At 44.9% G+C, this 60,948-nt stretch overlaps 4 protein-coding genes across 6 annotated transcripts; all 4 read left to right on the forward strand.

The window, feature by feature from the left end:
• The first annotated feature begins 24,638 nt into the window (after positions 1 to 24,638).
• LOC136507734 (protein FAR1-RELATED SEQUENCE 5-like) lies at positions 24,639 to 27,212 on the forward strand. The gene is made up of 3 exons (XM_066502361.1): positions 24,639 to 26,484; positions 26,596 to 26,660; positions 27,105 to 27,212. The coding sequence occupies exons 1-3, from the start codon at positions 24,639 to 24,641 to the stop codon at positions 27,210 to 27,212; spliced, it is 2,019 nt and encodes a 672-aa protein (XP_066358458.1).
• A 12,772-nt stretch (positions 27,213 to 39,984) lies between these two features.
• On the forward strand, positions 39,985 to 42,049 carry LOC136507735 (uncharacterized). Its single transcript, XM_066502362.1, has 2 exons — positions 39,985 to 40,011; positions 40,607 to 42,049. Exons 1-2 carry the CDS (start codon positions 39,985 to 39,987, stop codon positions 41,669 to 41,671), a joined length of 1,092 nt encoding a protein of 363 aa, XP_066358459.1. The 3' UTR covers positions 41,672 to 42,049.
• Positions 42,050 to 42,480: 431 nt separating this feature from the next.
• LOC136508739 (uncharacterized) lies at positions 42,481 to 48,215 on the forward strand. The gene is made up of 2 exons (XM_066503514.1): positions 42,481 to 43,745; positions 47,844 to 48,215. Exon 1 carries the CDS (start codon positions 42,520 to 42,522, stop codon positions 43,177 to 43,179), a length of 660 nt encoding a protein of 219 aa, XP_066359611.1. The 5' UTR covers positions 42,481 to 42,519; the 3' UTR covers positions 43,180 to 43,745; positions 47,844 to 48,215.
• Positions 48,216 to 49,703: 1,488 nt separating this feature from the next.
• On the forward strand, positions 49,704 to 52,455 carry LOC136509244 (uncharacterized). Of its 3 annotated transcripts, none has more exons than XR_010772287.1 (3): positions 49,704 to 50,795; positions 50,881 to 51,108; positions 52,087 to 52,455. XR_010772287.1 is itself a non-coding variant. In XM_066504068.1 (3 exons), exons 1-2 carry the CDS (start codon positions 49,895 to 49,897, stop codon positions 51,095 to 51,097), a joined length of 1,062 nt encoding a protein of 353 aa, XP_066360165.1. In that variant the 5' UTR covers positions 49,704 to 49,894; the 3' UTR covers positions 51,098 to 51,108; positions 52,087 to 52,455. The 3 variants fall into 3 exon arrangements, 2 of the variants coding, with proteins under 2 accessions (XP_066360165.1, XP_066360163.1); XM_066504068.1 differs by having other exon boundaries at positions 49,704 to 50,384; positions 50,526 to 51,108; XM_066504066.1 differs by having other exon boundaries at positions 49,704 to 51,108.
• The last annotated feature ends 8,493 nt before the right edge of the window (positions 52,456 to 60,948 follow it).

Below are 60,948 nucleotides of genomic sequence, written 5' to 3' on the forward strand. Positions count from 1 at the left end.
CTTTGGTGGAAGGAGTGAACGAGTGCTGAGAGCTTGCTTGCTGCTCAGCCGTGTGCTCGTGTCGTGCTCTTATGTTTCGATCTCTCCTCCTTTATGGGACGCCCTGCTTCCCCTTTTATAGACAAAGGGAAAGCGCGGGTTACAGTGGAGGAAAAGGAGAAGAACGAGAGAGAGAAGAAAGCTTCCAGGGTCGCCGGGTCCTTCTTTCGTTCATGCGGGTCCCACCGATCTTGTAGATGTCAACAAGGACGGCTCCACGTCGCGGTCCTGTTCGTCACTGGTGCCATGCGCAGACGTCATCTGCTGGTCATGGCGTTCCACTTCATCTCGACGGACGTTGTGGTGAACTGACGCGCCTATCAGCGTCCGTACAAGGGTTAGGCAGAACAGCACCGGTACGCTCGACACTGTTCTTGATGTGAATCCCCAGGTATGACCCGTCATGGCCACGGGTTACATCGAGGCGTGCTAGCCTCTTTCCGGGTGTCAGTGTTTTGACCCAGACCCATATGCTTGGACCTGGAGTGGTTGGCGACGGCATGTGTCCCCATCAGACGAGACGGACCAGTGTCTTTGAGGTCGGGCGAGACGGAGCCCGCGGCCTTGTGCGAGACAGAACCCGCGTCCTTGGAGCTAGGCAAGATGGAGCCCACACCCAAGGAGTCGGACGAGACGGAGCCCGTGGCCTTGAAGTCGGGCGAGACGGAGCTCTCGGCCTTGGGATCGGGCGAGACGGAGGCCGTGGTCTTAGGGCTGGTCGAAACCTTTTAATACGTTTCGAGCTATCCGGGAAAATCAGTGTAGATGCCAACCTCCTTATTTTGGGTATTCCTAGTATTGATACCCGACACTAGGTGCACGTGGACTGTTGTGCCTGGATGCGCGGCGAGTGGGGGCTAGGCGGTGGCCTGTGAACCGACGCCGGAGTGGCCGGATCCGGACGGTTTAACACATCTACAATGTCCGATTTTCACTCTGACACGCAAGGTTCAGCTGCCACGATGTCTTATGTTTAGATCCGGTAGTGATAATATTTAGCTAGCTAATACCTGTTGGCTACTAGCTAGCTAATTATAGTGAGAGGTTGTTTGGATCCAAATGTGATCATAGGTGCTTGAAGATGCACATATGAACAGTTAGCACCCCTCCACCAACTAATGAAGTAACTTTTAGCAGCTCCACTAGCTAATAGGTAGCAAGTCTATTTGGATTCTCACCAACTTTTTTTTTCTTTGCTGCTAACTAGTCCCTTTGTGATAAAATATAAGGTATTCAAGCATTCAAAATTTATCCTAAACTATAAGGTATTTGTATTTGAATTAACTCTCCCAAAGCACAAATCACATGTGCACCTACTATTAGTCTACTACTAGGTTCAAAATATGGTAAAAAGCACAAGATCTCTCTACAGTTAATGGAGGGTTTACACGTGTCATTTGTTTTTGCCACATAATCTATCCTAAAATTCTTAAGATACCTTATATTTTAGGACTGATGGAGTATTGTACTAATGGATCCAAATAGGCTTACACCAAATTGATGGACACATGTTTCTCAATTTTTGTAAAATGTTGATAAGATTTATGGAGGCTTCAATAAAGTCTCGGGTTAGCAACAAAGTAATTTTGAGAGTTGAGTTGCATTGCCATTTTTTTACTAGCAAACATGTCCGTGCGTTGCAACGTAACTGAATAGGTATACGAATCGGACTATGTACCTTCATTATAAACACGAATTGTTCTAACTTGTATGAGCGTGGACTGTGAGTTCAAGTCATATGAGATTTGGAGGGCGTGCCCCAATATGTATTGAAATCGGGCTATGTATCCATCATCGTTAGATGCGAGTTGTTTTAACACGTATGAGTATGGGTCATAAGTCTGAATCAAGCAAAAAAAAAAAAAGCGGGACGAAAAAAAGTATTCACTATTTGGATACTTATAGGGAGAGGTAGAAAAATAGAATAAATTGGACAGGAACGCTTTCCGTAACGACCTCTGCTCTAGGTACATCTGGGCCTTGATCGTAAGAACCATCCAAATCCTAATAACAATATGTGATAGATCATCGTTTGGACCGAAAAGAATAAAATAAAAGATAGAATGGAACGGGTCTCTGCTAGACTTATGATGAAAAAGTAATAATAAAAGAACACAAAAAGAAAAATGAAAAAAAAGGTTTGAATTAAGATTCCTATTCAAGTTATTGTAATTCAGAGAGATCTATTTAGATTAGGATTCCTATCTATAGAGGTTATCTCACAAGTCCTTCATATGTCATATGTCATGTATCTCTGTCTCTATACTTAAAAAGACTCTAACGTCATCATCTATCCGGTGATAACAAATCTTGATCTCTGCTTATGCATCTGCATGACTGCGCCCGATACAAATCATCCTTCACTCGGAGCTCAAGTGTCCACGTCCTACCCGGTTTTGATACGAAAACCGGATCCAACTACACATGTCTGATACAAAGTTCTTAGATCTGATTACTAAGGTTTAGATAAAAAAAATTATGACCCCAGTACAACGTATGGACATTTGTCTAGTAAACTAGATAAATGCCCGTGCGTTGGTCCCAAATTTTTGTACATATATCTACGGTGATAGATTTGATCAGACAAACACCAATAGTTACCTTGCGGTTGCCTCAGCCACATGCTTCATCTCGGTGGTGATGCTGACGCATGACACACGCATGCTGCAGGCTTCCATCATCGATAACCACGCTAAAAAAAGATTTACAGAGATGTCTCCAATTTTATTTCAGAAGAGCTTCCACATGGTGGACGGCGGAGAAGCACCGGCAAGGTAGGCGGGTTGAGGAGGTATGGATTTTTTTTTTAACAAACCGGGGAGAGCTTCCCCGCCAAACTAATTTCATTTCAAGCCAAACAAACGCTGCAGGCCGATGGGCCTTCTCAGGCTGAGGCCGTGTCCGGTAGGGACACGAGTCCAGTTTGTTAAGATTATTAGATATTCCGGACAGCGTATTTGATTTTGTTCTACCGGTTTTTCTTCTTTTTTACCGGAGATTTGTTTTGGAGTTAGACCAGTCCGGCTTGGATTCCTCTAGAGGCGGTTTTTTAAACCCGAGTTTTTTTTTCCGGTCGAGCACTTTCCTGGTTGGGTCTGCGGTGGATGAGTTTTTTTACCGGAGAGAAGATTGGTTCTGCTATGGACGATTTCTCCAGAAGCTTTTTAGGTGTAGAGATAGAGTATAGGAGAGTTATAGAAAGGCAAACAGAGACAGTTTCTACCTTCGTGGAGTTAGTTAGGGGTCGTGGGACTTAAAAAATGGTTGAAGAGAAATTTTATCTTTTTATTTTTATATAGATATTGATATAAATATAGATGTAGATTTAGGCTGCGAGAGATACATGACCAATCTTGGTGCCACCATTGCCTTGGATGGCACACCTACCTAGATGTTAATTTTTTTTTTTTGTGTGTGTGTGTGTGTGGGGGGGGGGGGGGGGGGGGGGGGGCGGGGACGCCTTTGGCGCGCCACCCCATCTTAGTACCGTCCAGGGGCTGAATACTCGACCGTTTTTTTCCACGGCACCGAAAGATGCAGACAACGTGGCCTCGCCCGTCATTACCCACGAACTACCCTCGGCGGGACACTCGCCGCCTAGACCATCGGCGCCCTCGGCGAAGGACGCCTTGCTAACACCCCTTGCGAAGGTAACTTTGACCTTATGCTTTTGCAGATGCTTGCGAGGCCAGTCCGGGTAGGAGAAGGCCACAGCGAAGCTAGTTCCGTCGCTGTGAGATGAAGGGCGGAATGCAGCGGTCCCCAGGAACGGAATACCCGACGGCGTCACCGCTGTCACGGAAGTACTTGAGGGGAGCACGTGGTATGTCCGTGTTGTCCCTACATCTCTGCAAAATGGTGCCCGACTCGGCCAGGGCAAGAAGTATTTCACCAGGCCTCAAGGTATGCCTTATAAATACTCGGTGGGTGGCATTGTAATAGAGGATGAATTAATAGCCATTTGCAGGGAGATTTTGAAGCTTGTCATCCGTGCATTTCTAGAGGTCTATATATAAAAAATGAATCACTTTTTAGGGCATCCATCGATCGCCCCCTACCCTCCATGCAAAAGTTCTCAAATAATGAAAAGATGCTTATTATTTATACAATTCGAAATTTTCAATTTTTTCCACTCTACCAAGGTGCTGTAACTAAACATGTTATTGCAGCATAACAACATAACCATCCCTGCATCGTCGTAGGGCTTAGACAAAAATTTGTGACCCTGGTGCAAGGCACGTGCATATCTCTAGTAGAATAAAAAAGTGGATAGAAAGAAATGCTTCACGCTTTAATATTAGTTATATAGATATAGATATAGATATTGGCTGCTAGAGATGCACGACCATTTTTTGTTACGTCGTGACATAGCGAGCAAATTTTCTGTCAAAAGAACTATATTGTTTCTTTAGAAAAAGAGAAGAACAAAATGCTATTGTTTTTTCTCGCAGAAAAGTGCTATTGTTTTTTTATATATCAACAAACAAAATGCTCTCATTTTTTTTTGAGGGGAACAAAATGCTCTCATTCGATCGAGGGAAAGTTGATACGGGCCGGCAGTTTGCTGGATAATGACCATCGGAAACTCTGGCCCAGCCCGTTTAACTCCAGTAGACAGTAGTAACGGTCGTCGGACAGAGAGCCTAGGTTTTGCTTAGCAGCGACGAGCGATCCTCACTCTCACCAACCGCGCCGACAGCAGCAGCAGCGTGATGTCGACGATCCTCGACCTCCCACCGGAGATCCTGGAGGACATCTTCCTCCGCCTCGACGACGCGGCTGACGTCGCCCGGGCCTCCGCTGCCTGCAGATCCCACCGCAGCGTCGTCAGCAACCGCCGATTCCTCCGCAGGTACCGGTTCCTGCACCATCCGCCCGTCCTCGGATTCCTCCTGGAGTCCATGGGGAACGCAGGATTCGTCCACGCCGAAGCGCCGCACAAGTCTGCCCCTGCCGCTAGCTCTCTCGCGCAGGCGGCAGACTTCAGCTTCTCCTTCCTTCCCATGGATCCCAATGCCAACTACGGCAGCAGAAGCTGGCGCGTCTGTGACGCCCGCGACGGCCGTGTCCTGCTCTCCCGTCGCAGCGCCAAGAGCAGCGCCACCTTCCTGGACCTCGTGATCTGCGACCCCTTGTACCGCCGGTACGACGAGATCCCGCCTATCCCCGAAGATCTGTGGACCCCTGCACGAACCATCGAATGGGGTCTGTGCGGTGTAGGTGCACTCCATTCCATGATATTATTAGTTTGATGGCTAAAGAGAATATCGCACAAGTTATCTGCTTCTACTGGCGGTGATGATATGTATTTATAGTTTGATCTTCTGTGTTTGTAGTTTGCTCCATTATGTTGCAATCTGGAACTGCTCAAAATATTCTCAAAGTGGGCCTTTTACAACCCATTTCTACTCTTAAACTGTACCCAAGGAGATTTGTCCAATGGTAGCTGCAATGGGAGCGAGGAAAGTGTAAATGTGGTACTTAGTTTTGCCTCGCTCCAATAATCTTCTACTCCCTCCATCTGAAATATACGTCATCGAAGCATTCACAATCTGCCCCAAATTGAGGGTTATATACGACATTTACTTTACCCCATAATCTGTTCTAAAATTCATAAGATAACTTATACTTTTAAGACAGAGGGAGTATCATTGTTACCAGAAAATGCTTATCATGAATTTTTAGTACAGAAGATTGATAGGTGAAACAGCCTTCTCGGTGCTGTTGCAATGTGGAACATGGAACTTCACTGGTGTGCAGGAGCGCTGAATTCCTCAAGGTATTCTCTTCATATTATTGCTAAATACAGTAATACAATTATCTTTATCACAACTATCCGGTGACCACGAATGTGATGTTGAATTAGAGTATAGAAGATCAACAATTCTGTGTTAGCATATGCCAGATGGTAATGACAAGTTCGTGTTTATGTAGTACATACACGGCCAGGTCCTCATCTTTACTTCGGTATGTCACTAACTCATGACTCAGGGTGACTGATTGATAAGTGGAGAAGTCAGAATCTTTTTCTCCTTTTTAATTCTCCAATCGTTATTATTCTATTGTAGTAAAATGGTTTGAGTTGCCTCCTTTCTTATTATTTTCACAACTAAGAAAATAATCTCCGATAATGTGCAAAAAATAGTGTTCCAAAATCCTGGTGTTCGAACATTTCAAAAAAAAAAAAAGAACTGTTGGCAATAATTCTCCACCAACAATACTTTTTTTTGTTTGAAAAAAAAACTGAATTGTTGTCACCTCATCCATCTGGGCTACAACACATTGTAATTCCGAGTAGATCACCACATGTTTTGAGCAAGGTATATAGCATGGACAGATTCAATTCAATGCAAGACAACAAAACTTTCAGGTTTTCAGGCAACCAGAATGGTTCCTGTAATTTTCAGACAACAACAAACTTTTAGACTTTGCTTTTAGGGCTTGTACATATAATAATTCAAGTCTAGGACACATATGTGCTCAAGAAACATTTCTTCATATCTTGTACAAATGTTATTTAGTTTATTTTCGAAGACGTATATATGTGCACACTGAGGACCGTTTATTGAGATATTCGTTCATTTCTATGGTTTCTAAATAACATTTTGACATCAGCGAGCTAGCTTGTCTCCCAGGGTGACGTGGGCAGAGGCGGAACCAGGGGGGCAGGAGGGGCCGCGGCCCCCCTGAGCGGCCAGCAGGTGAGCAGAAGGTCTGCACTACGCAGGCGCAAGAGCAGCCGAGCAGAGGTCTGCAGAGGGAGCAGCCGAGCAGAGGTCTACTCCTACAGGCTAAACAGCAGCCTCGCTAAAAAAACATTGTACCTCGGTGTCGTTCTCGTTTGCGTATTTTCTTCTATGCTGGTTATGCTTCCGTGTTCTTTGGTTAGTAGATCTGGTTGGGTCTGCATCTAACCGTGCACTCTAACCCTTTTGATCTTGAGAGAATTCCTTATTTGACACCAGACAAATGACCCGTTCCTTTCTTGGCCCATAAAAAAATCCGTTTCCTATTTGACACCGAGTTCATCTTTCATTCCTTATACGACACTCCGTTGGATTTTTCATCCGTGAACCGTTAACTGCCATGTAAAATGACGATTTTGCCCCTGTGGGCCCCACCACCCTTGTCCCTCCTCTCCTCCCTTTCTCCCTCCTGTCCGCGCCCGTATAAGCAGCACACCCCTTCCTTCCTCTTCATCCCTCTCTCTCCTCTTCCTCTAGATCTAGCGGTGTAGCGGCCAGGCCCCCGGCCGGACCCTGCCGGTGCCGGCAACCGTGGGCCCGCGGCTACTATCCCGCCTCCCCTCCCCCCGCCGTGTGCGCATCTCTCTCTCTCTATCTCTCTCTCTCCCTCCCTCCCGACGTGGCCACCCACGTGGGAGGCGCGCCGGCACAGGCATGGCCCCTCTCGGGCGGCGCACCGGCGCCTCAAGGGAAGCCCTCGACGCGGCCGGCCTTCGGAGCAGCAACCCTAGCACGGGCGGCCCGAGCGCATCGGGTCCCTGCGCATGCGGCGCACTGCCGTGGGTGGCCCCCCAGAGCGGTAGCCCCCAGCACGGTCACCGAGAGGAGCCGGTACCCGCCTCGCTACGTGTAACGTCCCACCTCTACAAGGCCAGGCCCGCTTACATTTGGTAGCTTTTCTAGGACATATACTGCCCTCACAGACCCACACAAGTCTTTTCTGCGCACTTTGTCCTCACTCATGCGCACCCGGGAGGACTTCCCGGTCGGTCACCCATCCTGAAATTGCTCTAGACCAAGCACGCTTAACCTCAGAGTTCTTTAGAGATGGGCTTCCGGAAAAAAAGTTACAACTTATTGGTATGAGTATTCTATTAATCCTGTTAAGCCCTGGGCCAGGATGTTACATCCTCACCCCCTTAAGAGACCGACGTCCTCGTCGATCAATCCCAAGCCAGGAACGTCCCCTCTTGGCCACATCCGTGTGTCCAGTGCCAGCGCATGTGCCATGCTGTGTGACCACTCTAGGACCACTCCAGCCATGCGCACCATGCCTGCGCAACTACGACACACGTGCCTATGAAACCGCGAGAGTCAGCTCTGATACCATTCTATAACGTCCCGCCTCTACAAGGCCAGGCCCGCTTACATCTGGAAGCTTTTCTAGGACATAGATTGTCCTCACAGACCCACACAAGTCTTTTCTGCGCACTTTGTCCTCACTCATGCGCACCCGGGAAGGACTTCCCGGTCGGTCACCCATCCTGGATGTTACACTACGCCTCCGCTCCTGGGCCCCTGCTCCTCTATCACTGCGCTGTGTGCGCTGCTCGCCACCGTAGCCCCTTTGCCATGCATGGTCGCCTCTTCCTCTTCCCCGCCTGCGGCTCTGGTCCGTGGCTAGCCCTGTCGGCGGCGCGTCGCCTCTTCTTCTCCATCGGTGGCGGCGGCGACGCACCTCGGCGGCCGGATCTGCTGACAACTCACCCTCTTCTCCTCCTCGGTGGAGGAGGGTGGCGTGGCTCGTCGGAGGAGGGAGGGGGCTCCGGCCGCAGCGGCGGGGACGGCCGGCGGGGGCCGCGACACGCCTGCCTTCTCCACCGCCGGCGTGCTGCTTATACGGGCGCGGACAGGAGGGAGAAGGGGAGGAGAGGAGGGAGAAGGGTGGTGGGGTCCACAGGGGCAAAATCATCTTTTCACATGGCAGTTAACGGTTCACGGATGGAAAATCCAACGGAGTGTCGTATAAGGAATAAAAGTTGAACTCGGTGTCAAATAGGGAATGGAAATTTTTTGAGGGCCAAGAAAGGAACAGGTCATTTGTCTGGTGTCAAATAAGGAATTCTCTCTTTCATCTTTGCAACACCATGTTACTTCCTTCTGGTGGTGGATTGTTTAATTCTTGATGACAATATGTGCACCAAAAGTGTTCAAAATGACATAATAATGACACAATTGTAAGGTTTGTAAAGTCTCATATAACAAGCTATTAGAAAATATGTCATTTTCATATTCTGTCCTTGAAAATACAGAGGCACCAATGCCTGGAGGAAAAGGACGTGTCCTTTGGGCGATATTTTGATTATTGAAACTTATATCTTCAGAGGAAACAACTTTAAGGTTAGCTATATTGTTTGGTTGCCCAAAATATGAAATAGATTAGTTAGAAATTGTAACCAGGACTAACAGCTCACTTGCTTAACAGGGTTTCCACTGGACAAAAGTGCCACAAGACCTGATGGCTACCTTTTTTGCGAGAAAGGTTGAGTATTATTAATCACGAAAGATATCATTTGCCGCTAATCTTATAGCAAAATTAGGTACATGTCGGCTGTCGCAGCAACAGTGTTGAGACGACAAAACTTTATAAGCATACTTCGCTAGAAGACCATCAACTCTATTATGTTCTCTCTTTATGAAAAGCAAACTCAGTCCCCTGAAGCTCATCCACGAGCGCTCGTGTTTCCTTAAATACCGTTATAGCATGATTAGAAAATATAGATGCCACAAATATAATGCAGCTCTCAACGATTATATATAATCACCTTTTTCAGTTGTCGAATCACCTTTTTCAATTGTCGAAACAGGAAGGTTATTACGATTTCATACACTTGATGGTGAAAACAGTGGCGGGAAACTTGAGTAGAGAAAATTGGGGAAAGTATCATATTCCAACACACACAGCTTCTCAACTAGCAAGGTCTTGAGCTCCAAGGTGAAATAGTGTGCTTCTTCTAGCTTGCTACGAGTACTAATCCACAGCTTAAGCTGGTCTCGTGGCACTACTAGAGAACAGCGATGTCCCAATTTAGCATTAGCCTCGGCATTTTTTGCCTCTGGGACTAAAGGTTCCTGCCCAACGGTCGTCCACGGAGCAGGGATCTTTAGTCCCGGCTGGTATTACCAATCGGGACTAAAGGTTTAAAGCTTTTAGTCCTGGTTTGGGTGATGCTCCGGGAATAAAGATTTGGCCTCCCTAATCAGGACTAATTATCCCGGTCTATAGATCAGCTAATTTCTTCCTCTCCGAACCCGAGCCATTCCATTCAAACTCACTGCCTCTGTTCTTCAGCTTGCTGTTGTTCTTACTCTCTCCCCCTCCATTGGTGTTGCTCTTCGATTTTGGAGGTAACAAACTTAATCATCTTATGTTTTATCAGTAGCTTATCTCATTTTGTGATGTAGATGCATGTGTAACTTTATATGTTGGACTTTATTATGATTTTATGTCATTTTTAGCTCAAAATCACATGATGATTTGCATATATGTTTAGATAAACAAAAGTTAAATTAGTTCATCAAAATCACTTGATAGTTTAGTATTGCTAGTATATGTAGTACATTTCATGGTTTAGTTAGATAAATAAATATTTTTATTTTTTAATATATTACTTTAGAAATGAGAAATTTACAATAGTTTGCAAAAATAAGTATAAAAAGTAACTTGATATGGTGGATTTGATTATGATTTCTATGTCATTTTTAGCTCAAAATCACATGATGGTTTACAATAGTAAAATCACTTGATAGTTTAGTATTTTACTATTATATATAGTACATATTTCATGGTTTAGTTAGATAAATAAATAATTTTAGTTTTGTTTAAATATATTATTTTAGAAAATATGAAATTTACACTAGTTTGCAAAAAAAAGTATAGAAAGTAGATGACAACTAGTACCGGATCCTCGGCCTCTCGTTCGGTTGCGAAACGACTGAGGCCAGAACTTTCTCTCATTATCTGCGGTAAGTGTAAGTATAAGATTGTGATGTAGTACCGAGTCAAAAGACAGGGACCCAACAAGGGTCGTGTTTTCTACAAGTGCCCGGATCGCGATGTGAGTTTCTTACGCATTTGATTATTATGGCTAATTGACCTGCTTTTCTTGAATATTTTTTACTAAATATTTTTTGGCTTTAATTTCAGTGGGAGGACAATGGATGCGATGGTTGATACTGGAAGGAAGATTATGCTACATACGTGTAGAATTCAGGTGCGCTTGAGGTAGCGGCTGCTGATGATGAGGCAGTGAGCCAGCAGGAGAAGCTTATTGATATTCAACAGACGAATGATTTGTCTGTTTTAGTTGCGTATGGTCACGAAATAATTATGTTACTGAAGTGCATTGTAGTTTTAGTTTGTTTAGTGATAGTTGGGATTGCTTACGTTGTAGCCAGGCTTAGTTAATTAATCAACCGTGTGTGTGTGTCATCTATGTTGTGTAATAAAATACTTAATTATGTTCAAGGTTTTCATAATTTCTCATGTAATACAGATTATGTCAGGCCATTGGATGTACAATGCCGATTATCGCTCCCAAGACTTTATTGAGGGCGTGTACTATTTCTTAGGTGTGGCCGAGGTAAATAAGCGGGATGGTTTCATGTGCTGTCCATGTGTCCTATGTAAGAATTTAAAGGAATATTCAAGCTCAATGAGTGTTCATTCATATTTGCTTAAGTCAGGTTTTATGTCAAACTATATATGTTGGACTAAGCATGGAGAAAGCAGGGTCATGATGGAAGAAGGTGAAGGAGAAGATTTAGACATTGATGACATTATTGCTCAGTATGATGCCTTTGATGATACTACAATGGGGGGAGATGAAGAAGAGGTAGCGGCAGAAGATGATCTCGGTGATGCTCTTGGCGATGCCATTCGTGATGCACAACAAGAATGCGAAAGTGAAAAAGAGAAAGTTAAGTTCGAGCGCATGCTTGAGGATCATAGGAAGTTGCTATACCCAACGGCCGAAGAGGGGCAGAAAAAGCTGGGTACAACACTAGAATTGCTACAGTAGAAGGCAAAGAATGGTGTATCCGATAAGGCATTTGAGAATTTATTGAACCTCATAAAGAAGATGCTTCCGAAGCCAAATGAATTGCCCACCACTACGTACGAAGCAAAAAAGGTTGTCTGCCCTTTGGGATTAAAAATCCAGAAGATACATACATGTCCTAATGACTGCATCCTCTACTATGGCAATGAATACGAGAATTTGGCTGAATGCTCAGTATGTAAAGCAGCGCGGTATAAGATCAAGCGCGATGATCCTGGTGACGTCGAGGGTGAACAACGTCCTAGAAAGAAAATCCCTGCCAAGGTTATGTGGTATGCTCCTATAATACCACGCTTAAAACGTTTGTTCAGAAATAAAGACCATGCAAAGTTATTGCGGTGGCATAAAGAAGACCGTAAGGTAGACAATATGCTAAGACACCTAGCTGATGGGTCCCAGTGGAGAGCGATAGACAAGGAATTTCCAGAGTTTGCAAATGAGGCTAGAAACTTAAGGTTTGCCTTAAGTACAGATGGTATGAATTCTTTTAGGGAGCAGAGCACTAGTCATAGTACTTGACCAATTACTCTATGTATCTACAACCTTCCTCCATGGTTATGCATGAAGCGGAAGTTTATTATGATGCCGATCCTCATCCAAGGTCTGAGGCAACCTGGCAACGACATTGATGTCTATCTAAAGCCATTAGTTGAAGAACTTCTAGTTTTATGGAATAAACCAGGTGTACGTGTCTGGGATGAGTACAAACAAGAACACTTTGACCTACGAGTAATGTTGTTCGTAACAATCAATGATTGGCCTACTTTAAGTAATCTTTCAGGTTAGACAAATAAAGGATATAATGCATGCACACATTGTTTTGATGACCTTGACAGTATATATTTGAAAAGATGTCGAAAAGTCGTGTACCTTGGCCATCGTTGATTCCTTCCTTTGAATCACCAAGTAAGAAAGAAAGGGAAATATTTTAAAGGTAAGCTAGACCACTGGAAGAAGCCTCATAACTGAACCGGGGAAGATGTACTCGCAATGGTCAATGATGTGAAAGTAGTATTTGGAAAGGAACAAGGCAGCGAATCTGTTCCCAAAGATGCTAAGGGACACGCACCCATGTGGAAGAAGAAGTCCATCTTTTGGGAGCTACCCTATTGGCAAGTCCTAGAGGTCTACAACGCAATCGACGTGATGCACCTGACAAAGAATCTTTGTGTGAACCTGTTAGGATTTATGGGTGTGTACGGGAAGCCAAATGATTCACTTGAAGCACGCCAGGACTTGCAGGGCATGAAAGAATGAGACAACCTTCATCTAGAGAAGACAGATGATGGACGTCATTACTTAAGTCCTGCTAGCTACACACTTAGCAAAGAAGAGAGGGACAACATGTTCGAATGTCTAAGCAGTATCAAGGTCCCATCGAGATTCTCCTCCAATATAAAGGGTATAATAAATGTGCCAAAGAAGAAATTTCTAAACTTAAAGTCCCACGACTGCCACATGCTTATGACGCAATTGCTTCCAGTTGCTTTAAGAGGAATTCTACCTCCACATGTACGTCTAGCCACCGTGAAGCTATGTGCATTCCTCAATGTAATTTCTCAGAAGGCAATCAATCCAGTGAAACTAGCTACTCTACAGAATGATGTGGTTCAATGTCTTGTCAACTTTGAGTTGGTGTTTCCTCTATCCTTTTTTAATATCATGACACACCTCCTAGTTCATTTGGTGAAGGAGATTAGTATTTTTGGACCTGTGTTCTTACATAACATGTTCCCCTTTGAGAGGTTTATGGGAGTCTTGAAGAAATATGTGAAAGTCCGTTCTAAGCCTGAAGGAAGCATCGCCCAGGGCTATGGTGTAACATCTCGGTCTAGGGCTTAACATGATTAATAGGATACTCATATCAACAAGTTGTAACTTCTTTTCCGGAAGCCCATCTCTAAAGAACTCTGGGGTTAAGCGTGCTTGGTCTTGAGCAATTTCATGATGGGTGACCGACCGAGAAGTCCTTCCCGGGTGCGCATGAGTAAGGACAAAGTGCGTAGAAAAGACTTATGTGGGTCTGTGAGGGCAGTATATGCCCTAGAAAAGCTATCGGATGTAAGCGGGCCTAGCCTTGTAGAGGCAGGACGTTACAGAATAATATCAGAGCCGACTCTCATAGTTTCATAGGCACGTGTGTCATAGTTGCGCAAGCATGGTGCGCATGGCTGGAGTGGTCCTAGAGTGGTCACACAGCATGGCACAAGTGCTGGCACTAGACACACGAATGTGGCCAAGAGGGGACGTTCCTAGCTTGGGATTAACCAACGAGGACGTCGGTCTCTTAAGGGGGTGAGGATATAACATCTCGGCCCAGGGCTTAACAGGATAATAGGATACTCATACCAACAAGTTGTAACTTCTTTTCCAGAAGCCCATCTCTAAAGAACTCTAAGGTTAAGCGTGCTTGGTCTAGAGCAATTTCAGGATGGGTGACCGACTGGGAAGTCCTTCTCAGGTGCGCATGAGTGAGGACAAAGTACGCAGAAAAGACTTGTGTGGGTCTGTGAGGGCAGTCTATGTCCTAGAAAAGCTGCTAGATGTAAGCGGGCCTGGCCTTATAGAGGCAGGACGTTACATATGGAACAGAGGAGGTCATTGAGTTCTATGTTGACTTTATTCCTGACCTTGCCCCGATTGGCGTTCCCGAATCACGACACGAGGGGAGACTCAGTGGTAAAGGAACTTTAGGGAAGAAAACATATATTGGTATGGAAGACGATTATTTCAACAAAGCACACTACACAGTTCTTTAGAACTCATCATTGGTGCATCTGTACATCGAGATACATAAGGAGTTCTTACGATCCAAGTTTCTAGGGAAGACTGAAGCTTGGATTAGGCGTCAGCACATGGAAAGTTTTAGTGGTTGGTTGTGAAAAGAATTTCAAGTCGATGACAATATTGATGAGCAACTATATTTGTTGGCTAGGCAACCATTGTGGCATATCCTCACGTGCCAAGGGTACGAGATAAATGGGAATACATTTTACACAGTTGCCCAAGATAAAAGGAGCACCAATCAAAATAGTGGTGTTCACATAGATGGCACAGATCCAAATGAGAATATACAAACATATTATGGCCGCATAGAAGAGATATGGGAACTAGACTATGCACCTAATTTTAAAGTCCCTCTGTTCCGGTGCCAATGGGTGAAGCTGACCGGAGGAGGGGTAACAGTCGACAAAGAATATGGAATAACAACAGTGGACCTCAATAATATTGGGTACAAAGACGAACCATTTGTCTTTGCTACCGATGTGAGTCAGGTGTTCTATGTGAAAGACATGTCTACAAAATCAAAGAGAGGAAAAAACGAAGACATCAACTCAGTGATCAATGAGCCAAAGCGCCACATAGTTCTTTCTAGGAAAATAAATATAGTGAGAATTGAAGACAAGTCAGACATGTCAGAAGATTGTGAAAGAAATGTCCGAATTCCACCCTTCATGGTGAAGAAAGATCCAAGCATCATGTTAAATAATGAAGACACTCCATGGTTACAACAAGATCATAACCACGGGTCATACGTTAAGAAGAAATTCACTGTTGTGCCCGCATGATACAACGATGCATGTTTAATATATTATGTTTTATAGACGGATATTATGTAATATGTTATGACTTCACATTGTAATATGTTTAATATATATTTTAAATTTCACAAGTGTGTGACAAAGTTTTAGAAAGTCTATATGAGATTCAAGAATTTATGACTAGTGTTTGATAAAACTTTCTTAAATGGGAAAATGAGCTATGTAACAATTGTAGATCTTGCTGAGATGATCAAACTTGGTATTCAGAGTTTTTTCATCTGAGGTCATTTAGTGTCTCATTTGAGCAAGTTTGACCAAGTTAAATTTGGTCAAATAAAAAAACAACACTTTGACTCTAGTATTATGAACTCTAAATGACTTCAAATTGAAAAGTTTTGAATACCAAGTTTGTTAAACTCATCAAGATCTACAATTGTTGTTTTGGTCAACTTTCCATTTGAGAAAGTTTGGATGGTTCAAATTTATGATTTTTAAATTTCGACGCTTACAAACTAGTTTTCGGAACCCTAGATTGTCTCAAATTGAAAAGTTTTGAATACCAAGTTTGTTCAGCTCATCAAGATATATAATCCTTATATATGCCATTTTTCATTTGAGAAAGTTTGAACAAAATGTAGTTCAAATTTCACAAGTGTGTGACATAGTTTTAGAAAGTCTATATGAGATTCAAGAATTTGTGACTAGTGTTTGATAAAACTTTCTCAAATGGGAAATTGAGCTATATAAAAATTGTAGATCTTGCTGAGATGATCAAACTTGGTATTCAGAGTTTTTTCATCTGAGGTCATTTAGTGTCTCATTTGAGCAAGTTTGACCAAGTCAAATCTGGTCAAATGAAAAAACAACAACACTTTGACTCTAGTATTATGAACTCTAAATGACTTCAAATTGAAAAGTTTTGAATACCAAGTTTGTTAAACTCATCAAGATATACAATTATTGTTTTGGTCAACTTTCCATTTGAGAAAGTTTGGATGGTTCAAATTTATGATTTTTAAATTTTGATGCCTACAAACTAGTTTTCGGAACCCTAGATCGTCTCAAATTGAAAAGTTTTGAATACCGAGTTTATTCAGATCATCAAGATCTACAATCCTTATATAGGCCATTTTTTCATTTGAGAAAGTTTGAACAAAATGTAGTTCAAATTTCATAAGTGTGTGACATAGTTTTAGAAAGTCTATATGAGATTCAAGAATTTATGACTATTGTTTGATAAAACTTTCTTAAATGGGAAAATAAGCTATGTAATAATTGTAGATCTTGATAATATGATCAAACTTGTTATTCAGAGATTTTTCATCTGAGGTCATTTAGTGTCTCATTTGAGCAAGTTTGATCAAGTCAAATTTGGTCAAATAAAAAAACAATACTTTGACTCTAGTATTATGAACTCTAAATGACTTCAAATTGAAAGTTTTGAATACCAAGTTTGTTAAACTCATCAAGATCTACAATTGTTGTTTTGGTCAACTTTCCATTTGAGATAGTTTGGACGGTTCAAATTTGTGATTTTTAAATTTCGACGCCTACAAACTAGTTTTCGGAACCCTAGATTGTCTCAAATTGAAAAGTTTTGAATACCAAGTTTGTTCAGCTCATCAATATATACAATTGTTGTTTTGGTCAACTTTCCATTTGAGAAAGTTTAATGGTTCAGATTTATGATTTTTAAATTTCGACGCCTACAAACTAGTTTTCGGAACACTAGATTGTCTCAAATTGAAAAGTTTTGAATATTAAGTTTGTTCAACTCATCAAGATCTACAATCCTTATATAGGTTGGTTTTTTATTTGAAAAAGTTGTAGAACAAAAATACTATATTTTCTTTATTTTTATAGGTTCAACAAAAATTTCCTGTCATTTTGGTCAAAAACCGAAAAAAAATTGAAACATTGACGTTACAATAATGTGATAATAAATTTCCAATCGAATAATATTAGTTTTATTAATTTTAAGTTACAAATATATTTTTGCATTAACAAAATACTTAGTATTAGTAACATTTATATTCTATATTCATAAAAGAAATTAAAAACTTTAGGTTACAAAATTTTCCTATCTACAATAAATAATTAGTTAATCAATAGTATTTTTTAAAATAAATATTGCAAAGTATTGAAGTTGCTATATAATTAATTGATTAACCTAGTATTAAACAAGGAGAACAAAATTAAAATCCCAGGCCTTTCCAATTACTCTAGCGGGCTGCCAAAATTTTCAGGCCTTCAGTCCCGGTCCAGGCCAGGAACCGGGACTAAAGGGTGGGCGGAATTGTCCGCCCAAAAATACCTTTAGTCCCGGCTAGTAACACCAACCGGGACTAAAGCTCCTTTAGTCCCGGCTGGTAAGACGAGCCAGGACTAAAGAGTTGGACCTTTAGTCCTAGTTCGGCTTACTAGCCAAGACTAAAGGAGCTTTAGTCCCGGTTGGTGTTACTAGCCGGGACTAAAGGGTCCCGACCTATATATATCGAACGGTTCCTGTTCTGTTGATCTTCTACTTTTCGATCTACACGTCGATCTCGTCTCTGCCTATTCATCTTCTACTTTTCGATCTACACGTCGAGCTCGTCTCTGCCGCACCGCCGTCGTCGTCTACCCGCACCCGGCCTCGTCGTCGAGCCCCGCCCGGCGGCCGTCGAGCTCGTCTCCGCCGTACGTCGTCCTCGCGTGAGGTGCTCAGCTCGGCCCCGTGGCCGGCCAGCACGCCCGCCATCCGCCCCAGCTGCTCTCGGTGGCCATATTTTTTAGATAGTTATTTAGATAGTTTTTGATATATATGTTAGATTAAAATGTATTAAAATTTAATTAGTAGTTTATTCTTAGTTTTTAGTTAGTTTTTTAGATAGTTTTTGATATATGTTAATTAGATTTAAATGTATTAAAATTTAATTAGTACTTTATTTAGATAGTTTTTTTATTATAGTTTTGATATATTTAGTAATTAATTCTATCTAGATATAAGTGTGTTATTTTATTTAATTTGATTTAGTAATTATATTCTATCTCTCTCTATATATGTTAGATTTAATTTTGTTTTAGTAATTGACACATGCATATTTTATTAGTAATTCTATCTCTATATCACATGCATATTTTATTTTAGTAATTCTATCTATATATCACTTGGATATTTTAGTAATTCTATCTATATCACATGCATATCTAGAGAGAGATTCTATATGTATACATATATATGTACTTAATTATTTCTATGTGTATATATACATGTACTTAATTATTTCCATGTGTTGAGAGAGAGAGAAAATTATATCTAGAGAGACATTCTATGTGTTATAACATGCATATCTAGAGATATATACATATGCACTTATTTCTATGTGTTGAGAGAGAGAGAGAAAATTGTATCATTCTATGTGTATATATACATGTACTTATTTCCATGTTTTTGGTTCGAAAGTGTTTTTGATTCGATTCCAAAGCATATACCTTATTATTGTTTATCCTTATAAAATATTATGTGTTATTATATTTAATTGGATGTAGTAATTCTATATGTGTTATCACATGTACTTATGTTACGTGCCATAGTAATTCTATCTATGTGTTATCTTGAAGATACAAATGGCTGCTCCGGATGATAACTTGAATGATGACATAATAGCAGATATTATCAACGCCGGCACCAATGCGGATGTAGATGACACGAGTCAGTACTTTGCAGATTATGAGAATATCCTGAATATCCCGGTGGTTGAAGATCAACACATTGTCGCACAAGAAAATGCTGGCGAGGTATATTCGATTATCTATCATCTCTTATAGATGCATGCGTACGTATATTTGTTGTTAATCGTTGTGTTTCTACTCATGTAGCCGGTCTCTAGATCTACATCAACCACCGGCAAGAATAGGAAAGTCCGAGGGCCAAAAAAGCCATTAGAGGGCCGTTTCATAATATCAGAATTCGATATCGACACCGGCAAACCATTGAGACCACATACTCAGACATATGTCAATCAATGTGGGTTTATTGTAAGGGATAGGATCCCAGTTAGTGCTCGTGAATGGAAACAGAAGATATCCGCTCCTAATGTTAGTTTTGTATCTGATCGTGACAAGAACCTAGCTTGGAGAGATATCACTCAACATTTCACATTATAAGCAGATGATGCTTTGAAGGAGCTAGTGAGGGATTGGACAATGAAGAAGATGGCAACATTGTTCCAAAGTTGGAAGAAGACATTGTATAAAAAGTTTATCTTAAAGAATGATACGCCGGATTTCAATGCTAAGGCGTTTGTCAAGTTGGAGTCCCATTGGGATAACTTCGTACAATACAAGACATCTCAAGAGAGTGAGGAACGTGTGATGAGAAATCGGTAGAATGCCCGACAGAAGCAATACCATCATCACATGGGATCAGGTGGTTATAGGAGTGCTATTCCCAAGTGGCAGAACCTAGAAGCAGAGATTACTGCCAAGGGAATCATACCTGAAACAATAGAGAAGAACTGGCCTTAACGCGCGAAGAATTGGTTCTACGCTCATGGGGGAAGCCTAGACCCAGACACTGGCAAGCTAATTTTTGACCAAAAATTTGAGAGAGCAACACAGAGACTAGCTCGTGCTAGGGAAGAAGCTGATAGTGGTGTTTTCAAGCCCAACAGAGAGAAGGATGAATTGACATATGCCCTAGAGAATCCCGAACACGGTGGTCGAACAAGAGGCTATAGGGCGGTTCCATGGCTACAAGCATTCTCAGCAAACAAGGATACCTACAGAAGCCGCCAGAGAAAGAAGGATGAGGAGGCAGACCGAATCCGTGTATTGGAGCAATTTGTTAATGAGTCATGACAAGCATTTCTTGAATCACGTGAATGAGAAAAATCTCTTGAGGCAATAATGCAGGAGGAGATCAAGAGGCAAGTGTAGCTAGCAATGAGTCAAATGCAATCGCAATCAACGCCGAGAGTCACCATTAGCCCAGTTGGTCAGATGAAAAGCAGTTGTGTCTGTCGGGGTTGTATCTCCAATAGACCGAACGAAGACACCAAGAATCCATGGGTTAGTTATTCAACTTGGATATGCTAGCGTCTCGGTCGATAGAGTGCTCAAAGGTTACAGCAATATTCCTCTTGACATTGAAGGCGGTGATGGGGAGAAGACACTAGGAGAAGCAGAGAAGACATTTATTCAATGGTGCAAACGCTTCATCATCATTCCTGGGACGCCACCGCTTCCCCTATCTCACCCTAGGTACGAAAGAAAGTGAATGAAATATTATTTTCCATTAATTTTATATTAGCTTAAAAAATAATTGACTCACAACTTGTTTTTGTAGCAGGGTCTCCCCCAGCCTAGCCTAATCATTCATTCCCCATCTCATCACAGCGTCACGGGGGGGCGACACGACTTCATCCCCACGACGATCTCCAACTCCTACACCGGCCCCATCGCCTCCACAATGATCTCCAACTCCTACACTGGCCCCACCGCCTCCACAATGATCTCCAACACCTCCACGCGGGTCTCCAACACCGGCCTCATCGCCTCCACGCCGGTCTCCAACACTGCCCCCACCCCCTCCACAGCGACGCACTACAAAGACGTCTAAGGTCCCGGCGGCAAAGAAGACCCCGAAAAAAAGAGTTATTTCTCAAGAAATACTTCCTGAAAAGACTGATGAGCAAATAGCAGCTGAAGAAGACAAAAAAGTGAAAGATTTTTTTATAGATATCCAAAAGCAGAGACAAGCGAAGCTTAAGGAGAAGCCGTACTTTTACATACCACAAGATCTGCTGAGGCAGAAGGTCGAAGCTCATAAGAAAAAGATGCTTAAACTTCGTAAGCCTCCGCTACTATCAGACTATGACCGCTCCCTCGTGAAGTCACATGATGCAGATAAGAAAAGAAAAAGAGCATCAGGAAAGGATGTCCCATAGCTCGGACAACAGAAGCAATCAATGCAAAATCTTGTTGTTGCTAATGAATATGGTTTCAACATAGAAGTCTATCGACCAGACAACTCTGAAGAAGTGTCGGTTCAAGACCTTAATGCTTTTTTTGAACTAACTGGTTTAACCTTGGATCAATTGATGGGCAAAGCTCCAATCCAAAACCTGGAAGTTGATACCTGGAAGACTTATAAATTTGGCAAAAGTCTGTACAACCCTGCGGCTCTGAATAAATTGGGTACGCAAATGTACTTGCTCAACAAGTGGTACATGCAGGCGTATGGCAGGGGTGAGGAGTGGACCTTTGTCAGATTTAGAGACCATCATTACTTCCGTGACGATGACATCTTACATATTAGTTTCGAAGAATTGCATCAACTATACCACATGAACGCTCTGGATAAATCAATCATTAGATCCTTTTGTTTGTAAGTGATTCGTACTTTTATTTAATAAACTCACTTCCATACGTACGTGTATATAATTATCCTCACATGTAACTTATATTTATATATAGATTCCAGATGTCAGAGCTCCAAAGAATACAAGACACCAGTGTTGGCTTCATTGATCCTTATATCGTATTCAAAACCGATATTATTGCCAAGGAGCAGTGGGTATCTGAAGCACAGAAGAATATCATGAGGTTCTTCGTGAAGCAGCACGACAAGACAACAATATTTTTCCGATACAACTTTAAGTAAGTGTTAATAATAATGTAGTCTACACATTTTATGTAATATCAATACAACTTATATGCATGTACGTGTGTATAAACCAATGCAGGTTTCACTGGATACTTATTGTCATTGAGTTAAACTCAAGTCGGTTAGTAATCTTGGACTCGTTGAGAAAAGAGCGGGCACTATACCAAGATATGATAGACATTATCCAGGGGTAATTTCGATCTCTCGCGCACAACTATTATTGAATAGACTTTGCCATAATTTATTAACGATCGTACAATATTATTGGTCACACAGGGTTTGGAAAGAGTTTATTCGGCAACACCGTAAGGATTGCAAGGCACCACTTAGTGTAGTTGAAATACCAGTAAGTTGTACTATATATACTTCCCCACGTGTTTAATTACTATATCGTACTTCAATTTACGTGTGAGATGATGAGAATAATCTTCTTCTCGTACAGTGGTGTTTGCGGCAGCAACCAGGTAATAACTTGTGTGGATACTACGTTTGTGAATTTATCACTGCACACATAAGAACTCCTGAAGATGTCCTTAGAGTACGTATATATCAATTTTTATTTATTTTTAAATGAATATATATATATATGTATTAATAATTTTTCTTTTATTTCAAATGCAAGACTGAATGGTTGAAACAAAGGGTCATGCAAAAAGACCATCTGAAAGCAGTTAAAGAGTCAATAGCATGATTTCTTCTAGAAAAAGTGCTAAATCCCAACGGCGAGTTCTACTTTGATCCTAAGGAATAAATGATGTAAATTAAATATTTATTGATATCGTTATTTTCGAGAAGAAGATTATGAAAGTGTTGTATATATACATATATATATCTATAATATATATAGTTTCATACTTTATTCGAATATAATAATGCTCGAGATGAGAATTAGATGTAATTATATGCGTGCGTGTATTTATATTAGCAGTGTAGAATACGTACATAAAAACATATTATATATTAAACAAATATGTGTAACTGAACTGAAAACAAATTAAACAAAAAAAAAAGAAAAAGAAAAGGAACCTTTAGTCCCGGTTGGGGATACCAACCGGGACTAAAGGGTGCGGCCACGTTTGCTCGGCTAGAGGGCCTTTAGTCCCGGTTGATAACACCAACCGAAACTAAAGGTCCCTCTTTAGTAGTCCCAGGATCGTTGTCCCGGCGTGGTAACCGGGACTAAAGGCTGTTATCGTCCGGGACAACAAGGCCATCCTATAGTACTGTGGAATCCCACGTAGGAGAACATAGCCCTCGGCTGCTCCAACGATGATCAGATGGAAGCCGCCAGGCACTGGGATTGAACTGTCAATGCCGCCACTACTCCGATTCTTGGATGACACCATTGCCCTGCCATGCCTTGCTATACAGATCCATCGTCGTACGGTGATCACTTTGAAGATAGCTGACAAGTAATAATAGACCAAGCCTTCCATCCCCTGCCTCCACAGGCATCTTAAACTTCCCAATGCTTTCGTGTGGGAGGTCAGCGATGGAGAATTTCATCTCACGCGTGTCAAACACAAGCATATCGTTTGCAGCTTCATGCACCCAGCAGACGCAGCTGTGCACGTACTGGCGAGACCACAGCGAAGGTAAGTTCGCCCACGCATAGCTGGAACCAGCTCCTCTAACTTACGAAGAACTACGTCCTGGGACGTACTCGCACCGATGCCTTTCGTTTCTCATCGAGCGGTAGGACGCAAACTGTTCTACAAGCACAGACGTTGGCCCATAAGCCTGCTGCGGCCCGGTCTAGCAGCACGAGCGACGAGGAAAAGGGCGCGAGCCGAGCGAAGCGACGAGGAAAAAGGCGCGAGCCGAGCAAAAAAAGCGCGGGCGGACTGCGCAGACGGCCGCACGGCCGAGAAAAAAGGAGCGCGATCTGTGAGAGGACTGCACACACGGAGGTGCCGGAGTGATCGCCAGATTATTGCATCGACGGAGAGGCCGATTCTCAAACCCTGGAGGGAGAGTTGCTCTGCTCTTGTATTATGTTCCATGGAGACGGAGGAAGATGCCACTAGAAAAGAAGCTAACCAAATGAATCGTGATCCAAACAAGTGAGTAACACACCTCTCTGTATTCTATATTAGTTGTTATTTGACATGAAATGGATTTTGTTATTCCAATCCCATGTACAGCTACTCTTTGCTTACTCTGTTTGGCATGAGATCTGAAATTAGTAAAAGATTTTTCTCTGCAATTGCACAAGTCCCCTACTCATGTTATGTTTTTTTGTGCTAGAGACATGCCACCTGGTTTGGTACCACACGTTGGCATGGAATTTGGAAATTCAAATGAAGCTTGGACATTTTGGCTTAGCTACGGTGGACAGCAAGGCTTTGATGTCAGGAAAAGGTATACAAACAAAAGATCATCCGATGGCAAGATTACATCATGCAAATTTGTTTGTGCAAAGGAGGGTCATCGATTGCCGGACAAAAGAGATCATCTAACAAGATGCCCTCGAGCTGAAACTAGAACTGACTGCCAAGTCCACATGAATCTAAAAATGGATCGAGAAAATGGAAATCTGAAAGTGTCTGAGCTGGTTTTGGAACACAATCATGCACTGCACCTGCCAGAAACCTTACACTTAATGGCGTCACAAAGGAAAATTTCAGAGTTACAAGCTTTTGAAATTGAAACGGCGGATGATGCAGGAATTGGACTAAAAGCTGCACATGAGTTGGCTAGTCGTCAAGTTGGTGGTCCACTCAATCTTAGCTACACCCTTCGTGATCACAAGAATTATTTGCGGACCAAGCGCCAACGAGAGATAGCATACGGCCAAGCAGGTAGCATGCTCAAGTATTTTCATGACAAAATTGTTGAGAACCCATCATTCCAATATGCATTGCAAATGGATTGTGAAGAACAGATAACAAATATATTCTGGGCTGATGCTAAAATGATCACGGACTATGCACATTTTGGTGATGTCGTTAGTTTTGACACTACTTTTGGAACAAACAAGGAGAGTAGACCTTTTGGTGTATTTGTTGGATTCAATCATTTTAGAGAAACTGTTGTTTTTGGGGCTGCTCTCATGTATGATGAGACATTTGAATCTTTCAAGTGGCTATTTGAGACCTTTCTAAAATCTCATAATGGACAGCAACCTAAAACATTCTATACAGATCAAGATGCTGCAATGGGGAAGGCAGTTTCTCAAGTGTTTACAGAAACATGGCATGGATTATGCACCTTTCACATCATGCAAAATGCAGTCAAACATCTACATGAAGAGGATAATGAAGAGGAGAACAAAGAGAATAGAAAGGAGAAGAGTCAAGAGAAGAAAAAAGAGAAGAAAAGGAAGAAGAAAAAGGAGGAGAATGGGGAAACAAGTGTTCTGTCAGATTTTAGTGCATGCATGTTTGAGTATGAAGACATTGCAGAATTTGAACAAAAATTTAAACTCATGAGGCAAAAGGTGAGCAAGCAAACTTGGTTAGACAGTATTTACAAGTTGAAAGAAAAATGGGCTGAATGTTATATGAAGGATGTCTTCACATTAGGAATGAGAAGTACACAACTTAGTGAGAGTCTAAACAATGACTTGAAAATCCATTTCAAATCAGATTTTGATATCATCCGGTTCTTTAAACATTTTGAAAGGGTGGTGCAAGGGAAAAGAAATAATAAACTAAATTCAGAATTTGATTCAAGGAAAAAAATGCCTAAAATATGTATGATGAGGCCGCCACCTATGTTGGTGCAGGCTAGCAAGCTGTACACGCCTATTATATTTGGAGCTTTTCAAGGTGAATATGAAAGATCCTTGGCCGCTTGCACCAAAGCACTGGATGGTACTAATGAATATCTAGTAGGGGATTTTACATATGAGGAGGAATATAAAGTTATCGGTGATCCTTTGAAGGAAACAGTTGCATGCAGCTGCAGGCAGTTTGATAGAATTGGGATATTGTGTAGCCATGCTCTTAAGGTTCTTGATTTGATGAATATCAAGTCACTACCACCACAATACGTGTTAAAGCGTTGGACACGAGAAGCGCGGGCTGGAAATGTACAGGACAACCAAGGGAGAAACATAATAGAAAATCCAAATATAGATGTTGTACTTCGCTTCAGATATATGTCCCGTAAATTTCTTAATTTGGCACATCAAGCAGCCAACTTTCCTGAATGTACCGCGCTAGTGGACAGCACACTTGATATCCTTGGTAAGCAAATTGGAGAAAAAATCAATGCAAGTACAAGCACTTTTGAGGATCTGTGTGCAGATTCCACAAATGCTAGTCCACCAAATGATTTGTTGATCAATGCTAGTCTAAAGAAAAAAGATGTTCAAACAAAAAGTTCAAAACGAAAGAGAACTTGGCTTGACAAGAAGCACAAGGCTAGAAAAAAGAGACAAAACAAAGCTACATCACAGTTTGGAGAAGAGACTAAGAATGATGTTGCACATGCACAAGAGGCAAGTAGTGGTGGTGCAATCTGTCCATTATTTCCTCAGGCCTCAACTTCCGGTGGTGCACAAGCAGAAGGACAAGTTGTTTTGGTCTCATTGTTTCCTGAACCCTCTAATTCAGGTGGTGCACAAGTCCAAGCACAAGGTGGAACACGAGCACAAGTTAGCTTCACTCAAATGTTGACGGTAATATGCTCATATAAGTTAATTTACAAATCTAGAGATGATAATCTTTTTTTAAAACACTAATTTATTTAATACAGGGACCAATGACGGATGATCTTCTAACTAGATTTTGGTGAAATATTCCTATTATGAAGAGGGAGTAATATTTGAGGGCACGGAGGACTGTATGCCATATATCAGTTAGTTGGGGGCATGAAGATGTATATATATGTTCAGCTTTTGTTTGCAGCATATAAGTGACCTGCCATATATTAGTCATTTGGGGGCATGAAGATGTATATACAACTTTCTTTTGCCACATATTAGTTATGTGCTACTCTAAAAAAAACTCTAGTTATGTATATATTTGCACTAGCTGAATTGACAGTCATATATTTGCCACATAGAAGTGACCTGCCATATATGTTCAGCTTTCTGTTGCCATTCTGCAAGCATCATTGACAGTATTTGGGTATAAAATCTGAAACTCTTTTGCATTCAGAGTTCTCAATCGACACAATTATCAAAACAGCACTGAAGTTTCAAAATGACAAGGTCCAGGCACTCAAATAGACAAACATTCCATCATCACAACCAATACAGAGCTATAATCTCAATTCACATCATTTTACATTTTCAATTGACTCAACTATCTGTCTACTGCTACTCTGAACTTTTGGCTTCTCAACCTGCCGCTGTTGCTCTCCTCCCGAGCGGTGTGTTGTGCCCCTCGTTCCATGGTGCTGCAGGCTTGGCAGTAGCAGCCACTCTTCCTCCGTTGCCCCTCGCTTTCTCAGGGGCTGCTCACCTGCGCCAGCACAGCTACGCCGAGGGAGACGACGACCAGCAGCAATCGGCCGACGGCCATCTTGAAGCACGTCCCCTTCGCGGGGCCGAGGAATAGGAATGATGACGAGAGAGCCAGCGATGTCGGCGGAGGATGCTGTCTCAGGGGCCTACTCACCTGGCCGAGGGAGACGGCGAGCGGAAACACTCGGCCGGCGGCCATCTTCTTCAAGCGCGTCGGCGGCGAGCCGGCGAATGAATCTGGAGCGCCTCTGTTTTTCCCCTTTCCTCAAACAGAAGTGCTTCACGCTGCTACTTGGGCCACATCGTGTACATGGGCCAAGGCTCTGTGGCTTCCTGCTTGTTTCCTAGAAACGGATTCCTGCCGCTGGATCATCAATGGACGGCATCGGGTGCAAGTACATCCCTGGGCGTAGTAGTTCGCTAAGTTAGAGGAGCCGGTTCCCACCATCATCCCTCTCGTCCTCGGCGGCAGCGACCGGTGCGAGGAAGGGATCATCGAATGTCATTGCCTCGTTATTGTCGTCCTGCTTAGTAGATAGTAGCAGGTCTCCGGGGATGGTCGGAATCTGGACGTGGCGCCGGTCCTCGAACATGTAATAATGGGGATTAGGGCACCGGGTGAGGAGGATGCGGCTGTCGATTTTTTTTAATTTTAAACCTTTTTTGAAAATAATTTTAAATCTAACACTGACGATTTTTTTTTAAAAAAAAGGCAAAATAGGCGAATTCGTCCCTGAACTATCGTGCTGCTCTCAATTTCGTCCCTCAACTATAAAAACGTCCGATTCAGTCCCTGAACTATCGTGCTGGGCTCAATTTCGTCCCTCAACTATAAAAACGTCCGATTCCATCCCTGAACTATCGTGCTGGGTTCAATTTCGTCCTTCAACTATAAAAACGTCCGATTCGGTCCCTGAACTATCGTGCTAGGCTCAATTTTAAATTTAACACAGTTGCTTTTTTATTTTTAAATCTAATCAGGTTAATATACTGCTAAAACTTAGTTTGTTTTTTTTCTGAGCATCTTAAAGACCTCAAATTAAAAAACTTAAAACTAAAATATTGTAGATTTCATCGAGAACTACAATTTTCATATATAAAGTATCTCCATTTGACCCCATATATGAGAGATACGATTTTTCCAATGCGATAAGCACTTGTACGCGATTAATATACTGTTAAAACATTATTTAATTTTTTTGAACATCTTAATGACCTAAAATTAAAAAACTCAAAACTATAAAGTTGTAGATCTCGTCGAGGGCTACAATTTTCATATAAAAATCATCTTCATCCAAGATCGTATAAAAAAGATACATTTTTTTTCTAAGTTTGCACCCGCGTCCGTCTCCTGGGGCGTGGCGCTACAGTGCTGCCGCGCCTGCGGGAGTGGCCCAGTGAGGATTTTTATATCTTTTTTATACGATTTTGGATGAAGATGATTTTTATATAAAAATTATAGCTCTCGATGATATCTACAACTTTATAGTTTTGAGTTTTTTATTTTGAGGTCATTAAGATGCTCAAAAAATTAAATAATGTTTTAACAGTATACTAATTGCGTACAAGTGCTTATCGCATTGGAAAAATCGTATCTCTCATATATGGGGTCAAATAGAGATACTTTATATATGAAAATTGTAGTTCTCGATGAGATTTACAACGTTCTAGTTTTGAGTTTTTTTTAATTTGAGGTCTTTAAGATGCTCAGAAAAAAAAAACGAACCAAGTTTTAGCAGTATATTAACCAGATTAGATTTAAAAATAAAAAAGCAAATGTGTTAAATTTGAAATTGAACCCAGTACGATAGTTTAGGGACTAAATCAGACGTTTTTATAGTTGAGGGACGAAATTGAGCCCAGCACGATAGTTCAGGGACTGAATCGAACGTTTTTATAGTTGAGGGACGAAATTGAGCCCAGCACGATAGTTCAGGGACTGAATCGGACGTTTTTATAGTTGAGGGACGAAATTGAGCCCAGCACGATAGTTCAGGGACGAATTCGGCTATTTTGCCAAAAAAAAACTAACACTTTTGGCCGCACCTATTGCCCTGACGCGGCCAAATGCCTGTGCCGGGCCATGCATGCTGGCGCGGCAGAGGGCTGACGTGGCGGCGACTAGGAGTGCTGACCGCTAACGGGGCAGGGCTCTGCCGCGCCACTGATCTTGGCGCGGCACTGCCGCGCCCTGATCCATGGCGCGGCAGAGCCGAATATAGCTCCCGCCGCGGCCTTCGTCTTCCCGTGCCCGAGCAGCCGCAGCAGCACAGCGCAGCGCCTGGCCACCGCCACGCCCGCCTCCGCCCGCGCCAGGCTGCCGCACCACGAACGCCAACAGCCCGCCCTCCGCCCGGCCCTCCATTGCCGCCTTCCTCCCCTCCCTTCCATTCCCCGGTCGCCTCCGTCCCTCCTCGTTTAAGGTAACGATGCACATTTTATTTTCGTTTGTGGCACTATGGTGGATAGGATATTATGAATGGGAGTTAAGGTTAGGAGAAAGATTATGTATGAAGGAAGATATTAGTTTGATTTTGTCAATGTTAAAGTTAATTATTTAGTTAGAAGTTTATTTATCATGCATTTTTTATTGCTATAATTGTCAGTTATATTATTTTAGTTGCATTGCAAATGATTATATTTTACATTAATCTTCGTAGTTTTGATTGATATTTAATTTGAACCGTTGTATTAGATGGAAGACATGTTTCGGGAGCAGTTATGGCGGAAACAGGGGCGTCCTAGAGAATTGTACCCCGACGCTTCTAGTAAAGATTTCCCCGTTCCTCCTGAACTCCCTGTCCCTAACTGTGACTGTGGACGTCCGGCCGACGTGTTTCAATCGAGACATCCGGACACAGCGGCTCGTTGCTTCTACACATGCAGTCGTTTCAATGTAGGTAATTGTTTCCATATGTTTTTTTCTTTATTTGTATTACTAGGTTACTAATATTTTGTTTAAATTTTGTTATGTAGGCCCATGAGAGGTGTTTTTTCTTTCAGTGGATCGACGGTGCAGACAAGTTTGACCCTAGGTACCTCCTTTTCGACGATTGGTGGAGGGGGCGAAATCTACGAGAGCACTTCCAGCGGTGGGTTCCACCTCCCCCTAACCCCCTCCAATGACGGCTAAGGAGAAGCACTTAGCCGTAGTTAGACGACTTGAGGAACCTCCTATGTGCCATTGTGGAGACCGAGCCGTGATAAACCCTGACAATACGTTGGAGTTTGTGTGTCCAAACAAGCATGAAGTGCAAAGTGTATTTGTTCAAAAGTTGAGCTATATGTGTCATGTACTAATGTCATGTTATTTAGGTGTATTCAATGGCGAAGTGTCGTTTCAAGGAGTGGTTGTATGGTCCTAAGAACAAATGGTCCGAAAACCCTCCAAAAGCAAAACAAAAAAAGCTAGATAAGCACAGAAAGTGAGTTGGTCGCACCGTTGAATCACCGATTATGGTGTCTGATGAGGGGGGTGAGGAGGAGAACGACACTGCAAGACTGAGCGAGCTCATCGCTCTAGCAGAGGCGGGCCTGCCAGCGAAGGAGGCTGAGGATGACACTGCCAGACTGAGCGAGCTCATCGCTCTAGCAGAGGCGGGCTTACAGGCGGAGGAGACTGAAGACAACACTGGTAGACTGAGCGAGCTCATCGCTCTAGCAGAGGCAGGCTTGCAGGCAGAGGAGGATAACGATGCGTTCTTCACTCAGGCCGCAGAGGCCGCAAATAAAGCAGAGACCGCTTACTACAGGCAAAAGGCAGATCAGGGCAATGTAGGTGAGCCTAGCCACAACAACAGAGTTGTGGTTGAGGATTGGTACTCGGACGACGAGTTGCTTACTCAGTATGTTTCTGACTGAGGGTTTTTTATTACGCCGTCATATATCATGTACTTGGATTTATTATACCCATGTATCATGTACTCGGATTTATTGTACCCATGTATTATGTACTCGGTTTGTAAAACAAACGTAATCGATCGAAATTATCTCAAACAGAGCGCCGTAGCCCACTGGTTCGGCCGCGACCGTGCGTAAGTTGAAACGAACATGAAGCAAATCAATGAACAACAAGTTCGCACACAACATGTTCAATGGTTTATGAGTCTGCAAGTTTTCGGCGACAATATTCATTCGACAAAAGTTCGACGTAATGAAATAAGTTCCAGAAATGTAAGGATCCCTTGAACGCCTCTTGGAAACCTCGTTGTCCGATGGAAGAAGGTGGTCGTCGTACTCCACCTCAAGAAGGTGGTACATCTGGTGCGGCGTGGGACGGTCCATCCTGTTACAATTTGATAAACAAAGGGTTAGAGTATTCAAATTAACAATATTCAGATTAACATTACGTAGCCATTTCTAAATTTGAAGTACTTATGCAATACGAACACAATATAAAATCACCTGCTGCCCTCGTACTCTATGCCGGCTAGCCTTGTGACCAGATTGTTTACAAACGGAGCAAAGATTCCTGCCACGGGCCGTCATGAACACCCTGCATCCTGTACCCAATGTCCACCACCACCTCAACCATGGGCACATTGGAACCTTGGAGAACCCTATTGTAGTGGGACCAGTGAGCAGGGTCACACAAGGACATAAGGATATAGTGTGCCCTAGTCTTCCCAGTATCAAACCTCCCCTTTAGTGTGAAATCACCGCTAAACTTTTTATTCAAACGGACACAAAGGTCGTTGAAGCTAGGAGGTTCATCAAACCATTCCAATTCTTCTTCCATATCCTCAAGCATACCATCTTCTCTCCTAACACTTCCTCCATACAAAACTCTAACCCAACAATCCATCTGCAAGACCATTTCCAGAAACTTCATCAAGTCGTCGAAATCATCGTACGTAATATCCATAGTTTAATAACTATACTCGCTACACTAACTATACTTTAATAATTTAACTAACTTTATTAACTATAATAACTATATTAGGGGAGTACCTCGCTGCAGCGGCCTGTGCCGTGCCGTGGCCCGAGGGGGTGGCGCGCCGACGTGCGGGTGCGGCGTCCGTGCCGTGCTCGGCGATGGGCTGCCTGGAGAGGGCGGACGCGGCTGGCTCGCTGGCTGGCGCGGGAGCACGCGGGCGCGGCTGCTGGCCTGGCGCGGCGGCCGGCGTGGTCGGCGGCGGCCTGGCATGGGTGGAGGCGGGCGTGGCCTGCTTCGCGGCGGCTAGGCGCTGCGCTGCTGCGGCTGCTCGGGCACGGGAGGACGAAGGCCGCGACGGGAGCTATATTCGGCTCTGCCGCGCCACTGATCTTGACGCGACAAGATCGGTGGCGCGGCAGAGCCCTCCCCCGTCAGCGGTCAGCGCTCCTGGTCGCCGCCACGTCAGCCCTCTGCCGCGCCAGCATGCATGGCGTGGCACAGGCATTTGGCCGCGCCAGGGCAATAGGCGTGGCCAAAAGTGTTAATTTTAAAAAAAATCGTCAATGTTAGATTTAAAATTATTTTCAAAAAGGGGTTAAAATTTTTAAAGAAAAATCCGGCTGTCACGGACGTCACAGACGTGCCAGCGTTTGGGGTCAGGGAGGAAAGAGAAGGTGAAGTCGGCGGCTTTCGCGAAGACGCCGGCAGCTAGAGCGGAGCGCCGCGGCGACTGGGCCGGAAGGAATTCTGTGTCGCGGTGACTAGGATCGTCGAGCAGCAACCCAAGGACGGGCCGGCGGTGGACGGACCTGAAGCGGCGGAGGCAGCGGTCGTTGGAGACGACGACGCGGCGGAAGGAAGCGCAGGCCGCGGAGGCGCGGGCGAGGTCGGCCACGTCGTCGAGGCGGAGGAAGATCTCCTCCAGGAGATCAATGGGGAGGTCGGACGCCATTAATCCCATGGTCGATCGGCGCAGGCTGGTGATAGATCGATGCAGCCAGCGTCCATGTATTTGTGGGTGGCTGGGTGCAAATAGAGCAGATTACTACAGCTCGTAACCGCCTTGGACTCTCTGATAATAAGACATAAAGAAATAGTATAACTCAGCTAAATACAGTTATATCTCTTCTCTTCTCTATCTCTATACACCTAAAAATACCTATTGTTATCGTATCGGCTCCGCTCGCGCCCCTCCGTCAAAATACGTGTCGTACGAGACTCCCTCGATCCTGTACTCCTAAGCCAACATCTACGGAGTCCGAACGGTTGGCGGCCTCAACAGATTATTCATTCAAAAAAAAAAAACCTACATCACTGCCACCTCCCGTTCCTGAAGATGAGCGCTCACGCAAGCTCGCATTGCCGCCGTCCGCACCCGTCGCCAGCTACGTATCCGTGCGCGCTTACACACGCACGCGAGCTTGCCCCTCGCACACATCCTCGATAGCGCCGCTGCACCTCGCGCTTGCAAAGACCGGTCATATCCCGCCACCGCAGCCCAACAATGGCCACTCCGCTCAACGGCTCAAGAGTGAGTGCCTTGCGCCGTCACAGATGCTCGAGCTTGGGACGACGACGCTGCTCGTGCGCACCGGCTGGGCTGCTTTATGGTCGCGCCTCGCATCCCCTCGGCCACTGCTTGACTCGCGTCCTCGTTGGCACCATCGCAGCTCGTGCCGATGAGCCTGGCCGCGCACGCAGTTGTTGCCACCCATCGTGGCCGCTTGCGATCGCGAGCTCGGTGGCCGACGTCGTCGCGGCCACTCAAGCTTGAGCTAGCCACGCTGCTCGCGGAGAGCCCTGCCGCGCACAGATGCAGCCCCTTTGCAAGCAACCACTTAGGCATGCAACTCGGTCTCTGGTTGGCCGTCGCTGTTGGCAAGCACGTCGCTGGCACACAGTTCGTGCTCGCAAACAGCAGGCACCAACCACTGAAGGACACAGAAAAAAGATGAGAAAAATATGACTAATAATACTAGATAGTAATTAGTGATGTGGCACCCATGAGAAACTATGAGACTTGGAGATGAGCCTCCTTGGATCCTTTGCCACGCATCGCACTGTGGTGATTTACCGAACGAGGATAGCAAGTACGGATGCGTGTTTCGGTGTTTGTTCCTCAACTCAAGTTTTTTTCTGGATTGTGCTGGCAAGGTTTAGCTTGCTCGAGAGGGAGAGCCAAAACGGCTCGCCCGAGCAGCCAATTTTCTCGTTACCTGCATCGGCACAAGTAGATGAGGCCGGACCTTCATCCACTATTTTTTTTAAGTAGGATTAACTTCCACAAATCTTCTATGACTTGTGACAATAATAATTCAACAAGCTTCTGTATCTAAATAAACTTTCTTCGTCCGTACCCCATGCATAGGTGGGATTGAAGAGCATTCAAGGCCCTGCATCACTGGCCAACGCAGGTAACTTTGTGCCTCTCTCCGTGAGGTGTGGAGACCAACAAGAGCTAGGACTCGCCTTAGGTGCAATCCTGGTACATTAATATGATCCAGTTAGATATCAAAAGCTGACATTGTTAAGACATATAACAAAGAAATTAAAGAAAGAAAGAAGGTTGTTACCATTTCATATAGTAGGCGGTGAAAACGGTGGAGAAATTCGGGGACACTACCATATTTCAACACACCCAGATTCTCAAGCAGCAATGTCTTGAGGTCCACGGTGAAGTAGTGTGCTTCAGATGGGTGATTCATAGGATCAAGCACAGAGAGATCGACCTGGTCCATTGGATGCCCTCGTAGGACAGCGTAGCCGTCTGCTGCAACACTGAGGATCCATAGACCGGCAATTGGCAGTGGAATTGTATTGTCGTGCCGCCACTCTTCAGCAGGTTCTGGAACGAAGACACCACCATTATTTCCTTGCCAAGCCTTACTATACAGCTCCAACTTGTTGTCGTCAACAAGTAACAGACCAAGCCTACCTACCCCTGCCTCCACAGCGATTTTAGAGCGTCCGTATAGTAGCTTGTTTGCGGGATGTCAGTGATGATGATGATGGAGAACCTCATCGTCCCGCACGTGTCAAGCACGAGCACGAAATTTTCATAAGAATTCGTCCAGTAGAAGCAGCTGCGCACAGACTGGCGAAACCACACTGAAGACAGCTTCGTCCATACATAGATTGGGTTGGTAAAAGATGTGACGGCTCGCCATTGTCTGCCGGCCGAAGAGAAGGCGAAAGCCACCACCTTGGTTTTGGACAGAGCATTGCACATCACCCGGAACAACAGTTCGTGACCATCTCTGTCGTCCTCCTTGCCGTTGGCCTCCGGCGCCGGTGCGAGGAAGGGCTCAAACTCGAGTTCCTGCTGGTCACCACCGTGCTCTGTGGAGGCCGCCGCATCTAGTAGATCGTCGGGGATGGGCGGAATCAGGACATGCCGCCGGTGCAAGGGGTCGCAGACCACGAGGTCCTGGAGGGCGTACGAAACAGATTGGAACCGGGACCGGGAGAGGAGGACGCGGCCGTCACGAGCGTCGCGGACGCGCCAGCACTTGGGGTGAGGGACGAAGGAGAAGGTGAAGTCGGCGGCTTCTGCGCAGGCACCGGCGGCCAGCGCGGCAAGGCGCGGCGACTGTGCAGGGTAGAATACTATTTCACGGTTTTCACCACCGCCACGATTCTCGAGTAACCCTAGGACGGGCCGGCGGCGGTGGACGGACGGGAACCTGATGAAGCGGCGCAGGAAGCGGTGGTCGGAGACGATGCGGCGGAAGGAAGTGCAGGCAGCGGAGGCGCGGGCGAGGTCAGCCGCGTCGTCGAGGTGGAGGAAGATCTCCTCTAGGAGATCGACGGGGAGCTCGGACGCCATGGATTGATTGCGTGTGGTCGGCGCACGGCTGGTGATAGATGCATGTACAGCGGGATATTATTAAAACCACCACGTTCATGTTTTTAATTATTTGTGGGTGGAAAGCATAATCGAATTGCATACCGATCGATACAGATTTTTTGAAGCAAGCCATATGACAATACAACTTCGAATAACAATAGTAACAATACAACTAAATAAACATGGACTTCTTTTTTAGAAAACTAGATTTTTTTTAGAATTACACACTACAACGTAAACGCTTACAACACGCTAGCAAGCACAATCACATACGCAACCCTACCCGTATGACCTTCGAAGAACTGAGCCGGTAGATCTTGGACTCCTATAAACTACTATATACAACCATATGGCCCGTGGCCTGGTAGCCGGCACGAACCACGGTTTTTTGGGCCGGCCCAAGTACGTCACAGTCGAGTGGCCAATGTAACCAACCCAGCCTGCCTCGGTAACTCAAGCATATCAGGCAGCACAGCACGACCCATAAAAAGGCCACGGTTTGGTACTAGGTCTGCTAATAGGATAACACACTCCAACCCTAGGCCAACATTCCACTCGGACACTCGCGACTCCTAGTCCCAAATCCCAACCCACGCCACCTCGACCAGTCACACAACGTGCATCAATGAGGGACAACGAGTTGACAACGAACTCCACGTCATCAATGAGTGATGACAAAGACCGCAGCAGGCTGATGACAAGGACTGTTGCTGGAAGATGAGTCGATGATGAACTCCGTGCCATCTGCCGTCAACGAGTGACGACGAATGCCTAGATAGGCTGCTAATGAGGGCTGCTGCGGGACAACGAGACGACGACGAGAGGCACGGCAAGCAATCGACGAGGAACACCGTGTGATGAGTTGACAACATCATTCTGGCGTCTAAAGGTAGTGTCATCGTCCGGAGCAAGATCTCTGATCTTGTTGACAAAGTGTCGACGAAATATGGCTGGTAGTCTACCGAGGGGTATGCCCATGGTAGTAGATGAATCGGTGGAGGCTCGCGTGATACGAACTAGATGGTGACACAGGCGCAGAGACAACGATTTAGACAGGTTCAGGCTGTCAAGTCGACGTAATACCCTACCTCATGTGTCTTTGGTGGATTGTCTATTATGATGAGATGTAACCCTAAGCTAAGCCTAGGATCTCGATGGTCATGCCGACTAGGGGGACTCCTGCCCCTCCTTATATACTCCAGAGGGATAGGGTTACAAAAAAAAGTATTCTAATTGGTTATATGGTAGGATTACAATATCTCTGAGAGTCCTAATAAATCATATCTCCAAGATGCCTTGCGGACTTGCAGTGTACGCTAACCAGTGTCGTGCGACGCAAATCTTGATCTTGTGAGCTGGACCGTTCCTGACCATGCAGCCCATGTCCCTTGACATGGGTACCTAGGGTATATCCTCCACAGCTAGTCTCCGAGCACCTTGTATCCACTGAGCAACGCCGTCTTGATCATGTCTGAGCAATTCGAAGTGAAGCCGACCAGTTTAATTGGCGATCCGACCAGTTTAACTATCTAAGCAGTGAAAATAGGAGCCAACCAGTTTAACTAGCTAACAGATCAACGAAGATGAATGCTGACCAGTTTAACTAGTTAACAGACCTCGGACTTAGCCAAGTTAGGCTTACGAAAAGGATGTAAGGGGCTCAAGATTAATTTTAAAAATTCTTCACCTTAGGTGAAGTGTAGCCACTTAGACTCCGGTTACGAGATCAGATGATTATCATCTATGACTTAGTCAATAAGGAGGATAAATCTGGAAAAAAGCACTACATTCACCGCCAGGTGAAATATAGCCACTGGTGGTAGGTGAATAATTCACGTAGTGTCAGGGTCAAAAAAGAGAAGACTCGCTCCATATACTAGCCGATCACAGTCCCTATCTTAGCTGAAAACCATTAACGTAAAAAATTAGTACATGCACCGCAAGGTGCAGTGTTCACACCGTAGTCCCTGAGCCTGCTAGAAGATGAAAGAATAAATCTTGTAGTAGGGTCAAAGAATTTTAATGAAAGCTTGCCAACGTCATCTGCCATGTAGGCATGAGATCGAGAACATAGCCGCTTCTAGATAACACGAATAAGAACGTGGCTGGTCGGCAAGTCGTTGGAGAATATCTTTAAGATATCACGCATGGAGAATGAGCGAAGCATCTTAAAGATGTTTAAATATGGAGATTAAATGTAATATCCTAAAGATATTAAACACGGAGAATGACCAGAGAAATAATAATTGGAGAGACACCGAGGAGAAGATTGTATTAAATACACGTATAAGAAGAGTGACTTAGCTTTAGTCAAATCATCTAATCGGCGGCGTATAATGTTATCTAGTCGGTGTCGACGAAATTGCCCGGCCCTTGAGCTTTTCGACCTATCATCGTAGCGGCGATCACGGTTGTCATAGCGATCATCATTGCGATGCGGCACGGCTCGTTTGACGGCTCGGGCGGCTGCGTGGAGTCGTAGTCGAATAGGCCTAGTCGGTCGCCGGGGCTGAGTAGTTGAAACTGCTTCCCGGTAGATTCTTGATCAACCCGAGCAGTTGCCGAGTAGTTCTTGTTCGTCTTCCAGGTTGTCGCCGTGCATCTTGCATGTATACACGCATGCAAGCCTCAACAATTAATTAGCTTGTATATGGATGTACGGACCCAGCTTGCATTGCATGCTTTGTAGATGGATGTGACACCGCACAGCTTTCTCCTCGGTGTAGATTGATTCGTAGCCTCCTCCCCCCCCCCCCCCCCCCCCCCCAGCTTGCATTGCATGCTTTGTAGATGGATGTGACACCACACAGCTTTCTCCTCTGTGTAGATTGATTCGTAGCCCCCCCTGTTGATTGCGTCGGAGCCATGATGACGTTGAGGTCTTGATCCTCGAGACTTGTTGCCGCTACATGGATTTGTACTCCTTCCCGTACGTCGGCATAGTGTCGGATCTTGACGTAATACATGCATCTTCCTGTACCTGAGCGATGCATGCATGCAGATACATGTACATGCAAGAAGCCAAGTTCTGATCGGCTTGCATATTACTGCATGTTGTCCGATCTATTTACGTCTTCATGTTCACGTTGTTCTTGATGATGGATTTCCGGCTAATGGCGGGACGTTGAGTGCTGGAAACGACGTTGAAGGTTGATCCTGGCGGGAACGTCGATCCTCGAGAGTCTTCTTTTGTTGCCGTTGTAGATGGATTCCGCCATTAACGAGTTTCTCAGGATGACGACAAGATGTAGACGTCGGTATGCAACGGAGGTCGCTGAGTTGCAGCCGTAGTAGATTGATTCCATCGCCGAGTTGCCGCCGTATGGTGGAATCGAGGTCTGCCATCTGTTCCGTCATGGGATCAGCACGCACACTCCCTACCTGGTGCGTCACTGTCGACGAAATACGGCCGACAGTCTACCGAGGGGTACGTCCACGGTAGTAGATGAATCGGTGAAGGTTTGTGTGATACGAATTATATGGTGGCACAGGCGCAGAGACATCGATTTAGACACAGTGACCAGGACGTTCAATGGGACGGCTGCCTACATCTTGTTTGGCTTCAGTATACCACGGACCACACAAAGATATTTCTGCCACTGGCAATGACGCCACCTATGTGTGGCTCAATTAGCTGTAACCTAGCCGTTTGTTTCTGCTGTTGTGCCCCTCCAGCCCTTTTGCTGTATGCTGGAGCTATTTGGTCTGATTCTAGATTTGGGGCGCTTTGGCCCTCGCCGATGTATTCCCTTTAAGTTTGTAGTTTGTACTAATTGAGGTTTGCCCAGTGGAATCCTGGTACACTAATAGAGATGGAAAGGATGTGGGGTTTGCCTCTCGTACGTGTGTTCAAGTTTTGTTCTTTGTCCTCTTTTAACCTGCTGTCATCCCACACTAAACTTGCCGTTTTCTCTATGTTTGTGGATGATTTGAAGTCACTTGGTGAGCATCGGACAAAAATGCCTAGCAGCCAGTCCCGTGTTGGACACATAGTTGTACAATGCCCAGTTTGCAAAGTGTCCCAGAAATTCTAAACTAAACTCTGTTTGTAGTACGTGGTTGTGTTTTGAGTGAAGAATGGTGTGATTTTGTTTGCACCTGGCACCTTCACTTTGTACCCAACCGTGTTTAGATTTTTTTTTTTTTAAAAATCAAGATACGTCATGAAAGCCACGCCAAACCTTGTGTGAGATCTGTGTAAGTCTCGTGAGGTTTTGGCCAAAATTCATCAATGTAATAAAGTTCAATTGATTATGCATTAGCTCGGAGCAAAAAAACAGTAGAAGAGATAAAAGGGCGCATTCTAATCTGATACAATTCGTTAGAAAGGGCCGGCCCAACCCACATTTTTTTTATGCAAGGCCCAACCGACATTGCATATCCTAGAGCCCTATGCTGTGTTTGCGTTGAGTTGTTGTGGCCCGGCCCGTTCAGTCCCCAGCAGCCCACATATGCGTGGGACCCTCCACTCCACGCTCCACTTCGCGTCTTCGCCGTCGCCGTCGCCGTCGCCGTCGAACAGATCCACTCACCGAACCCTATCCGCTCCCGCCGGCACGCAATGTCCCCGACGAGATCCTGGAGGAGATCTTCCTCCGCCTCGACGCCGCGGAAGACCTCGCCCGCGCCTCCGCCGCCTGCACGACGTTCCGCCGCGTCGTCTCCGCGCGTCGCTTCCTTCACCGCTTCAGGTGCCTCCACCCCCCTCCCGTCCTCGGCTTCCTCGAGTTCGACGCACTGGGAACATTCCACCCCGCGGAGCCGCCCCACCGCGCCGCCCCTGCTGCACGCGCCCTCGCTGAGGCCGCCGACTTCACCTTCTCCTTCCTCGGCACCCGTCACTGCTGGCGGGTCTGCGACGCCCGCGACTCCCGCGTCCTCCTTTACCGGCGCACCAGCATCACCGCCGCGTTCGCTGACCTCATGGTCTGTGACCCCTTGCACCGCCGGCACGTCGAGCTACCCGCCATCCCCGACGACCTAGCGGCTGCTACTGGGGGCTCGGGCATGCAGGAATTCGATGCCTTCCTCGATCCAGACAGTGACAATGACAAGGAGAAGCAGGATTTGTCATTCCGGGTCATCTGCGCTGTGCAGTGCCAACACAAGCTCGTGACCTTCCACTTCTCTTCAGTCACCGGACAATGGCGAAGCATCACGTTCAATAGAACAATTCCTTTCGACTATTCCTTGGTTAAGTATCAGTATCTGTTCGAGCGCCACTATGCACATGGCTGCTACTTCTGGACGACCGCTCTTGGCGGCAGTTTTATGGTCATGCTCAACATGCATGATATGGAACTCTCTGTTGTTGACCTCCCTCCTGTCATATTTTGCCCTCGAGAACAGGCCATTGTGGAGGCAGGGGAAGGCATGATAGGTCTGTTCAAACTCAGAGATGACATGCTACAGCTCTTCTACAAGTCTTTGCGAGGCACTGAGTGGCACCATGAAAGGATAATGGGGGAATTCACTGTGTGCCATTATAAAAGATCGTAATGCCCTGTGTGTCCCTGGAAAAGTTCAGCGGTCTTCAGCGCCGCGCCAAAAACTGTAGGTGTGAAAAGACGAAAATACCCTTAAGTCTAAATATGTCATTAATTTTTTTGAGCATCTTAATGAAAATTATAGATCTCGACGAGATCTACAACTTTCTAGTTTTGAGTTTTTTCATTTGAAGTGAAGCTTTATTTGTCGGCAATGAAGGTGAGCCCATGTTGGATCAGCCGCAAACAATCTTTGGTATGTCTACACTCCTGACACATTGATCACGAGCTCTGGACTCTCAGGGTCATCAGAGGAGACAACTCCGTTCAGGTTGTCGGACGTGAATGTTGCGTGTTCAAGCTGTTAGTAGTTTGTACCAATGTTTGTGCACTTCAGGTCCTCACGACCTCACCTCTCTGCAGGTGGCTAGAGCGATGCCATGTAAAGTACAAGATCAAGATGTTTGGTATATTAGCAAAAATTGATATTATACTTGCAAAAATCATGAGCTCTGTCTCGGTGGAACATGACTGTCAATCATCAAGTATCATGTGGTTTTGCTCATAGTATTTGCCAAGTTTTTGCCCAAATTTCACGGCCTAGAATGGTGGTAATTACCAGCGCAAAGTAAAAAGTAGATATACTGCCCCTCAAAAAAAGAAGTATACATACTGCACAAAATACAGCGATGGGCTGTAGTTACCAGCTAGCGCAAGCTTGACTAGGCCCAGCCCATATTACATGGCCGTCGATTAGGTATGGCCCGGCCCGTTAAATGCCCAACAGCCCAGGTCTCAGTGGCCCTCAGTGGATGTGGTGGATGTACGAGAGTGGGACTGAGCAGCTCAGGTTTCTGCGCGATGTCCTCGCCGCCGTCGCACACCAATCCCCGTCGCCGCGCGATGTCCTCGCCGCCGGCGCATCCGGACGCCGGCGACCCAGCGTCGCAGCTGATCTTCACCGACGAGATCCTAGGTGAGATCTTCCTCCGCCTCGACGCGGCGGCCGATGTCGCCCGCGCGTCCGCCGCCTGCACCGCCTTCCTCCGCCGCAACCGGTCACTCTACCACCAGCCCGTCGTTGGATTCCTCGAGTGTGAAGGTCGCACTCGCCTCCACCCTCGCTCCTTCTACCACGCCCAGCAGCCGCACCGCTCCGCCTCCGCCGCTCGCGACCTCGCGGAGGCCGCGGATTTCAACTGCTCCTTTCTCCCCGAGCCCGGCTCGTGGCTGGTCTACGACGCCACCGGTGGCCGCCTGCTCCTGTCCTCGCGCTCCCCCGACAATACGTCCGACTTCACGGGTCTCGTGGTGTGCGACCCCCTTCCACCGGCGGTACGTCCGGATCCCCCCTATTCCTGTCGACCTAACAGCCGGTACGTCCGGCGCCTACGGAGTCCAGAGATTCCTTGCTCCAACCGGCGAGGAGGAGGGATCGTCGTTTCGAGTGGTCTGGATGACTCCTGGGAAAAGGAAGGCGACTGCCTTCATTTTCTCTTCAGCGACCGGGCAATGGCGTAGAGAGTCACATTCAATGGTTGGAATGGATATTGTACTGTCATGTTCACAACTTGCCGCTACCACCCGCACAGAAGCCTCTACAAGACATCTGGGTTGTTCAGTGAGGTACTCATGCTTGACACACACAAGATGGTATTCTCCGTGGTACGTACCCCTCGTGTCCGCCACTTGGGACTGCACGCCATTGTGGAGGCAGGGGAAGGGAGGCTTGGTTTCTTAACCATTGGTGAATGGTGATGGCATGTTAGACCTTTACTGTAAGGCTTGGCAAGACAATGGCGTTAGTGCAGAAGAGTGGCAGCATGAAAAGACAATCCCAATCCCCTTGCTCGACTCTGACAGGTATTACATCAGCTTCTGTGGTACAAGCGATGGCTACTTACTCATTCAAGCTATTCCACCAGAGTCAGCTGAGCTTGAGCAGATGCCAGAGATACACTATTTCACGTGACATCTCAAAACATTACTGGTGGAGAGATTCTGCCTGTTGAATAAGCGTGTCGATTTTGCTCATCTTTATGCAAACTTCCTACCACCGTTGTCGCTGCCAAGTGTATGAAAGAATGGTAAGAATCTTCCTTATTTTCTTCCGTCATTGGATTCTACTTTATGTTGTTCACATGCTTATTCATCCAACTTGTTCCCATAGCCATATAGTATTGCTGTATCAACATCATTTTGTCTCCACCACTATCACCAATTCTCCATATAGCTCACCTGTAGTTTGATTCGTTACATATATGGCTGCATTTACATGCTGTTTGTAAAATCTAATGAAATAAGGGAATGCTATTATTATTATTTGCTAGATTGAACAAAAATCTAGGATTCTTATTCTTCTAAATAGTTTTTCACTAGTAATATAGTTTTTCACTAGTAATAAAGGGGATATTCAAAGTTGTACAAATTACCGGGGAATTAAGTTGATGAGCCATACTATGAAGCTATGGGAGAGAGTTATCGAGCATCACTTGAGAGCAATAACGCGGGTCTCTATGAACCAATTTGGTTTCATGCTCGGAAGGTCAACCATGGAAGCCATTTTCTTAATAAGACAAGTTATGGAGCGGTATAGGGAGAAGAAGAAGGACCTACACATGGTTTTTATTGACTTGGAGAAGGCTTATGATAAAATACCAAGGAATGTTATGTGGTGGGCTTTGGACAAACATAAAGTCCCAACAAAGTACGTCGGGCTCATTAAGGACATGTACAGCAATGTTGTGACTAGAGTTCGAACAAGTGATGGAGACACGGATGACTTCCCGATTAGGATAGGACTACATCAAGGGTCAGCTTTGAGCCCTTATTTGTTTGCTTTAGTGATGGATGAGGTCACAAGGGACATACAAGGGGACATCCCTTGGTGTATGCTTTTCGCGGACGATGTAGTGCTAGTTGATGAAAGTCGGACAGGAGTGAATCAGAAACTGGAGTTATGGCGGGAGACTTTGGAGTCCAAAGGTTTTAGACTTAGTAGAACTAAAACTGAGTATATGAGATGTGACTTCGGCACTACTACTCGGGAGGAGGAAGATGTTAGTTTGGAAGGCCAAGTAGTGCCTAGGAAGGATACCTTTCGATATTTAGGATCAATGCTACAGAGGGACGGGGATATTGATGAAGATGTTAGCCATAGAATCAAAGCAGGGTGGATGAAGTGGCGGCAAGCGTCTGGTGTCCTATGTGACAAAAGGGTACCACAGAAGCTAAAAGGCAAGTTTTATAGGACGGCGATTAGACCTGCTATGTTGTATGGTGCAGAATGTTGGCCTACGAAAAGACGACATATTCAACAGCTAAGTGTCGCGGAAATGCGTATGTTGCGTTGGATTTGCGGTCATACAAGAAGGGATCGAGTTCGGAACGATGATATACGTGAGAGATTAGGGGTAGCGCCAATTGAAGAAAAGCTTGTCCAACACCGGTTGAGATGGTTTGGACATGTGCAACGGAGACCTCCAGATGCACCGGTGCGTAGTGGAATCCTAAGTCAGGATAGTAACGTGAAGAGAGGCAGAGGAAGACCGAAGTTGACTTGGGTAGAGGCAATAAAAGGAGACTTGAAAGGATGGAATATACCCAAAGACTTAGCCTTAGATAGGAGTGCTTGGAAGATAGTTATTCACGTGCCTGAACCTTGATTGCTTCTGTTGGGTTTCAACTCTAGCCTACCCCAACTTGTTTGGGACTTAAAGGCTTTGTTGTTGTTGTTGTTGTTGTTGTAGTAATATTTAGTTTTAGCACTTCCAACATTCTTTTGAATACTGTCTTTGGATGATTGTGTGTATCTGCACACTTTCACATTCAAACCATACAAGATTGAATGGTAATATCATTGATTAATTGTGTGATTTGCTGACCTATAGAGAGTTTAATTGTGTATGAGGTCACATTGCTTTGTTGTATATCTATATCTGTTCTTTTCTTTAATCTGGTGGGTGCACAAGCTTACAGCTTACCAAGGTTCCAAAACACGCGAGGCGCTAGGCCACTTCCTAACGCCTAGATGGTTTAAACGTAGATTAAACGCGATTAAGTGTTTGTGCTTTTTTATTATTTTAATTTTTAGTTTTTTTCTGGCAACACATATGGCTCAGATTAGATACCCAACTTTGATCTAGAAGAAATCGTAACACATTCAGGCAATTTTGATTCCAATTCTTGCAAACATGCAAAGAAGTGAAGGGACTTGCAATTTTGATCCCAGCGCGCCTTTTCCTTGACTCTTCAGCGTACTTTTTTCCTACCCGCCAGCCCGCGCGGTCACACATAGCCTACCATGCCAGCCAGGTCGTCGCTTTTGTGTTTGTGCACTACTTAAGCACTGCCTCACACCTACTTGCACCGCATAGACGTGTCCAGAGTTTTATTGGACGCCCAGGCCCTAAACGAGACTCTAGGAGTCTGTTTCAGGTTTAATCGAGAGTAAACTTAAGTTTAATTAGGTTTTTTAGAACCATGTGGTCAACCTGACATTTGTTGCATACTTCTGAAATTGGCGATATACTATGGGAACTTTTATTATTTCCTGAAGTATCCTTTGCAACTATAACTCCTTTTTTGTGACACTTTTTGGTGTACCCTGTAGGATGTAGGTAACATTTGTAACTACAACTCCTTTTTTGTGACACTTTTTGGTGTACCCTTAGGATGTAGGTAACATTTGTTGAGTACTACAGTCTAGAGCAGACAAATGCGTGTTTTCTTCAAGGGCTGGAGCAGACAAATATGTGTTTTCTTCAACGGCTGAGCCAGCGGTGTGACGGCCGGGCCCCAGCCCCTACTGCTGCCATGCCCATGGAGCGCCGCCCCCCCCCCCCCCCCCCCCCAAAAAAAAAAAGAAGAAGTTTTAGCTAAGGAAGCTTTGTGAGGAGAGTTTGAAGCTCTGTAGGAGGGGCTGAAGGTTGAAGAAGACGTGTAGTTAAAGATCATGGGCTTAGGGGCTCCAATTAAGTGCAGTAGAAAGTGAAGCCCACCAACTACTAAGCCCAACTGAAATGACCAAGGCCCAACACTAACTAGTCCCAACGGTTGCGGCTTGTTTAGGTGCTCAGCTTCCCTATTCCTAAACCTGGCGTGGCGGCGGCTGGCTCCCAACGACATTCGACAAATGCCGAGACGTGGAGGATAAACCCAAGCGCGTGGCGGAGATCGACGGATGCAAGTGTGTGGCAGGGCGAGGCCAGTGCAACGTGGTCGCGCGACCTGGGAGGCGTGAGGGATGCGGGGCCAGCGGCCACAAGCAAGCGCGCCGCGCGCACGCTAGCTGCTCGGCCAGGGCTGCAACCCGCAGAGTGAGTCCACATCCAGCGAGTGGGCGACGAGCGTCTGTGGACCAAGTGCCCAAAGGCATGTTGTTATTGTTGCTGTATGATTTCTAGTTTCTCAATTTTATATTTGATGGTGGGTGGTTCGTGATCTGGAATCATGAGTTCATGACCCAAAAAATTCATCTGCTAGGTGATGTTCTGTGCACTAATAATCAACTGCCTGCCATTTAAGTTTGGATGTTGCATACTTTACTTGCTCTGATGTACTGCTACCATCTACCAGTATCAGGGCATTAAAATAATAGTCGACTTCTATTTGATTGTTACTCTGAATAAATGCACATATCTTACTTAAAGCGACAATATTGGACATTGTCCCTGAAAATCTCACCTAATGCGCTACAAGCAGCTAGCAGATGATAAGTAATAACCCAATGTGCTAATAATAGTCAATTGCCGTTTGCGTTTAGACCCTGAAAAATTGCATGCCCCTATTACTGAGCCCTGTGTGTGTGTGTGTGTTTAATTCGGAAGCACTACTTTTGAGTAACTGATGAGTGATGATTGTGTGGTACCGTTCCTAAAACTGCAACTTCATTTTTCATAGTATTATTAGTACTAGTTAAAATATGTTAGACCTTTACCAGATCTCAAATTTGTGCTGACTTATATGAATCCATGACTTATTCATTGTGGAACGAACCGAACTTATCTATTATTGGTTCTCTTGGCAACGATGTCAGCCCCTCCTATTTTTTTTTTTCTGGATCCGCCCCTGCTTTTCTTTGTTGGAATGAATGGAATTCAGTTATCTGTAATTGAAAACCCTACCTAATTCCTGTTCAAATGTTCCATATTTTGATAGATCTGCTCTCTCGACATTTTGGTCAGGAATTCCCAGGGTGATATTACAATGGCAGTCGGCAGTATCTTTGTCTGATGACCTAAGATTAAGAACATTGTACATGACATCAGGTGCTACTGTCTGGATGACTTTTAGTTGTAGTTTGATGGGCTGTTTAGTTTCTGCAGTCTTTTTCACCCTCGTGGCCTTATGTTGTATTTTGGAGCTATTCAGTACAAAATAGGAAGCCTTTTCACTGATCTGTGCTCTTACTGTCATGGTTTTGTGGAGATTTGTCCTATGGATTCCTCAGTACAGTCCTGTAAAATAATGTTTTTATGTATTCCCCTCCTTGTCATGCTTGTCTTGTTAATTCGCTTTTAATCAGCTACTGTTCTATGCTGAATTCATGAATAGTGGCTGAGCCCTCAAGGCCTGTGTCAACTGGCTCTCATGCATGCTTTCCGTTTTCTCTTAATCTGATTGTTATCGTTGATTGTGGTTGCTGATGTTCTGCTTTGTAATGTCTGATACACTGACCAATCAATGGATTTAAATTTAAATCGTGTGAAGTCATATTTCTTGTAAGTTGCTTTCCGTTGGCCTAGTAGTTCCCAGGGTTCAAAATTTTGGCGAAATTTTGCTGGAATTTTTTGAATTCCATTATTTCGGTGGTGGCCGAAAGAAAATTCCGAAATTTTGTAATACAATGATACATGTAACTCTAGACTCATATATTTCTATTGTTTATGTTGCATATTCTTGTACTCAATAGATGTGTAGTCATAAATCATGCTAATATCTGTTTAGATCTAAATCATTTTAAATAAAACATACTTCATGTGCTAGTCTCTACAAAAAAAACTCGGAGATTTTTTTTTTTTTGGGGGGGGGGGGGGGGGGGGGGGAGCCGGATACATGTAACTGTAGACTCATATTTACTATTGTTTATGTTGTATATTCTTGTATTCAATAGATGTGTAGTCATAAATCATAGCGTGAACTTTACGGCTTAGTCTTGACACATTGATCTGGACTCAAGGGGCCTGCAAATATTAGATTATAAGAGTGATTTTTACTAGCCCATTTCTAGACATGTTGAAACTCCTTGAACAGTGGAGAGTTAAAACTAACCTTAAACAATGGAAACTATTGTTCGATAAATGGTGCTAATAATGCTTTAGCGCTGGCACTAGACGCAAATACATTGAAAGCCATCTCTGCTGCCGCTGATCAGCTGATGTTTAATTCGAGAATATACTGCCTTGGTGACACTGATTTCCGCGCTGTCACTGATGCAGCGTTTTTGAAATATTTTGGAATAAAATCCCTGTGATGTCTCGGTGGAACATGACTGTCATTTATCTAGTCACATGTGGTTTTGCTCTTATTTGCCAAGTTTTTGCCCAAATTTCACGGCCTAGCATGGTAATTATAAATCTAGTAAGTCTCCTTGCGCAAAGTAAATAAAAATATATTATATACTTTACAAAATACAGCAATGGGCTGTAGTTGCCAGCGCAAGCTTGAGTAGGCCCAGCCCATAATACGTCGCCGTCGATTAGGTATGGCCTGGCCCGTTGAATGCCCAACAGCCCAGATCTCAGTGGGTACAGGAGAGTGGGACTGAGCAGCTCGGATTTTTACTATTATAACAGTTGGCACCTTCTGTCAACAGTTGTCACTACATTTTCATCAATAAAACCTTTTAATATAAAAATGTCACTTCTACTTACGTGGCAGCCCTCGCGCCAGCAGAAATCTAAGTCAGCATACGAACGTCAAATGTCTCTCATGTTCTTACTCTCTCCTTCTCGTCGCACGGCGCGCGATGAGGGAGAGAGGGAGCCACGTGCGACGAGAGAGAGAGGGAGCCACGTGCGACGAGAAGAAGAGAACAGGGGCAGAAGAAACATTTGATGTTCGTATGCTGATTTAGATCTCTGCTAGTGTGAGAGTTGGCGTGTCACGTGAGTAAAAGTTTTATTTTTTATCTGTTTTCGTCTGGTAAAATGTCTGAGGAGGCGCCAGGTAAAAAGTTAAATCTCCCGTTTTGGCACTCCGCCGTCGCAACCACACCAATCCCCGTCGCCGCGCGATGTCCTCGCCGCCGCCGCCGCCGGACGCCGGCGACCCAGCGCTGCAGCCGATCTTCACCGACGAGATCCTAGGTGAGATCTTCCTCCGCCTTGACACGGCTGCCGACCTCGCCCGCGCGTCCGCCGCCTGCACCGCCTTCCTCCGCGTCGTCCGCTTCCTCCGCCGCAACCGATCCCTCTACCGCCAGCCCGTCATTGGATTCCTCGAGTGTGCAGGTCACACTCCCTTCCACACTCTCTCCTTCTACCATGCCCAGCTGCCGCACCGCTCCGCCTCCTCCGCTCGCGCCCTCGCGGAGGCCGCTGATTTCACCTGCTCCTTTGTCCCCGACCCCGGCTCCTGGCTGCTCCACGACGCCACCGGTGGCCGCCTGCTCCTGTGCTCGGATTCCTCCGACAATACGACCGACTTCAAGGACCTCGTGGTGTGCGACCCCTTACAGCGCCGGTATGTCCAGATTCCCTCTGTCCCTGTCGACCTAACAGCCGGTACGTTCACGTCTGGAGCCTACTACCATTTCCCGAGTTTTTTCGCTTCAACCGGCGAGGAGGAGGGATCGTCGTTTCGAGTGATCTTGATGATTTATGATTATGACAAAATGAAGGTGACTGCCTTCGTTTTCTCTTCAGCGACCAGTCAATGGCGTCGAGTCACATTCGATGGATGGAAAATGAATGGATATATTACTTTCGTGCTCACATCTTGCTTCTACCACCCGCACATAAGCGTCTACAAGACATCTAGGTTGTTCAGTGAGGTACTCATGCTCGACACTCACAAGATGGAATTCTCCGTGGTGCGCACCCCTGTCCTCCGCTTCAGACAGCATGCCATTATTGAGTCAGGGGAAGGGAGGCTTGGTTTCTTAACCATTGGTGATGGCATGCTAGACCTCTACTGTAAGGCTTGGCAAGACAATGGTGTTAGTGCGGAAGAGTGGCAGCATGAAAAGACAATCCTAATCCCCTTGCCCGACTCTGACAGGTATTCCATCAGCTTCTGTGGTACAGGCGATGGCTACTTACTCATTCAAGCTATTCCACCAGACTCAGCTGAGCTCGAGCATATGCCAGAGATACACTATTTCACGCTACACCTCAAAACATTAATGGTGGAGAGATTGTGCATGTTGAATAAACGCGTTTATTTTGCTCATCTTTATGCAAACTTCCTACCACCGTTGTCGCTGCCAAGTGTATGAAATGCGGAATGGTAAGAATCTTCCTTGTTTTCTTCAGTCATTTGGAGTTACTTTATGTTGTTGACATGCTCGTTCATCCAACTTGTTTTCATAGTGCACTTAGTATTGTTGCATCAACATCATCTTGTCTCCACTACTATCACCAAATCTCCATTAATTTCGCTCACCAGCAGTTTGATTTGTTACATATATGACTGTATTTCACATGCTGTTTTTAAAATCTAAGGGAATGCTATTATTACTATTTGCTAAATTGCACAAAAATCTAGTATTCTTATTCTGACAAACAGTTTTTCACTGGTAATATTCAGTTTTAGCACTTCTAACATTCTTTAGCATACTGTCTATGGGCGATTGTGTGTATCTGCACACTTTCACATTCAAACCAAACAAGATTGAATGGTAATATCATAGATTCATAGTATGTTTTGCAGACCTATGGAGAGTTGAATTGTATTTGAGGCCACATTGCTTTGGTGTGTAGCTATATCTGTTCTTTTCATTAATCTGGTGCCTGCACAAGTTTACTTGTCTACTTGACATCTGTTGCATACTTCTGAAATTGTGGATAGGCTATCCGAACTTTTATTATTTTCTGAACTATCCTTTGCAACTACAACTGCTATCGGGACTTTTATTATTTTCTGAACTATGCTTTGCAATTGCAACCCCTGTTTTGTGACACTTTTTGGTGTACCCTGTAGGCTGTAGGTAACATTTGTTGAGTACTACTGTAGATAGACACACATGCCTTGTCTTTGTTGGAGTGAATGGAATGGAGTTATCCGTAATTGAAAACCCTACCTGATTCCTGTTCAAAAGTTCCATATGTTTGCCCTGAATAGAATGAATATTTTGTTTTTGTGGGCATGATGGCATATGGCCACTTGAAACTGCATGTGAATCCATTTGGAAACAATTAATGTAGTTTACTTTAGCATGATGATTCTGACAGTGTGATCTTTGGCATGTCTTCTCTCTTGACACAGTGACCAGGACGTTTCAATGGGGACGGCTGCCTGCATCTTGTTTGGCTTCAGTATACCACGGACCACGCAAGATATTACTGCTACTGCCTACTGGCAATGACGCCACCTATCTGTGGTTCAATTAGCTGATCCCTAGCTGTTTGTTTCTGCCGTTGTGTCCCTTCAGCCCTTTTGCTGCATGCTGGAGGCTGGAGCTATTTGGTCTGTATTCTGGATTTGGGGCGCTTAGGCCCTCGCTAATGTATGCTCTTTAAGTTTGTAGTTTGTACTCATTGAGGTTTGCCCAATAGAATCCTGGTACACTAGTAGAGATGAAAAGGATGTGGGGTTTGCCTCTCGTACATTGATCAAGTCTTGTTCTTTGTCCTCTTTTAACCTGCTGTCATCGCACAATAAACTTGCTGTTTTCTCTATGTGGATGATTTGAAGCCACTTGGTGAGCTGTTACGACTGCATCTTCTACTGTGGTATATCCGGCACCAGAAGCTGAAGAGGAACAAAGGCCGCTGCGGGAGAATGGGCCATAGCTACGAAGTTCCAGTCGGCCCAGAATTCCTAACCGGCGTGTCTTGGGTGGCGAATGGGCCAAGGCGTGACTTCGGCGTCTTATATACGGATAGGTGTGAGTCGAGAGGGGCTATGAAAGATAATTGTAATCACTTGCATCCTCCTGCAAACTTCCTTTGACTTCCGGCCCCGTGCTCTGCTATCCTTTCTCTGCTCCGTTCCTGCTTCCGCCTGAAACTCTGTAATACGCCACTCGAAATACCAGGATTCATCTGAGATCGTAACAAATTGGTATCAGAGCCACGAAACCACCATCTCATCGCCTGCTTGCTGCCCAACGTAGAGATCGTCGTCGGTGTTCCACTGGAGCCCCACGAGATTATCCACGACCACTTCACCCGGCTCCGCAAGCAGCTGGGCGATATGGACTCCAACACCAAGCTCATCCTCGACGAACTTAGATTCGTGCAGGCGAATCTCAACGCCCGCATGGATTTGATGGAGAGCTCCTTCGGCAAACGCGTCGCCTCCCTGGAGGATGCCGCTCAGGCGTTCGACACTTGGCGCCCGAAGGTGGACGCGACGGTGGACGAGTTGCGTGCGGAGGTGGGCGCGATTCGGAAGACGGATGAGAAGGTGGAGACATTGCGGGAAGAGATGACCGCGCTGCGCAAGTCCGTGAGCCGCTCCGTCCTCGACGCTGCGTCGGCCGTGCCAACCGAAGTGCTGCCGTCGCCTCTAAAGGTGTCCGCGGCGACGATTCCCGTCGGCTGGACCAAATTTAGCCCGTTAGGGCACCGCGAGGAATCAAGCCACCGGGGATTCGAGTATCCAACTCAATCCCCGGTCAAGGGTACGCTCACTCCTTCCAATCCTGATCCCAAACCCAAGCTACTTCGTTCTTACTCTGGGTCAGCGCTCATAGCCGGTGTGCCCAGTGGATCGGGTGGGGGAGATGGATGTCTGCATCGTCCTTGGCATGGGGAAAGGGTTCCTAGGGGCAATTGGTTTAGAGAGGGAGCTCACGAACACATACCCAAAATGAATTTCCCCCCATTTGATGGAGAGAACCCAAAATTGTGGCTAGGACATTGTTTGGATTATTTTGACATGTACATGGTACCACACCATCGCTGGGTTAAGGTTGCCACCATGCACATGACTGCAGCAGCAGCTCGCTGGTTCCAGTCCGTGGAAGATCAGATTCGTCAGGGAAATTGGGAATTCTTTTATCAAGCTGTCATGGAGCGTTTTGGCAAGGATCAGCATGCTCTCCTGATCCTCCAGCTCTTCCACATATACCAAACTGGGTCTGTGCAGGAGTATATTGATAAGTATATGGGGCTAGTTGAGCAGCTGATAGCCTATGGTCGCAATACTGATCCTCTGTACTATGCCATGTGTTTTGTTGATGGCCTCCGTGCTGATATTTGCGCTGCGGTGCATTTGCAACGCCCTGCTACTCTCGATACTGCCTGCATGCTCGCTTTGTTGCAGGAAGAGTTGGTGGAGCCGAATCATTGGTGGGACGTCCGGAGGCCAGAGCCCTTCACCTTCGCCAAGGCGGCACCGCGGGGTCCCTTGCCTTTGCCTCTGCCACCTCTCCGACCTGAACGACCAGACAAGCCGGCCGCGCTAGGAGTTGTGCCTGCTGATAGGCACGGCCGTGGGATTGAGTCCAAGCTGAACACTCTCCGCGACTACCGCCGAGCTCGAGGCCTCTGTGTCCATTGCGGCGATAAATGGTCTCGCGATCACAAGTGCTCAGAGACTGTCCAACTTCATGTCTTACAGGAGTTCTGGGACATCTGCCATTCGGATGATCACTCTGACTCGGCATCAGTCCCGGAAGATGATGCTCCACTGTGCACGGCTATTTCTATGGCAGCATCAGGTAGTTCGCATCCTGCTCGTGCTATTCAGTTTATGGGCACGGTACAGGGACATCCAGCTCAGATTTTGGTGGACTCCAGAAGCACTCATACTTTTATCAGTCAGGCTCTGGCCTCTCACTTGTCCAGGATATCTGCTTTCAGTCCTGCCCTTCAGGTCACCGTAGCGGATGGATCTCAATTGACTTGTTGCTCTCAAATTGATCAGCTATCTTGGTCTGTTCAGAGTTGCACCTTTGTTTCAGCAGCCAAGGTTTTACCTCTGCAGTCTTATGAGTTGATTGTGGGAATGGACTGGTTGGCTTCTCGCAGTCCGATGCAGGTGGATTGGCATAGCAAATGGATGATAATTCCCTATGGTCAAGGTCATAGTTTATTGCAAGGTGAGCTGATCAGTCTACCTATCGGTTCTGTCATTTAGGTGACCACTATGTTGGCGGATGCTACTGTGGCAAGTCTAGAACCTGTTCCACCTGAGATTGTAGCACTCATAACAAAGTTTTAGTCAGTCTTTCCTCCTCTGAAAGCTCTAGTTTGGTTTTGGTGAATTGATGAAACCCTAAGTGCTAACCTAGTTTATCAAGTGATCATGAGATAGGTAGCACATTCCAAGTGGAGAAGCAAATGAAGATCATGACATGACGACGGTGATGCCATGGTGATGATCAAGTGCTTGGACTTGAAAAGAAGAAAGAGAAAAACAAAAGGCTCAAGGCAAAGGTATAAATTATAGGAGCTATTTTGTTTTGGTGATCAAGACACTTAGAGAGTGTGATCACATTTAGGTTTGATAGCCATACTATTAAGAGGGGTGAAACTCGTACCGGAATGCGGTTATCAAAGTGCCACTAGATGCTCAAACTCATTGCACATGCATTTAGGATCTAGTGGAGTGCTAACACCCTTGAATATGTTTGTGAAAATATGCTAACACATGTGCACAAGGTGATACACCTGGTGGTTGGCACATTTGAGCAAGGGTGAAGAAGTTAGAAGTGAAATGGAGTTGGTCGCAATGATGCTGACGTCGGTCTACTGATCGGACGCTGGGTCGCTCTGCGACCGGACGCTGAAGGGGTGCATCCGGTCGTGTTGTTGGTCAGCACAGTGTGTAGGGTTTAGCACCGGACGCTGGGCTGTGTCCAGTCAGGCATGACCGGACGCGTCTGATCGGCAAAACTCGTTTTTGACCCTTACTGTAAACGACCGGACGCTGAGGGTTCAACGTCCGGTCAACTCTACCGGAGCGTCCGGTCAACATGTCGACCATTGAGATCAAACGTTCACCGTTGAACGTAGGAGACACGTGGCCGCCATCGGGCGACCGGACGCTGAGGAGCAGCGTCCGATCAGTTGGACCGGAGCGTCCGGTCAGCCCGATCAATACCCAGTAAAGGGGTACAATGGCTCTATTTCGTGGAGGTTTCTATTTAAGCCCCATGGCTGGTTCAAGCTCACTCTCTTGGCCATTTGCATTGACATATTGAAAGTGCATTTGCCCCCTAAGTGGGTTTTGGTGTATTGATGACATCCAAATTAGGGACTAATGTGATCTTAATGAGATATGTTGCAGCTATTAGTCCCATGAAAGATTCAAAGAGTTGATAAAGATGAAATGGTATCCCTCAATTCTTAAAGTTGTAAAGGCGGATGAACTCAAAACGATCTCTAAAGGTTTTATTTTTGTTTTTGAGTTTAGGATCCACCACACTATAAAGAGGGATGCAAGTTTAGTTGGTCTGAGAAAGATAGAGTGCTCAAGCAATTAAATAAAATTAAAAGAGAGTCACTCTAGCACTTCACGAGCACATAGATTAATTTTCTATGACTTTCGGTGTCAAAAGTCCCGACGTAAGTCGGAACTCCCGACAGTCGGAAGTCCTGACCTAAGCCAGGAGTCCCGGCACCTGTGCTTCTGACTGCTCGCTGTTTGTGCACGTCGGAAGTCCCGACGTTCGCCGGGAGTTCCGACCGTCGAAAGTCCCGATATTCGCCGGGAGTTCCGACACTGACCTATCCCTAGCCGAGAGTCCTGGCATCAGCAGTGCTGGCTGGTTGTTTAACTGTGCACGTCGGAAGTCCCGATGATCGTTGGGAGTTCCGACCATCAGAAGTCCCGACGTTTGCCGAGAGTTCCAACACTAACTTTCACCCATGGACTTCTGACCCATTATGAACAGTATTTTCTGCTAACGTCGGAAGTCTCGGGATCTACGTCGGGACTTCCGACGTAGATCTGAATGGTTGAATTTTCACTTGGAGTATAAATACTCCTCTCTTCACTTCTAACCATGACGGACTCATTTCACAGTTGACTCACTTCGTGCTGAATAGCTCCCAAGCAACAAAAGCACCCCTCTCCTTCCTCCTTTGCTCTAATCTTCAATTCCCTTAGGGTTTGAGTGAAAGGAGAGTGGATTAAGTGAGAGCATCACTTTGGAAAGCTTGAGCACTTGATTTCTTCGTCAAGCCAGTTGATTTTGCATCTATTACTCTTGGGGCTTTGCCCCTAGCCGGCTAGGCGTTGCCCAAGAGCTTCCATCTTGTGGAAGAGCCTTGGGAAGTTTGTATCACCCTTTGATTTCTTAGTGGAAAACTCAAGTGACCTTTGTGGTCGCTTTGAGAGAGGCAAGGAGGTGGAAAAGACTCCGACCTTGGTGGTCACCTCAACAACGAGGATGTAGAAGCTCCTTTATGGGGTTGCCGAACCTCAGGATAAATCCTTGTGTCCCGCATGCTTGTTGTTGTGATTGCTTGAGATTACTTGTATGTGTTTGTCTCTTTGTCTCCAAAATCTCCATTTTAGGGTTTGGACTCGATCTATGGTTTGGAGGCATAATGGCGTCAAGGGAGTGACCCAACATCTTCACTAAACCACTAGGAAGTGAGGTTGTAAGATTATTTATCCGCAAAGTTAAATTTGGCACTACTTTTATAGTTCACGTAGGCGTTGGAACTGCTGACGTTTGTGTCGAAACTTCTGACAACATCAAGAGTTCTGACCCAAACGTCAGGACTTCCGACAATGGCTGACAGATTTGAACTTAGCATTTGCAGTAAATTTTTAGATATGCCTATTCACCCCCTCTAGGCATTGATAGATCCTTTCAATTGGTATCAGAGCAAGGTCTTCTCTTTGTGTTTTACCACGTGAGAAGAAACAATGTCGAAGACCGACAAGATGCAAGCCGTTGCCGTTGAAATGGCCAAGAAAATAGCTGAAGAGTTGATGAGTGCTCAAGTCAAGCTCTTTCAAGATGAAATGAAAAAGATGCAAGATGAGATGAGCAAGTTGAAGGAAGAATTGAGCAAGAAAGTTGATGATGCAATAAGTGGCAAGAATGATATTAGTGACAAGAATGAAGCAAACAAAGATGCTGCTAGTGATATTGGAGCCGGTGAGCATGCTCATGGAAAAGGAATATATTCACACATGAGTTTTGACTATGGACAAATCATGAAAGGTTCAACACTACATACTCCGTCCATCAATATTGGTAAGCCACCTCACTTTGATGGAACAAGATACACCAATTGGTCTTACAAGATGAAGATGCATCTAATAGCCGCAAGACTTTGGGAAGTTGTGGATGTTGGTGTGATGATTCCTACTGATGAAGATAGAGAGATAACTCCAGAAGAAGTGCACAACCTCCATCAAAATGCACAAGCCATAGCATTGCTTGTGTCAAGCTTAGCTCCGGATGAGTTTAGAAAAGTAAATGGAATGGAAAGTGCAAAGCAAATTTGGGATACTTTGAAAGTATCATTTGAAAGAGATATAAGTGTGAGGAAAGGCAACATAGAGTTACTTCATGGTGAATTAGAAAGATTTGTATTCTTGCAAAATGAAACAACACAATCCATGTTTGATAGGCTCATGGCATTGGTCATCCGCATAAGAGCTCTTGGTAGGAACGAATGGGATGACAACAAAGTTGCTAGAAAGATGTTGAGAACCTATAGAGCCAAGAACAACATGCTAGCGTCCATGATCATGGAAAGGCATGGTTATGATGAGATGACACCTCAAGAAGTTCTTTCAAAGCTCAAGCATCATGAGTGTCTAGATGAAGATGCAATCAATGCTCACAATCAAAATCCTAATGCAATGAGATTCAACAAGAGTGCCGCCCTTAAAGCAACTCAACAACATGAAGGTCAAGGTTCAAGTCAAGAAAAGAAGAAGAAAGTGAAGGATGATTCCTCAAGTGGAGAAGAAGATTCCAATGTGGAGGTTGCATTTGTGATTAGAAATCTTAGAAAGTTTATGAAGAAGAAAAGCAACCGCAAGACCTATGGTGATGGTAAGAGAAGGTTCAAAAAGAGATTTTGCTATGGATGTGGTCAAGTTGGTCACTTCATAGCCGATTGTCCTAATGAGAAAAAGAAGCACAAGTATGACAAGGATGAAGATAGGAAGAACAAAGGCAAGAAGAGAGGTGAAGCTCATCTTGGGGAAGAATGGGAGTCAAGTGATAGTAACTCAAGTGATGATGAGAAGAAGAAGAAGGGAGCCGTAAACATCGCCATCCACCACTCTTCTTCACCGACCATGATCTTCCCCGACTCAACTTCACCACCAAAGGTCTTCTCCAACCTATCTTCACCACCGAGGCTCTTCTCCAACTTCATCGACAACGACTACTATACTCCAACTTGTCTCATGGCAAAAGGGGAGAAGGTACATACTACACCCATTTCCTCTAGTGATGAGTATGATAGTTGTGATGATAACATAGAAGAAATTGAAGCAACTATGATAAAGAAATTTGGTAAAAAGGCATTCACTAAAATAAAAAATGCTAATAAAGAAATTAGAGAAGAGGGATAGATACTTAGAGTTGCAAGGAGATATAATTACACAAGAGAGAGAGAGAGAGAGAGAAACCTTGCACTTGAAGCATCTATCGCCGAGGAAAAGATGAAGGTTGAGAAGTTAACCGTTGAATTATCTTTAGCCAATGACTCAATTGGGAAATTGACTAAGGAACATTTCTCGGTTGATGATCAAATAGCTAGCCTTAAGAATGAAAAGAGTATAGCTCAAGAAAGCCTCACAAGCTTGGAAGAAAAATATCAAAATCTTGAGCTAAACTATAGCACTCTTTGGGCTAGCACTTCAACTTCTCCTAAGGCAACCGAAGTCTCTAATGTCTCCACTAATGATGGTTATAAAAGATGCTATAAAATTGATGCAAATGCATATGCAACTAACCTTGTTGAGTTAGAGAAGAAAAACAAGGAGATTCATAGGTTGGAGATGATTGTGAAGAATGAGTGCAAGTGTCAAGAGCAATCCAACAAGACTATATACAAGTCATCAAGGCACCCATCAATCAAGGAAGGCATTGGCTACAATAGGTATAATGGAAAAGCAAATGGAAGGAACATGATAAATGGTGTGCCTTGTGTGAAGTTCAACAAGGGCGTTGCACTTGATGAGCTAATATGCAAGGCCAACAACAAGGTCTACATTCCAAAGATCTAATCTACAAATACCAAGACAATCAAGACAAAGCAATCCGATGTCCTCAAGCCACAAGCACCACTTCCACGGTGCTATGCTAGTGACTATATGTGTTGTTGGGGCAAGGATGGCAAGATTGTGGTTAAGTATGCTGGTGCCCAAAAGAGAAGGGAAATTATGAGGAGTGTTTGGGTGCTCAAGTTTTATGTGACTAACCCCCTAGGACCCAAATCTTTTTGGGTACCTGAAACAAAAGCTTAATTTGTTTTTGTAGGAATATTCCTCCAGTGGAACAAGTTGGGTGTTGGATAGTGGATGCACCAATCATATGACCAGAGAGAAGGACATGTTCACATCATTCCAACCAAGTCATGATCAAAGTGGAAATATTGTGTTTGGTGACAATGGAAAAGGTGAAGTACTCGGTTTGGGTAAAATTGCAATATCAAATGATAACTCCATTTCCAATGTCTTACTTGTGAATTCATTGAGATACAATTTATTGTCCGTTTCACAACTTTGTGAGATGGGTTACAATTGTCTCTTTACGGATAAGGGTGTGGAAGTCTATAGAAGGGAGGATTCCTCTATTGCATTTACGGGTCATTTAAAGGGGAAACTCTATCTAGTTGATTTCACATCAAATAGAGTAAATATCGAGACTTGTTTAATGGCAAAATCTAGCATGGGTTGATTATGGCATCGCTGACTTGCCCATGTTGGGATGAGGAACTTGGCCAAACTTCAAAAAGGTGAACACATCCTTGGACTAACAAATGTTTCTTTTGAGAAAGATAGGATTTGTAGCGCATGCCAAGTGAGAAAACAAGTTGGAGCTAAACATCTCGTCAAGAATGTTGTGACAACCGAAAGGCCATTGGAGTTGCTTCACATAGACATATTTGGACCCGTCGCTTATATAAGCATTGGTGGTAACAAATATGGTTTTGTGATTGTTGATGATTATTCTCGTTTCACTTGGGTATTCTTTTT

This window comes from Miscanthus floridulus, chromosome 15 (genome assembly GCF_019320115.1).
Source record: "Miscanthus floridulus cultivar M001 chromosome 15, ASM1932011v1, whole genome shotgun sequence".
Taxonomy (NCBI): Eukaryota; Viridiplantae; Streptophyta; class Magnoliopsida; order Poales; family Poaceae; genus Miscanthus; species Miscanthus floridulus.

Coding starts and splice junctions, on each gene's coding strand:
- LOC136507734 (XM_066502361.1), top strand. CDS start 24,639: ATGGCGTCACAAAGGAAAATTTCAGAGTTACAAGCTTTTGAAATTGAA. Junction 26,485..26,595: donor TGCACATGCACAAGAGGCAA/GTAGTGGTGGTG, acceptor CCTCTAATTCAG/GTGGTGCACAAGTCCAAGCA. Junction 26,661..27,104: donor GCTTCACTCAAATGTTGACG/GTAATATGCTCA, acceptor CATCATTGACAG/TATTTGGGTATAAAATCTGA.
- LOC136507735 (XM_066502362.1), top strand. CDS start 39,985: ATGGAAAGGATGTGGGGTTTGCCTCTC. Junction 40,012..40,606: donor GGATGTGGGGTTTGCCTCTC/GTACGTGTGTTC, acceptor CGGCCCGTTCAG/TCCCCAGCAGCCCACATATG.
- LOC136508739 (XM_066503514.1), top strand. CDS start 42,520: ATGTCCTCGCCGCCGTCGCACACCAATCCCCGTCGCCGCGCGATGTCC.
- LOC136509244 (XM_066504066.1), top strand. CDS start 49,895: ATGTCCTCGCCGCCGCCGCCGCCGGACGCCGGCGACCCAGCGCTGCAG.